Source organism: Apium graveolens, chromosome 11 (genome assembly GCF_009905375.1).
Source record: "Apium graveolens cultivar Ventura chromosome 11, ASM990537v1, whole genome shotgun sequence".
NCBI classification, from domain to species: domain Eukaryota; kingdom Viridiplantae; phylum Streptophyta; class Magnoliopsida; order Apiales; family Apiaceae; genus Apium; species Apium graveolens.
The window spans coordinates 33,602,112-33,674,200 of NC_133657.1; the positions used below are offsets into that span (position 1 = coordinate 33,602,112).

Sequence of the window (72,089 nt, forward strand, 5' to 3'; positions counted from 1 at the left end):
TAACCCGTATGAATGTTTTCAATTAAAATTTGGGGGTTTTTGATCCAGGGGTTATTAGCTGTTGATTTATAGTGGGTTGTGTTCTGTATGAAATTTGCAATCGATTGATATATATATCGTTAACAGAGGATGCTTGAATCGTAGGGAGTTGTCTTTTTAAGTTTTCGTCGTTTCGCCGGAATCCGGCAATGTTCTTGGCCATTTTCCGGCCAGGACAGGGGTTATTGTTGTATTTTGATTGCAGATATAGATTCCTGTTGAGGTATAGTGTTGATCTGGAGGTGTTGGTGGGGTGAGGACGCCGGGATCGTCTTCTCCGGCCATCCACGACTTTTTCCGGCGACTGGACTGCAAAATTGCAGTTTGGTCCCTGTAGTTTTGTAGATGATGAAGTTTTGTCCCCGTGGTTGTAAAGTTTTCAAAAATAGGATTCCTGTTTACAAAATGTTTAAAAATCATATTTCCTATTTATTTTTATTATAAAAATTCATTTTTAATTTCTGAAAATTCTAAAAATTAGTATTTTAATTCCGAAAATTATTTTTAATTCAAAAATAAATCTGAATTAATTAGTTAATTAATTTCAGTTGATTTTTAATTGATTAATTGGTCAATTAATTCAAAAATTAATTGATTAATTGATTTAATTAATTATTAATTGATTTTAATTAATTATTTAATTAGATTTAATTATTTAAAAATGATTTAAAAATTCCGAAAAATAGTTTCGAGCTTTAAAATATTATTCTAAATTATTTCCAAGGCTCAATAATTATTACAAAATTGTTTCGGAGCCAGAATTGGCCAACCGAACCCTGTTTATTAACCCGAAATTGATCCAACGACCCGTATTAATTCTGAAAAATACTTTAAAAATCATTTTAAATACCCGAAAGCATATTTATGACCCGAGACTTCTTTATAAATGATATGTCATTGATTACGTGATGTATTATGTGTTATACGTGACTTGTTGATTGACTATCGGTCTATATATTCGGTATTTACTTGGTCATTGCATAACTTTCAATCCGTTAATCGGATTTGGGTGAAACGAATGGTAGATAGAAGTATGTGTTAAATAGAATCCTGTGAGTTGATGATTGATAGATGCTTATCATATGTGAGCAGAAGAGGCAAGACGTAGGAAAGGAAAATAGGTAGTTGAGAAGTAAGACGATTGTGATTGGAAGCGAGTGCAGGATAGTAAGCTAATACCAGGCAAGTGTTCTGAACTTTCTCGAGATATTGTAGTACTTGATAGACTTGTTGACATTGCAAGTGCTTTGAAGCACAGAAACCTAAACCCTGATTTCAGTTGTTGTTCTTGAGCCATGAACCATATTCTTTCTAAGCCATTGATTATTGTATACCCAAACACGAACCACAAATCTACGATACTACCCCATAAATACATACAAACTAAATACCAGACACTGAGCTGAATTATTATATACTCAACCCATGGTATCTTATGCTTTGAAAGACCAAATTCTTGAAACCCTGAAACATTGATTCCTTTGTTATCCAATTCTTTCATTACCCAACATCCAAGCCTTGAAAGTACCTTGTTGATCCACACAAGGGTTGAAACCCTTTCATTGTTAAACACTCACTGTTGTTAATGATTCTGATTATTGTTTATTATTGTTTAATTTTTTTATTATGTTAGAATTGGATTGTTTTTATAAAATTGTGGACCAGATTCGTGGTCAGACCATATAATGGTCAAGTTAGGCCAATGTGTGCCTTAGATCCAGTAGTTAGAGCAATGATGTGTGCTTTGCTTGGGGTTAGTGCGTGACTGATCAGCAGCCTAACCTTGGTTTTAAAATAAAAATATAGTATCCAATTCTAAATCATAATCCATTCTTCACTTGATATCATAACCATATTCACTTGATGATCATCATTCTCAGTTTTGTCATTGTGACTTACTGAGCTAGTTAGCTCATTTGTACGATGTTGTTTATACTCTTTCCAGTTAAGAAGGAACCAGTTGGTAGCAAGGATCCCCACTCCTTCCTAACCTAATCTGATCATTCTGAACATATTCCGTATTTTAACCTTTTCAATCCGGATTACCGTTTGAACTGTACGCGTCCCGGCGTACAATTTTCGATACGATAATCGTTTTGATAAATCAACAAAACCCGTATTCTCGAAAGACGGGATAATATTACATTATTTTCGTATAAAGTGTTTTATATGAAGCCCGATTTGGATAATTATCCACTACGGGTATCAAAATTAATCGTTTTTGCAGTTACTTAGCGGCTAAGTAACTAATTTATCGATCCAACACGATCCAATATTTTATAAATATAAATAGCCCTTTTCTTATTTCATTTTATTCATATAATCATAATCAGAAAGTAAAATCCAGTGAAATACAGAGAAAACCCTAATTATTAGTTATGTTCTTGAAAATCAAACGCACAAACGAAGGCGTTATCGAACTCCGATTCGGGCATGCCATATATCAAATCGAAGCTCTCGAAAAGACCTTTCTGAATCAATCAACACTTTTAGTGCAGAAATCAAGGTATTTTTCTTAATTATTTTATTTCAAATTATTGAAAGATAAAATTATGAAATTTTGTTCTTGATGTTGTTGATATGATTTGATGCTTAATCCTATAGATAATTTAATCCTGGTCATTTTTGTATATTATATGACTGATTTGGAGTTCAATAACATGTTGAAATTGATGTTTGATTCTCGAAATTAAAAATTATGATTTATGTGTTTGAATGTTCTTAATTGAAAATTAGGCGTTTATTTGTTAGGGGTTATTAGATGAAATTTATTGCATGGTTGTGTAGATCGTGGAAAAACAAATCGATTGGTATATTTGAAACTATCAAACGATTCCTGAATAACTCCAATCAACCTTCGCCGGAAAACGAGCCCAGGCGGCGGCGATATTTTTAATCGATTGTTCTAGCCAATTTATTGAATTATTGATGATTCTGATTATGCTATTGTGTTTCTGGAAAACAAAAGATGAATACCCATGAGTTTCGTGCAATTCTTGGTCGATTCATGGTTGTCGGAAAATCTCCAGTCGCTGTAATGGCGACTAGCCGGCGGGGATGAACGGGGATGATGGCCGAATTGCAATTCGTCCCCCCTAGTTTGGAAAAACTTGCAAATTTTGTCCTGTTGTTTTAAAACTCTACGAAACTCAGATTTCTGTTTTAGTTGTTTTCAAAAATTATATTTCCATTTATTTTTAAATTCAGAAAATATTTATTTAATTATTTTAAAATTAGAAAAATTGTTTTTAATTATTTATTTACTTAAAAATAAATCTGATTTATTTTATTAATTAATTTTTATTAGTTTTTAATTATGTTAATTAATCGATTAATTTAATATTAATGGATTAATTAATTTAATTAATTATTAATTGATTTTAATTGATTTAATAATTAGATTTAATTATTATTTGGATTTAAAAATCCCCAAAAATAGTTTCGAGCTTTTAAATATTATTTAAAATTATTTTCAAAACTCGATAAATATTATTTAATCATTTTAAAGTCATATCGGATGTTCGAATCCTGATATTTAATTATAAAATGATTCGGAGACCCGTTTTAATTCCGAAAAATGATCAAAAATTCGTATTAAATACTTGGAAGATCATTTTAACCCCGAATCTTCTTTGAAAAATCATTTTGATCGAATATCTTGCGTGCTATGTGCTACGTGCTATCTGACCGATGTGTTATATGCCTATGTGGTTATGGTTTGATGGTGTTTGCTGTAACTTTCAATCCGTAAATCGGATTAGGGTAAAACGAAGGGTAGATAAAAGCTTATGAGGTCTATGTGACGATTTGAATAGTGTGAGATTGAATATTGATAGATACTTGTGATGCCTAGCAGAGTAAACAAGGATAGAAAAAGAAAGCCAGTGATCAGTAAATAGAACTGAAGCGTAGAAAAAGAAAGAAAGTGATCGGTGGATAGAAGCAAGGTACAGAAAAAGAAGGAAAGTGATTGATGAGTAGAACTGTTAGAGGAGTACAAGTAAAGTTGGAAATCATATGTGATAAGGTAAGTAGTTCTGAACCTTCTTCAAGATATATTGCAAATCTTTTCGAACTTTCTCATAACATGTTGCTAGTATTCAAAATAAGTTTTGTTTTTATATTGCAAGCGCTTTAAACTATTCAACCTTGAACCCTGATCATATCATTGAACTTGTGCTGTAAGCTTTATTTCTTGTAAACCACCAACGGTTGATTTTCCAGATACTAAACCATACAAATACAATACTACTCTACAAATACATACACACCATAAACCAAGTATTGCAACAGAATTTCTTGAGCATACAGACATTTATATACCCTGGAATACCCTATTACATCAAAAATGTATACCCTGTATTATCATTGAACCATTTTTAATCTGATACTTGATTCTTCATCAGACTTGCAGCCATTCTTTATATTTACACCTTGATAGGTCACACACACTGTAGAAGCGGGTTGAATATAGTGTTTATCACAATCAAATCGAATTAAAGAACTCAAGTAACAGAAAACAGACTTTATTCAATATAATAAACTCTATTACAATATGGAACTGTCCTCTCTCAGTGATGAACATGTTAGTGTAGGTGCCCTAGAGGCAATACATTATTCTTTTATCTTTATGTCAGTTGATCATTCAATAAATGTATTTATTATGACCTTAATTACTGCGATATTTTGTTAGCATAATAAATGTCCTTAGAATCATGATACAAATTGTATAGTTTAAGTACATGACTTGAACTTGAGATTATATAATATATCATATTCTTAAAGGTCCCTAGTCGAGTATTATTATATAGGACAATAATAATACATAGATAGACTAGTATGTTGTTTGACAAGATAACCACATCTCATTGGTTATAAGTATGGGGATACTGAAGTCAATACATAGGTACATGTGAGAGTACATGGTACTGGATAGACCCACAGTGAGATTCTTCATGTTTAATAAAGTCATAAGAAAGACTCACAGTGATAATGGTGTAACGATCCTTTGACTTGAAATCATTATATTTCTATACGAGGATTAATATACTTTGACTACATTAAAAGTTACTTTTGATTGGGTGATGATAAAAGTGGACATCGGGTATATCATGAGTCGTATGAGAAATATGAATGATAGATAAAGGATTTAACCCTCCTATAATTAGGAGAGATATTATTGGCCTCTTGATTGAGTGAGATTATAAAAGCATGGCCATGCTCAAATAATGATTTGTTTCAATAATCTACTCATGCATCAAGTAAACCCAGATTAAATGTTGAAGAGGATGACTAAATACATGCCTCGAGTTTAATCTATAATATGTATGGTTAAAGGGATTATATTACACGAAAAAACATTAATCACGAAAGGTTTTATCTAATCACGATTTAATTATTGTTTAATTGGGTAACAATGATGTATTACTAGATACCGCTCATTGTTTATAATTTTATTAGAGAATAAAATTATTGCCAATTAAATAATAGCCTATAGGGTCGCACAAATAGAGCACTTAATGGAATAGTTAATTTAAATTAAGGATTTAAATTAATTGATGATTATTTGAATTTTATTATAATTAAGTAAGACTTAATTGAGATAATATAAATTCGAATTAAAAGGAATGTTTTTGCCCATAATAATTAAGTATGACTTAGTTATTAATTAAATAATAGAAATTCGTTTTTATTATTTAATCCAATACCTACTAGGGTTGGGCTTTGCTATTATGGGCCTTTTTAATCAGTCATTATAAATAGATAATGAGAGGTTAAAGAGGCTTGAACGTTTTTTAAGAAAACCCTAGCAGCAAAGAGAGGCAGAGGCAATTCAGATCGTCAAGAAGGAGGCTAGTACATCCATTCCGTAGTCAAGTTCGTGAGACGTTCTTGAAGGTGCTCGTGTGGATACCATAGAGGTGTTTCTCCGAGAGGTAGACACAAAGCGTGATAGCTAGGATCTCCGTTGAGTTCGTAAAAGTTAATCTCTTGAAAGATATGATTCGTTATCTCCATAATCTGCCCATAATTATACATGGATCCTGTTTTTGGGTTTCGAATTTTTGTTTTATTTACGTTTATCCGCTGCGTTTTATGCCTTCGGAACCCAACAATGGCATCAGAGCTACGTGTATAAGGGGCTGATTTGGTTACGTGTTTACTGTATTTTTACAAGTATGCATGTGTGATGAGTCTGCCATGATAACAGTTATGTTATATGAGTCTGCCATGATAACAGTTATGTTATATGAATGATATGATGAATCTGTTAATGATCTATATGATGATACTAGTATGTTTAAGATCTGCCATAACTCATATGTATGCGATCTCTTAAAATATGTATACTGATACACGTTTTTGGTAACTGGGATATGGATCGTGTGTATACTGATACATGCTTCTGGAATAGTATTCTGATACATGTTTTTCTAGTATTCTGATACTTGATTTTGCAAAAATTTCCGCCATCGGGGGGCTCGCTGCCCCCCCGAACCCCCCCCAGCGACCTCACCGCGGAGGTCGAACCGCGTGGTTAGGGTTTCGTTTTTAATTTGTGCTTATGACATATGCTTTACTTATTTATTATTCTTGATTGGATCATGATAAGTGATAAATAGTATGTCATCTTTATATGATCTATCATGTTCTTTAATGGTTACTGAGCATGGTGCATAGTTATGGCCTTAAGACCTTAGTTGTAATGGTTTATTCTTTTGGTTTGTAATAAATACGACTTGCATGTCGTTTTCTATTTGTAGTTGTTTTATCTCGAATGTAACTCGAGTTCTTTTGTAAGTTCATTAGTATAATTCTTAATGTAACATCCTAGAAGGACAAGGGAAAGAGGAGGCATCCTATGGAGGCCAAGGAGACAATGGAAGCAATAGAGAAGACATATGTAATAGTTATTTTTACACCATAGATTGACCTTGATCTTTTCATTAGCCTGAAAAGATCACATAGGATTGGGCCATAACTATTGCACGTTTACTTTACGTACTTTTCATATGATGTATAAATAGTATGTGTAGAGTAGAAAAATGCATGTTTTAATTAGATTAATGATGTATGTATGTATTAGATACATCACCCATGCCATGCCTTTAAACAAGATAAAATCTGTAACGACTCAAGATTTAAAATTAACAAACGATCATGAGATTCTCGTGTTTATGAAACACGGAATAAAATACGAATTTTCTTTATTTCTGACATGGGGCGATTTTGTCAACAACGGGTTCATAGAACTTGTAAGGCTGTGGGTTTTAAGCGAGACCGATGTGACTCCTCCACTACCTGGAAATCAAACCATTGACGAGTATTGATTTGAAGTATTTTATTCAAGGAAAAATTGGGAATCTCTTTATGATGGGATCATGATCGTTCTAAATTAAAATCCCTAAGAAAAAATATTAAGTTTTAATCAGATGCTTTCCAATGAATGAACACTCATTAAATCCTAGATCGATAAGGGGAAGGGCTGTCAGTGGCAGGGGACTCCTATCTATCATGGTGAAATGCGACGAATATAAACGGTTATATTCGGACGTTGTATCATTGGGTCTAACTTAACTGAGTCATCATAATAAGGTGAATATAAACGGTTATATTCAACTATTATGAACTTAGAAGCATAGAGTTTGGTTAAAAATCTATTAGATAGATAAGATCAATTGTTGTTCACCAAATTATCCAAGAATTATATATGATATAATTGACAACTGTTGTCTACCTAAATAATCATGTTTTAAGGATACCAGTGGTTGACTTAGAACATGACGAAATATGGATCTTGGCTCACTAGAAAGATTTATGGGATATACTTTCCGAATTAATAGTTAGGGCTATTAATTTGATAAAAAAAATAGTGGGAGATATATTACGAATATATCATAATCATATGAACATAAAATTTTAACTCAGACAATCTAATGTTTATTTTGCGCTTTTATTATTGTAGATACTGAGTAATGGCAAACAACACAAACACACTATCCGTACGTTCAGTCCTTGAGAAGGACAAGCTGACAGGAGGAAACAACTTCCTAGACTGGCAGAGGAATTTGAGGATTGTCCTCAGGCAGGAGCGCAAGCTTCATGTCATTGATATTCCTCCTCCAGGCCCCCTTCCTGAGGGTGCTACTGCTGATGAACGAGCAGCACGCACAAAGGATGAGAATGATGCAAATGATGTTGCATGTCTTATGTTGGCAACTATGAGTGCTGAGCTTCAAAGACAACATGTGCATATGGATGCATATACTATCAATGAGCACTTGCAAAGCATGTTTGCAAGCCAAACTCGTCAAGAAAGGTTCAACACGAGTAAGTCACTTTTTAATTGCAAACAAGGGGCGAGTGAACCAGTTGGCCCACATGTTCTGAAGATGATTGGTTACATTGAGTACCTTGAAACTTTGGGTTTCCCGATTGGTCCGGAAACTGGTATTGACCTAATCATGAATTCTTTGAACAACAAATTCACTCAGTTTGTTGTGAACTACAATATGAATGAATTTGACAAAACACCTACTGAATTGTTGCATATGTTGAGAACATATGAGACCAACATGAAGACAGCTGAACCTGCTCCCATACTGATGGTGGGAAATAAAGGTAAGGCCAAAGGGAAGGGAAAATGGAAGGGTAAGAAGAAGATTGGATCTGATTCTACAACCAAGCCAAAGTCAGGTCCCAAACAGGCTTTAAAGCCTAAAGGTGGTGTGGCCAAGGGTGAATGTCACTACTGTAAGAAAGATGGTCACTGGAAGAGAAACTGTCCAATTTACTTGGAGGATCTGAAGAAAAAGAAAGCAGTTCAGATTTCTGGATCAGGTATTTATGTTATAGAAGTCAATTTGTCTATTTCTACATCCTGGGTATTTGATACTGGATGTGCTTCTCACATTTGTATAAATGTGCAGGGCCTGCAGAGAAGTAGAACTCTGGCTAAGGGAGAAGTGGACCTAAGAGTAGGCAATGGAGCAAAAGTTGCTGCTTTAGCTGTAGGGACTTATTATTTATCTATGCCCTCTGGGCTTGTTTTAGAACTAGAAGACTGTTTTTACGTGCCTGCGATTCGCAGAAACATTATTTCTGTTTCTTGTTTGGACAAGAAAGGTTTTTCGTTTACAATAAAGAACAACATTTGCTCTTTTGCTTTGAATGATTTAACCTATGGTGTTGCGCGTTTATTTAATGGTTTATATGTTCTTGATTTAGATAACCCTGTCTGTAATATAGAAAACAAACGACTTAAAATAAATGACTCAAATCAAACATACCTCTGGCATTGTCGTCTAGGCCACATAAATGAGAAACGCATATCCAAATTACATAAGGATGGATACTTGGATAAGTTTGATTTTGAATCATACCAAGAATGCGAATCTTGTTTGCTTGGTAAGATGACTAAAGCCCCTTTCACTGGTAAGGGTCAAAGGGCCACTAAACGTCTGGAGCTAATACATAGTGATGTATGTGGCCCAATGCGTGTAATGGCTAGAGGAGGCTACTACTACTTCATAACATTTACTGATGATTTCAGTAGATATGGATATGTATATCTTATGAAGAACAAATCCGATTCTTTTGAAAAATTTAAAGAATACAAGGTTGAAGTAGAGAAGCAAATTGGCGGAGATGCAAGTATTAAGATCTTACGATCCGATCGTGGGGGTGAATACTTAAGCACCGAATTTAGAGAGTATTTGAAAGAGTGTGGTATTGTATCGCAACTCACTCCGCCAGGAACACCTCAATGGAATGGAGTTTCAGAGAGGAGAAATCGCACCTTGTTGGACATGGTGCGATCGATGATGAGTCATGCAGATCTTCCAATTAGTTTCTGGGGTTACGCTCTAGAAACAGCGGCTTTCACACTTAACCGTGTTCCTACTAAGAAGGTTCAAAAGACTCCATATGAGATATGGAAAGAGAAACGGTCAGGCATGAACTTTATGAAAGTTTGGGGATGTAAGGCATTTGTGAAACGTCAAGAATCTGACAAGCTTGGACCTAAATCCGAAGAGTGCATTTTTGTAGGATACCCTAATGAAACAAAGGCGTATTATTTTTATAGTCCTTCTGAGCAGAAAGTGTTTATTGCTCGAGATGCTGTCTTCATGGAAAGAGATTTTGTTTCCAAAAGAAACAGTGGGAGAACTATAGATCTCGATGAAGATCGAGAACCGCAAAATAGCATTGAACCTGAAGTGGAACAAGAGCAGAATAATGATAATGCTCAACAAACACAGGTTGTTCGTAGATCTGGTAGATTTTGCCATGAGCCAGAGAGATATGGATTTCTCATGACTCAGTGTGGTGATTTGATGCTCATAGATGAAGATGAGCCTCTCACATACCAAGATGCTATGAACAGTCCAGACTCTAAGAGATGGCTTGAAGCCATGAAATCCGAGATAGATTCCATGTACGAAAACCAAGTATGGACTTTGGTTGATCCACCTGAAGGGGTAAAACCCATAGGGTGCAAATGGGTTTTTAAGAAGAAAAAGGGCATGGATGGAAATGTTCAGACCTATAAAGCTAGGCTGGTTGCAAAAGGTTTTAAACAAATTCATGGTATTGACTATGATGAAACTTTCTCACCAGTGGCTATGGTCAAGTCTATAAGGATTTTACTTGCCATTGCAGCATTCCATGATTATGAAATCTGGCAAATGGATGTCAAAACAGCCTTCCTTAATGGAAGCCTTGAAGAGGATGTGTACATGACACAACCTGAGGGTTTTGTCGATCCAAGGAATGCTGGCAAGGTATGTAAATTGCGTCGATCCATTTATGGATTGAAGCAATCCTCTAGGAGATGGAATATCCGTTTTGATGAAATAGTCATAGAGTATGGCTTTGTTCAAAACGAAGATGAACCGTGTGTTTACAAGAAGGTTAATGGGAGCTATGTGGCATTCATAGTACTATATGTTGATGATATACTACTAATGGGGAATGACATACCTTCTCTAAAGGCTGTTAAGACGTGGTTAGGGAGCAATTTCTCCATTAAAGACTTAGGAGAGGCATCCTACATTCTAGGAATGAGGATCTATAGAGAAAGATCTAGAAGGATGATCGGTCTAAGTCAGAGCACATACATTGATAAGGTTTTGCATCGTTTTGGAATGCAAAATGCAAAAAGGGGATATGTCCCTGTGTCTCAAGGGATAACGATCTCTAAGGACCAATGTCCGAAATCATTGGATGAGAAGGACCACATGAATAAAGTTCCATATGCTTCAGCAATTGGATCTATCATGTATGCAATGGTATGTACTCGCCCAGATGTCTCGTATGCTTTGAGCATGACGAGCAGATACCAGTCTAATCCGGGTGAAGGTCACTGGACGGCAGTTAAGAATATTCTTAAGTACCTGAAAAGAACTAAAGATTCATTCTTGGTGTATGGAGGAGAAGAGAAACTCGTTGTAAAAGGTTACACCGATGCAAGTTTCCAAACAGACAGAGATGATACTGTATCACAGTCTGGTTTTGTGTTTTGTCTAAACGGAGGTGCTGTAAGCTGGAAGAGTTCAAAGCAAGAAACAGTAGCTGATTCTACAATGGAGGCTGAGTACATTGCAGCTTGTGAAGCAGCTAAGGAGGCCGTTTGGATTCGAAAGTTCATTTCTGTTTTGGGAGTGGTTCCATCGATCGCAGATCCCATTGATCTATACTGCGATAATAATGGAGCCATTGCACAGGCTAAAGAACCTAGATCACACTCCCGGGCTAAACATATACTCAGGAGATTTCACCTTATTCGAGAGATTAATGAAAGGGGTGATATACACATATGTAAAGTGCACACAAATGATAACATTGCAGACCCACTGACCAAAGGCTTGTCGCAGCAGAAGCACGATGGTCACACTAGTTCCATGGGTATTAGATATATGGGTGATTGGCTCTAGTGCAAGTGGGAGATTGTTAGTGTAGGTGCCCTAGAGGCAATACATTATTCTTTTATCTTTATGTCAGTTGATCATTCAATAAATGTATTTATTATGACCTTAATTACTGCGATATTTTGTTAGCATAATAAATGTCCTTAGAATCATGATACAAATTGTATAGTTTAAGTACATGACTTGAACTTGAGATTATATAATATATCATATTCTTAAAGGTCCCTAGTCGAGTATTATTATATAGGACAATAATAATACATAGATAGACTAGTATGTTGTTTGACAAGATAACCACATCTCATTGGTTATAAGTATGGGGATACTGAAGTCAATACATAGGTACATGTGAGAGTACATGGTACTGGACAGACCCACAGTGAGATTCTTCATGTTTAATAAAGTCATAAGAAAGACTCACAGTGATAATGGTGTAACGATCCTTTGACTTGAAATCATTATATTTCTATACGAGGATTAATATACTTTGACTACATTAAAAGTTACTTTTGATTGGGTGATGATAAAAGTGGACATCGGGTATATCATGAGTCGTATGAGAAATATGAATGATAGATAAAGGATTTAACCCTCCTATAATTAGGAGAGATATTATTGGCCTCTTGATTGAGTGAGATTATAAAAGCATGGCCATGCTCAAATAATGATTTGTTTCAATAATCTACTCATGCATCAAGTAAACCCAGATTAAATGTTGAAGAGGATGACTAAATACATGCCTCGAGTTTAATCTATAATATGTATGGTTAAAGGGATTATATTACACGAAAAAACATTAATCACGAAAGGTTTTATCTAATCACGATTTAATTATTGTTTAATTGGGTAACAATGATGTATTACTAGATACCGCTCATTGTTTATAATTTTATTAGAGAATAAAATTATTGCCAATTAAATAATAGCCTATAGGGTCGCACAAATAGAGCACTTAATGGAATAGTTAATTTAAATTAAGGATTTAAATTAATTGATGATTATTTGAATTTTATTATAATTAAGTAAGACTTAATTGAGATAATATAAATTCGAATTAAAAGGAATGTTTTTGCCCATAATAATTAAGTATGACTTAGTTATTAATTAAATAATAGAAATTCGTTTTTATTATTTAATCCAATACCTACTAGGGTTGGGCTTTGCTATTATGGGCCTTTTTAATCAGTCATTATAAATAGATAATGAGAGGTTAAAGAGGCTTGAACGTTTTTTTAAGAAAACCCTAGCAGCAAAGAGAGGCAGAGGCAATTCAGATCGTCAAGAAGGAGGCTAGTACATCCATTCCGTAGTCAAGTTCGTGAGACGTTCTTGAAGGTGCTCGTGTGGATACCATAGAGGTGTTTCTCCGAGAGGTAGACACAAAGCGTGATAGCTAGGATCTCCGTTGAGTTCGTAAAAGTTAATCTCTTGAAAGGTATGATTCGTTATCTCCATAATCTGCCCATAATTATACATGGATCCTGTTTTTGGGTTTCGAATTTTTGTTTTATTTACGTTTATCCGCTGCGTTTTATGCCTTCGGAACCCAACAGAACAAATATCACGAGAGCTGCTAGGGATACAATGAATATTATTCTCGATAATGATAACACTTATAGTGTAAACCCTATGTCTGTGTTTATATACTACACAGTTACAAGATAATCGCTAATTGATATGGAATATAATTCTACTTCCTAAAATATATCAATCAGATATCTTTTCTTCCAAGTATTCTATTCTTCATATAATTCCTTCTTCATGCATATCTCTTCTTGCGTTTGTCTTCATCTTCTTTCCTTTCAATCAGTCGCCTTCCTTATCTGAAAGTCTCCTTTAAGTCCTGATATTATCTCCTGATAAATATCTCCTGATAACTTAAGTTCTAACCACTTAAGTTCTGACTTCAGTATAAGTTCTGATTTCCAGTTAAGTACTGATTTGTCCTGTTTAAGTAAGATCTGAAAACTAAACACAAATCATATTAGACATGACATTATCAAATATATCTAACAATCTCCCCCAACTTGTAAATTAGCATAATATACAAGTTTAATAGATATTTGATGATGTCAAAAACATTAAGTACAAATGCATGAGAATTTGACTAGATAACTACAACTTACAGTCCTTAAAGCTTTACCAACTTTAACTTGTAATAATAGCTTCAGTCTGTATACACATCAGAATTTGAGCAGTTGTAGATCTTGACTTGGCTTCAATTACTGATCTCTTTAATATCAAGAGTTATTCTGAGATAGTTCTTTAACAAACATCTCTCAGCATATTTAAGTTCATCAATCATCCTCCTTTTAGCATTCTTCAATTCAACTGTATCTTCACCAATTTGAAAGATAGCAGCCCTGAGATCATTTATTTTAGCTTTCCTTATGTCCTGATCCAGTCTAATCAAATATGCCTTGTCAAACTCAAGATTGAATTCTACAGCCTTATAACCCCGAAAGGTAGTTATAATCTTAGCAGAGTTAGGCTTCATCTCAACAATATCACCCTTGTGATCTTTGTACTTGGGAAAGTATGTGTTGTCAGACTTCACAGAATAAAGCTTCTTCTGTCTCTAAATTTGAGTCTTCAAATAATTTGCAGCACTTTCTGTTATTCTGTTCTTCACTTGAAGTAGGAATAGAACATGTTCCAGTTCCTCAAAATACTTCAGTGGTATAGCATTTTCTCTTATGTGGTAAACCCTTCCAGCTGTCATGAAATATAACAAGATATGTTCTTTCAAGAAGGTATGATAAACCATCTGTACAGATTCAAGCTGATTCAATCTTTCAGGAGTTGCTCCAACACCTGGTTCACTTAAGGAAGTTGGATCATTGGTTGTGTTCTGCACCCTTCTTTCATCAGCACTACCCAATCCAGATTTATCTCTTGCTTCCTTTCCTGTAACCACTCTTGCTTCAAAACCACTTGTTGCAGTCTTCAAAGGTTGAGTCTGTTTAGCTTTAGTGAATCCTGGTAGGAGTTTCACTCCAAGGTACTGGTGCTTCCCCTGTAACAAACTTTTTGACTATCTCAGCTTTATGAATAGTTTGTTGAGGTGCATGTCCTGATGGACCAGCTGCATCAACATCTACATTTGTAGCAGCAGCTTCACCAGTAACTTCATCATTAGCAACATCAGAACTTATAGAATCGGCATCAGCAGTTTCTTCTGATAAAAGAATAGTATGAGAGGCTATTGAGGCTTCAACATCATCCTCTAAGGGCTGATCTCCAACTAAGTTCTGATCAACAGCCATATTCTGATGCTCACCTAAAATCTGATCTTCAGTATCTAGATGCAGAGAAGGTGTTGTAGGCAATCCTGGATTAAAATCAGCATCAAGAAGTGGTGTTGTAGGTAAAGTGATTGGAGCTAGTGGAGCTTCTAGATGCAAAACCTGAGGCACTTCTAAGTTATGGATGTCAATTTCATTACTTGGCCCCTGGTTATCAGCATGTACTGGAGATTGATGAGTTGCATGAAGGTCTAGATCAGCACTAGGAGAATTGTGAGCTTCAACAGGGTCTGATGAGATCAGAGATTCTTGACCCCCTTCCTTAGCTGCTGCTTCCATTTCTTTACCAGAATTTTCAGGCCTTTTTGCCAATGATTTGAATCTTTTAGCTTTTGAGGAGTCTTTAGGAGCTATATCATCATAATTACGTTTTCTAAGCCTTTTTAGAGGCCTGGAACTCCCAATATCAACATCCTTCTGAGAAGAGACCTTCTCAGCTTCTATAATAATAGGTTTTGAGACTGGAACCTGTTCCTCAGCATCTGATTCATCTCGCAGAATGAATCTCCTTCTTTTCTGTTGTGTCCGAGGTACTTTCTTAGTCCTCTTAGGTTTGGAAGATGAAGGGTGCACTGTATGATCTGAAGGTTGAGGTTGAGAAGTTTGAGGTGGATGAGTAGAGGTGGTAGGTGCTGATGGATGAGGTTCGGATGGTTGAACATCAGGATATAGTTCAGTGTATTTAACTGGATCGTAGTTTATTAAGGCTTGTTTGACATATAAAGGAATTAGGAGGGGTCTTAACATAGCCTTCTTATTATCAGTAGATAATAAGTCATTAAAAGCTCTTTTAGCTAGTCTGAATGATGAAATTAATTCACTAGCAGATTGGGGCTTATTATCACAACAGAAACTATAGATAAGCTGACATAATCTAGAAAAATAAACAGTAGTTCTATCTTCTGTCATTCTATCCCCAATAAAACCTAAGACAGCACTTGCATAGTCAAAATCACTTTAATTTATGAGAGCATACCCGATTATTGGCTGAATATGGGAATTGCATCGAAATTGGAACATTTGTTTGCAAAAGCCTTGGTTATGCAGTCAAAGAAGAAACTCCATTCCCTCCTTATGAAATATCTCTTCAACTGGCCCAGCTTTCCCAATATCTTCTCATATCCCAGACTGGCCATCATGTTTTGAAGAACTGGCTCTTCAACAGTAGAATAAACACAGTTCTCAGGTAGCTGCAGTGCTTGTCGAACTGTAGACAATGTCACAACATACTCATCCTCCCCTGATGAAAAAATAATACTTGGGGACCCTTGAGCACCACCATCATCATATACACCGCTTCTCCAGAACTCCAGTACTTGAGTACCAGAAACTGCTTCAGGTTCGGTCAGAGCATACCCAATATCAGAACTAGCAAGAAAGTCCTGAATGAAGTGAAGTTCAGATGGGGCTTCTGACTTGCTAAGAATAGCGGAGAAGTTATTAAGAACAAACGTAGCTCCATCGAAAATAATGTCCTTGGGTTCCATGAGAAATACGTGAGAGAAAAAATTGCTTGTAAGGTGTTTGCTAAAATGTCTGTATGAAAAATCGTCAGTAGATGTGAGAGAGAATAAAAGTAAAAAGAGAGAGATAAAATATGAAGGTGAATAAAAGATTTTACAATCTTTTCTCTCTTTTACTTATACAAAAAAAAATAACCGTTGAGACACCTGTCAGACATGCAGTAGTAAAAGATAATTAATGGGCACGGGTATTCAGTAATCATTACTTATCACATGCAGTTTTTCAAGGAGAAAAACCGTTCCTCTTACCAAGTAATCCCATTAATCAAGGACGTTTAGTTTTATTTTAAATTTTAAAACTGTTCCCACTAAATAAATTATTATTACTGCTTTACCAATATTCTGTAAAAATATGACCAATGAGAGAATGACCATAAATAAACCAAGTAAATAAATACTGCCACGTCAAAATCAGAACTTGATTTGTATTAGAGCTAAAAAGGTCATCAGTATATGGTTAGTATCAGGATTTAAAATGTCATCAGAATATGAAACGACAAAAAGACAAAATCTTGCAAAAAGATAAAATTTCATTAATATATCAAGTGAATATATTTCATGAAACTTAAATTACATGCATAAAATTACAAGATTGTCATATTCTAAAATGTCTAACATCAACAGCTTTAGTCCTAAGCTAAGAAGCCTAACGACTAACTCCTTCTGCTATTGACGAAGAGCACTGCGAGACGGATAATCCGTTCTTACTGACGGAGAGCTTCTCTCCTTTCTGCTTCCAATCTATCAAGATGGAGATGATACTCCATTGATAAAAACAAGAGTTCGGTGTGAACCTCTTGTGGAACCGAATCCCAGAGTTCATCAGGAATGGCAGTGACATGCCACTCCTGCTGCTAGTAAGCACAACTCAACTCAATAGTGAAAGTTTCATAGTTCAAGAATATGTTGAAATGAACTATTGTTGGTGATATGAATAAAAAGAGAGTGAGTTTGTGAGAAAGTGAAGAATGTTTTAGCTGAAATGAAGTGTTGGTTTAAATAGCCAATGGAATACCAAGGGACGGGAGGATTGGGAACAATTCCAAGTAAAAATGATGACCCCTCGACTCCCTAGATTGATGAGTAATAAGGACAACCATTGGAAGCTTAAAATAGGAGTTAATGAGAACACAAAACAAGTAAAAATTACTATGCATATACGAGTACCACTAACCCAAATTATGTTGTCTGTTTATATCTCACCCAAACTGAACATATTCTGATTTTAAATATGACTGTTTCAGATTTTAACCACAAATAAGGCAAGTAAAGAATCAGGATTTAATATCAGAATTTAGACTTATATTAGAACTTAACAGTCATCAGAACATGATTCCTTAACTCGAAAGGTGAATGCCTATTTCTGTAATTCTTCACACAAATTCTGATTTCGTTTCTTCAGAATTTAATCATCAGAATTTCCATCATAACTTGTCCTCAGAATTTAAACAAGTGACACTTAACCTGTTCATCTAAAACCATATTTATCACCACAGTAATTTTCATCATTCATATGGAGTGTATGTGTGTGCAGTAAGCTAAATATCAGATAAAGATTAAAGTCTGATTCACTTCAGTACATCTTAGAAATAAGGCATAACTAAGAACTTTGCTCAAAATCTGTTAGTATTCTGAGGTCTACTTTAGAATGAGTTCATGCATGAGTCCACCTCAACTATTTTGTGCTCATTTTATGCATCTTTTAAAATTCCATTTTACAGTGGCTTCTCAGTGTAAGTGAGTTACGACTGCTTATCAAAATTTATGCTATTATCAGTGTATTTCTCCAGTCATCATAGAGTGTGAAAAGTCACTAAGAAAAATATTTATTTTGCTTTTCTGATGCATATTACTTAATACCAGCAATGCACTTGGGACTTCCCTTCCACATTTTTACTCTAGATCTCAAAGGAGTACCTGATTTTTATTCCCTTTTTTTTTCCTTTTTCTTTTGATAAGTGAGTTCTATCAGCACTTAGTACATCCATCAGATTTACTAACATCAGAACTTAACAGATAAGAAGCACTATTCTAGTTTTTGACTTAGTAATAAGATACACAAATTAAACTTAACTAAGCTCAATATCAGGATTTGCTTGTGTTAAAAGATTTCCACATAAACGATTACTTCAAATATGGGACTTTAGTATGTTGTAGACTACTAGGTTGGCATCTAGCACAATTATCCTCATTGGCTTGAATAGTCACATAAAAATTCATATCACTATTAGAGTTTAGAATTTCACATCAGACAACAATCAACACTTAAACAATTTCCAATTTAAGCACAGAATACACAAAGATAGTAATATCTGTAAATACTGATCATAAAATTTGATGTATCAGAACATAAACTAAGCAGATTTAGAGAAAGAACCTGAAATCATTCCAAGTTCATTTACCAATCTTGTAAAAGTAGCTTCACACAGTGGTTTTGTGAAGATATCTGCTAGTTGTTGATCTGTTGGAACAAAGTGCAATTCCACTATACCTTCATCCACATGTTCCCTTATGAAGTGGTACCTAATGCTGATGTGCTTTGTCATTGAGTGTTGAACTGGATTACCTGTCATAGCAATAGCACTTTGATTATCATAGTAAATAGGGATTTTAAAGTATGTTAACCCATAATCCAGTAACTGATTCTTCATCCAAAGAATCTGTGCACAACAGCTTCCTGCAGCAATGTACTCTGCTTCTGCAGTTGATGTGGAAATTGACTTTTGTTTCTTGCTAAACCAAGAAACTAATCTGCCTCCAAGAAATTGGCAGCTTCCACTTGTGCTTTTCCTGTCAATTTTGCATCCTGCAAAATCTGCATCTGAGTAACCTATTAGCTTAAAGTCTGATTCTCTGGGATACCACAATCCTAGATCAGTTGTACCCTTAAGGTACTTGAAAATTCTTTTCACAGCTGTTAAGTGAGGTTCTCTTGGATCTGCTTGAAATCTTGCACAAAGACAGGTAGCATACATAATATCAGGTCTACTAGCAGTTAGATAGAGTAGTGAGCCAATCATACCTCTCTAATCAATAATATCTACTGATGTACCAGTATCCTTATCCAATTTTATTGTAGTGGCCATGGGAGTGGATGCACTTGAACAATCTTGCATTCCAAATTTCTTCAGCAAATTTTTGGTGTACTTGGATTGACAAATAAAAGTGCCTTCTTCATTCTGCTTGACTTGAAGGCCCAGAAAATAGCTAAGTTCCCCCATCATACTCATTTGATATCTTGACTGCATCAGTTTGGCAAACTTCTTGCAAAGTCTGTCATTTGTAGAACCAAAAATGATATCAACATATATCTGCACCAAAAGTATGTCCTTTCCATGGTTGAGGTAGAACAGTGTTTTGTCAATAGTTCCTCTGTTAAATCCACTTTCCAGAAGAAACTGAGCTAAAGTCTCATACCATGCTCTTGTAGCTTGCTTAAGGCCATAAAGTGCTTTATCAAGCCTGTAGACATGATTTGGAAGTTTTGAATCTACAAAGCCTGGAGGTTGTTCAACATATACTTCCTCTTCCAATTCTCCATTTAGAAAAGCACTTTTCACATCCATTTGAAAGACAGTAAACTTTTTGTGAGCAGCATAAGCCAAAAATATCCTTTTGGCTTCCAATCTAGCAACTGGTGCAAATGTTTCATCATAATCAATTCCCTCCTTTTGAGAATATCCTTTTGCAACTAGCCTTGCTTTATTCCTTGTTATGATGCCATCACTATCAGTTTTGTTTCTGAACACCCACTTTGTACCAACAACTGATCTGTTCTTTGGTCTTGGCACTAGGGTCCAGACTTTGTTTCTTTCAAATTCATTTAACTCTTCCTGCATTGCTTGCACCCAATCAACATCTTGAAGAGCTTCTTCTACTTTCTTTGGTTCAGTCTGAGAATAAAACGAATTATAAAGACATTCATTTGATGTAACTGTTCTAGTTCTGACACCTGCATCAGGATTTCCAATAATTAAGTCAGGTGTATGTGATTTAGTCCACTTCCTTGCAGATGGAAGGTTTTCTCTAGAACTGGATTCTCCCCCATGATCCATACTGTCTTCATCAACATTTTCTGATGCTCCCCCTGAAATTATGCTCTCTGAGTTGGATCCTTCAGAATTTGAGTTTCCAGACTTATCAGAACTTAGCTCATCAGAACTTGATGAATCAGAACTTGAAGAGCCAGTTATAGGTTCTGATGTTTCTTGAGATGTAATTGTATCTTCAGTATGCTCCCCCTGCACAGGTGCATCTTCCTTTGGCGTAGTCACCACAATTTCAATAACATCAGAGTTTAATCCATCAGAGTTTGCAGTATCAGGATTTCGACTGGCAGGATTTACAGTATCAGAAATTAAATCTTCATTTTCAAATCTCAGCTGATCATGATCATTGAAATCTTCAAGTCCAGTAATCTTCTTATCATCAAAGGAGACATTGATAGATTCCATGACAACCCTTGTTCTTAAATTGTAGACTCTGAAGGCTTTTGTGGAAAGTGGATATCCAACAAAAATTCCTTCATCAGCTTTTAAATCAAATTTGGATAGCTGTTCAGGATGAGTCTTAAGAACAAAACACTTGCATCCAAATACATGAAAATACTTCATATTTGGCTCCTTTTTCTTCACCATCTCATATGGTGTCTTTCCATGCTTGTTAATGAGTGTTGCATTCTGAGTGAAATAAGCAGTCTACACAGCTTCAGCCCAAAAATAGGTTGGTAGCTTTGCTTCATCAAGCATAGTTCTCGCAGCTTCAATTAGAGTTCTATTCTTTCTATCAACAACTCCATTTTGTTGTGGAGTTCCAGGAGCAGAAAATTCCTGCTTGATTCCATGGTCTTTGTAGAACTCTTCCATGATCAAATTCTTGAACTCGGTTCCATTATCACTTCTTATAATCTTCACATAATCTTTGACTAATTTATCCAGTTGCTTGATAAGATCAATCAAAATAGATGCAGTTTCACTTTTTGTGTGCAAGAAATACACCCATGTGTATCTGGTGAACTCATCCACTATGACCATAGCATATTTCTTCTTTGCAATAGACATGACATTCACTGGACCAAATAGATCAACATGTAGTAGGTGATAAGGCTCAAGAATTGATGATTCAGTTTTGGTTTTGAATGAAGATTTTCTTTGTTTAGCCTTCTGACATGAATCACAAAGGCCATCAGGAGCAAATACTGATTTTGGCAGTCCTCTCACAAGATCTTTCCTGACTAGTTCATTTATATTGTTGAAATTTAAATGAGAGAGTTTCTTGTGCCAATTCCAGCTTTCTTCAATTGATGCTCTACTTAACAAACAGATTGCAGAACCATCAGTACTTGTTGAAAGCTTGGCTTCATAAATGTTACCATGCCTATATCCTTTCAGAACAACTTTGCCTGTAGATTTGCTTACAACTTCACAGTGTTCTTCAAAGAAATCCACATAATAACCTCTGTCACAGATTTGACTATAGCAGATTGTGTTTAAGTCATGAGACCAGAGCTACTTTTTCAATGATGACATTCCCCAGATTGATATTACCATATCCCAAGGTTTTTCCAATGTTGCCATCTCCATAAGAAACACTTGGGCCAACTTTCTCCACAAAGTCTGATAGCAGGGCATTATTTCCAGTCATATGTCCTGAACATCCACTGTCCAGAACTAGGATGTTTTTCCTGTTGCCTTGCAATCACAAAGACCATTAATGATTAGTTTTAAGGACCCATACTTGCTTGGATCCTTTGGCCTTATTAAGTTTGTTAACATTTACAGCGGATTTAGCATCAGAGTTTATGCTAACATTTTTCTTATCAACATTTACACTATCAAACTTTGTATCAGAACTTACACTAGAAGGAACAATGCTAACTTTCTTTAAAGAAGGTTTTATTTGATAATAATCATAGTACAAACTATGATATTCCTTACAAGTATAAATGGAATGCCATAAACTACCACAATGAAAACAAGGATTTTGTGGCTTATATCTAACAGACTAACTCTTAACTCCTGACTTTGAAGGTAAGGAGTTTATGTTCTTATTTTTCCTATAAAAAGAAGCCAGATGGTTAGAATTTCCACAGTTATAACTTGGTCTTCTAGGAGCATTAGGAACAGGCTTGTAATCATTACTTTTATTCACACCTTCCTTTCCATTCCTATTTTTCCTAGTTGACTTTACCTTGTTTGCATTCTTAACATCTTTCAGCTTATGCTTAAGCTGCTTCTTTGTCATTAAGCCTACGTTAACTTCAGTTGGATTTTCCTGTTTTAGTTTGCCAGAAGTTAATTCCTCTTTAACATCTGATTTATCAGTATCAGACTTTACAGCTACAAACTTAACAGGTTTCAACTTTGGCTTTTGTTTAACAACTATAGGCTCAATTTCTACAGTTCCTTTATCATTCTTATCATCTCCATAACCTAAGCCCTCTTTCCAGTTTCCACTACTTAACAAATTCTGAGTTGTTCTGCCAGAGTTAGTCCAAGTTCTGATAATCTCTCTTTCCTTTTCTAAATCAGTTTTTAGAGATTCATTCATTTTAAGTACTTCATCCCTAACATAAAAATCATCATCTCTATCTTTCTGAGTTTGATGGAACATGACTAACTCTTTTTCTAAATAATTATTCCTCTTTTTACAAGCAAGATTTTCAGAGGTTAATCTTTCACATGTTACAGTTTGATCTCTATAACTAATGAACATGGTTTTAAGATATCTTCTCAACTCATTAATATCATCAGTATGAAAGACATAAGTAGTTTGAGGTACCTTTAACTCAGCAGCATCAAAACTGCTATCAGCATTTGCCATTAAGGAATAGTTTTCCTCACTTTCAGAATCTGAAGTGTTTGTCCAGCTTTTCTTCTTTGTGACAAGAGCCTTGCCTTTCTCACTCTTCACTTTCTTGCAATCAGGAGATATGTGGCCTTTCTCACCACAGTTGTAGCATTTGACATTTGTGCAATCTCCTCTGTCAGACTTTTCTCCTTTGCCTTCAGATTTTCTGAAACTCTTCTTATCAGAACTTGCACCTTTCCTGGAAAATTTCTTTCCCCTCCTGAATTTTCTGTATGTAATCCTTGTGATTCCTTTCACCATAAGAGCACACAGATTCATCATCTCTTCATCAGCATCCATCTCAGGGAAGCTTTCAGTTTCTGAGTCATCATCACTATCAGAACTTGATGACTCAGTATCAGACTTTGTGATGAGAGCTTTTCCCTTGCCTTTCCTTGAGGTAGCTGCTTTGGGAGATTCCTCCTCAGCCTTAAGAGCAACTATCCTTGACTTTCCTCCTTTCCTCTTGTTTCTTTGTTCCATCTCAAGTTCATGAGTCTTGAGCATCCCATAAATTTCATCAAGAGTTATTTCTTCAAGATTGTAGTTGTCTCTTATAGTGGTGGCCTTCAAATCCCATCTTTCAGGAAGTGCTAACAGGAATTTAAGATTCGAATCCTCAAGATCATACTCCTTGTCAACTAGTGACAAATCATTCAAGAGTTTGACAAATCTATCATATAAACCAGTTAATGACTCATCAGGCTTTGAGTCAAAGTGTTCATACTCTTGAGTGAGTATTGTCTTCCTGTTCTTCTTAACTGATTCGGTTCCCTGGCATCTTGTCTCCAAAGCATCCCATATCTCCTTTACAGTCTTGCAATTGATTACCCTGTTTGACATTACATTATCAATAGCACTATGCAGCAAGTGTCGTACCTTAGCATCCTTAGCAATTGAAGAGATATCTTCAGCAGTGTAATCACTCTTCTCCTTTGGCACAGACTTTGCTGGTTAACCTGCAACTACAACAACGAGTTTGGTTGGCTTGTGTGGTCCTTCATTGATTCTGTCAAGATATTCTGGATCAGTAGCTTCCAGAAACATAGACATCCTCACCTTCCATATGGAATATTCAGATGGTTTCAGAATGGGAACTCTAATAGTCTCATATCGACTATGGATTTGAGTTTTTGGAGGTTCTTCAGTTTTGGTGGGCTTGGTTGGAGTTTCTTCTTCAGACATGATTGTTTTTGGATCTTAAAATGTTTGTGTGTTAACAGATCTACTCTGATACCACTTGTTAGGTCACACACACTTAGAAGGGGGTTGAATACAGTGTTTATCACCTAACAAGTCGAATTAAAGAACTCAAGTAACAGCAAACAAACTTTATTCAATATAATAAACTCTGTTACAATATGGAACTGTCCTCTCTCAGTGATGAACAAATATCACGAGAGCTTCTAGGGTTACAATGAATATTTTTCTCGATAATGATAACACTTATAGTATAAACCCTATGTCTGTGTTTATATACTACACAGTTACAAGATAATCGCTAATTGATATGGAATATAATTCTGCTTCCTAAAATATATCAATCAGATATCTTTTCTTCCAAGTATTCTATTCTTCATAGAATTCCTTCTTCATGCATATCTCTTCTTGTGTTTGTCTTGATCTTCTTTCCTTTCAATCAGTCGCCTTCCTTATCTGAAAGTCTCCTTTAAGTCCTGATATTATCTCCTGATAAATATCTTCTGATAACTTAAATTCTGACCACTTAAGTTCTGACTTCAGTATATATACTGATTTCCAGTTAAGTATTGATTTGTCCTGTTTAAGTAAGATCTGAAAACTATACACAAATCATATTAGACATGACATTATCAAATATATCTAACACACCTTGATATACCCTGGTGATACCTCTGAAATGTTTTATACTCTGAGATAAATGCTTTATCAATGTTAATTATGATTCTGTTTTTACCGAATTATAATGGTTATCATATTGAATCATTTTAGGATTGGATGGTTTTATAAATGTGGACCAGATTCATAGTCATATTAGGCCAATGCGTGCCTTGGATCCAATATAGAGAGTAGAGCTGTGTGCCTTGCTCGGGGTTAGTGCGTGACTGATCAACAGTCTAACCTTGGTTTTTAAAAATGAAAGTGAATGTCCAATTTTAATCATTGCTTATCAAGAAACTTAATTCCTATTAATCATTTCAACTGATAATGGTTTAACCTCAGTTTTGCTGTTATGACTTGCTGAGCTAGTTAGCTCATTCTTGCAAATCTGTTTATGTTATTCTACAGTTGAAAAGGAAATTGTTGGTAATGAGGATTCCCTGTCCAGCGTGCGAGCTAGGATTCCAGGTACCTGCTGATTCTCAATGATCAGAAGAAGCTCAGGATCTGACTGTGTTTTAGATGTTATCAGTATTTGATGTATCGTCAGGATTTGATACATCATCAGCATTTACCTGTCATCAGGATCTGGAGGTAGTCAGCTAAGAAGATTGGTTATGTTCCTTAGTTTGAGGAATAGATATCTCTTACATTCTGGGTCATAGGACTTTATCTATTCAGTTAAAGATATATATCATTTTCAGTTAGTATTTGATAATGCATATCTTAAATTGATTAGCAACAGCTGTGAATTTATATAAACACAGTTTAGGTCATCACATAGTGAATTAACTTGAGCATTGTATGACCTAGCAGCTCTCAAGAACATCAGTATTTCTTGTGAGAGTTTGTAATATTTTTTATCAGAAATATAAAGAACTTTTATATTTTAATACTTGTTCGCAACATTTGTACAATTGTATCCAACCCCCTTAAACAATTGTATTATTACTGGGCAACAATTGGTATCAGAGCGGACTGATAATTTACTATCAGAAATGATCTAAACATGTCTCTGAACAACTATGAAAGTATCAAAATCCTCATTCTAAAAAGGCTAAATATCCTACATGGAAGGTGAAGATGCAAATGCACTTGGAAGCTACAGATCCGGACTACCTCAACGTAATCAATGATGGACCTTACAAGCCAAAAAAATTGGTACATGCGACTCCTACTGTTGATGAACATCTTCAGCTGAAGGAGAAGAGTGAGTGGACACCAGAAGAGAAAGTCGATGTATTGAAGGATGCAAAGGTAAGAAACATTTTGCGTAACAGTCTTTGATTCAGTGATGTCAAACAGGGTTATAGCCTACAAGACTCCAAAGAGATCTGGGATGCTCTTGAGACTCAATGCCAAGAAACCACAACCATCAAGAAGAACAGAAGGGCTGTTTTAGTCCAAGAATATGAACACTTCGAGGCAAAGACTAATAAAAGTCTCACAGACATCTATGATAGGTTTCTCACTTTGCTCAACGATCTATCTTTGGTGGAAAAGGTATACGATCTTGAAGATTCAAACACCAAGTTTCTGAGAGCTTTGAATGAGGAATGGGAGACACATACCTCAATCATACGGCACCAGTATGATTTGGAGAAAGTCACTCTGGATGAAATCTGGCATGCTGAAGACTCATGACTTGGAAGTTCAGCAAAGGAAATAGAGTAAAAGCAACAAAGGGAAATCAGCTGCTTTAAAAGTGAATGCTAAAGCTTCAAAAGATAAGACAGTTGAAGCTACAAGAAAAAAGAACTATCTGCCAGAATCAGATACTGATGATTCATCATCAAATCCTGATGATGACACTGATTCTGAAACTGATGAGAGCATGACAGATTCTGATGTCATGTAGATGGCTGCTATGATGGTTAAGGGTTTCAAGAGGATGCAATTCAGGAAGTCTCAGAAGAATAGAAGCTTGAGGAAGAAGTTTACTGGAGGAGAAAGGAAGCCTTCTGGATGAAGAGAAGGAAATGATTTGAAAGCTGGAAAAGTTGACAGATCAAAGATCAAGTGCTACAACTGTGATGAACCTGGTCACTTTGCTACTGAATGCAGAAAGGCAAGAAATGACAAAGGGAAGAACAAAGCCTTGATCACATCAAGCAAGGATTGGATGGATTCTACTGATTCTGAACATGAAGGAACAAACTATGCACTGATGGCTAGTTTTGATAATCCTGTTCTTCCTGATTCCAAGGTATCAACATCCTTATTTTCTTTTGATACTGAGGATATTTCTGAATTGAAATCTATTCTTAAGTCTCTCCATAGAATTTTTAAGAATAAGACTCTAGAGAATAATAGACTGTTAACTGAAATTGAGATCTTAAAATCTAGGAATGATCAGTTAAAGTCTGACTTAATAAATCAGATTAAATTTCAAAAAGAATATGAGAAAACTAAACATACAGTAAGGATACTTGAGGCTAGATACAGTATATTGGAAAAGGATTTAGAAAATAAGAGAAAAACCCTTAAATCCTGGACTGATTCAGGCAAAAAGGTTCATGAGATGATCTCTAAGAAAAACTGGAAAAATGTCTTGGCTATAAAGATGGAATTAAAGATGTTGACACTGGAAATGAAATTACCCTTAAGACTCCTGCTAAGTTTATTTCTTCAGAAGCTAATGAATCTAAATCTAGTTTTGAGAAGGGTTAAACCTCTACATATCAGGAAAAGAAAGTAAATGATAAAACTCAAGGAGAGGAAAACAAGGAAATCATTAAGACTGTTAAGAAAGAAAAGAATATAGAACTTTTATCTAAAGGACAATTGAAAAAGAAATTATCTGAAGTTATTGATAAACCTCAGATAAAAAGTCCAAAAAGAAACATGAATGACAAGCAAGGTATTTCTAAAGATTCTAACTATAAGGATGTTCCCAATGCTCCTAGAAAAACGTGTTTCAACTGTGGTAATACTAATCATCTTGCTATTGATTGCAGGAGGAGTGAGAAAAAGAAAACTGTTATTCCTGAGTCTGATGTTAGGGGTAGATTAATATTTTTACAAACCATAAAATCCTTGTTTTCATTGTGGTAGTAGTTGGCATTCAATTTACACTTGTAGTTCTTATCATAAGCTGTATCAAAATTTCTATGAACCTTTGCCGAAATTCAATAAAACTGCTTATGTGGTTAATACTTCCAGTTCTACTAAATCTACTTCTGATAAGGCAAATTCTGTAAAAGGAAAACTGTCAGAAATGAATCTGAATCACAGAAACTTAAGTTGTACAAAATAAGGACCCAACAAGTGTGGGTCCTTAAAAGCCTTCTAATTAATCATCTTTCTGATTGCAGGGTAACAGGAAAAACATTCTTGTCTTGGATAGTGGATGTTCAGGTTATATGACTGGACACAAAACCCTACTGTCAAAATTTGAGAGGAAGGTTGGCCCAGATGTATCTTATGGGGATGGAAACATAGGAAACACTCTGGGATATGGAAACTTGATAATTAGAAAGGTGGTAATAGAGAATGTGGCTTTGGTGGAAGGACTGAAGCACAACCTACTGGGCATCAGTCAGATCACTGACAAAGGTTATCATGTGGTGTTCTATGACTCTCACTGTGAAGTTGTTCACATCAAGACAAAAAAAGTTGTCTTAAAAGGATACAAACATGGTAACATGTATAAAGCAAGGCTGCATGAAAGTCTTGAGAAGGAAGCTACTTGCTTTATCTCTAAGACATCAGTAGATGAAAGCTGGAATTGGCATAAGAAACTCTCATATATCAACTTTAATTCTATCAATAAACTTGCCAAGAAGGAGTTAGTAAGAGGATTACCAAATATGCTATACTCAGCTGATGGTATTTGTGATGCTTGCCAAAAGTCCAAACAAAGAAGAGTATCCTTCAAAAGTAAAACAGAATTCTCCATCACTGAACCATATCATATGCTATACTTGGATCTCTTTGTACCAGTGAACATAATATCTATCAACAAGAAAAGGTACATACTTGTAATTGTTGATGATTTCACTAGATATGCCTGGGTTTATTTTCTATACAGGAAGGATGAAACTCCAGAAATTCTTCTGGATCATGTAAAGCAAATTGAAAATGGAACAAATTTCAAAGTGAAAATACTGAGAAGTGATAATGGCACTAAGTTCAAGAACTCAAAAATGGAGGAAGTATGCAAGTACAAAGGTATAAAACAACAATTCTCAGCTCTTGGTACACCTCAACAAAATGGTGTTGTTGAGAGGAAGAACAGAACCTTGATTGACGCTGGTAGGACTCTGCTAGAAGAATCCATATTACCCACTTACTTCTTGGCTGAAACAGTAAACACGGCCCGTTACATTCAGAATATCACTCTGATAAATAGATATGGTGCATGTTACTCCTTATCATTTGCTGAAAGAAAAGAAGCCAAGTCTGAAATATCTCCATATATTTGGATGTAAGTGCTTTGTTCTGAGAACTCATACTAATTAGCTAGGAAAATTTGAATCAAAGCTGATGAAGGAATCTTTGTTGGTTATTCACCATCAAGAGCATACAAATTTTTCAATCTGAGAACAAATACTGTGGTTATTTCTATCAATGTGTCTTTTGATGATAAAAAGATTCCTAGTTTTGAAGAAGACTCTCATGAAAGTTTGATCTTTGCAAATGAAAATGCACTATTGGAATCTACATTAGACTCTAATAAATCATCAACTACTGATGATCTAAATCCTGATATTCCTTCAGATCCTGAAGATGATCAATATACTAATGAACTTGCACATGTTGAGGGGGAGCAACTGCAAGGTTCAACTGAAAGTACTAACACTGAAGAATCAACTCAAGGTTCTTCTCCATCTGGTCATTCAGAATCTAATGCTGATTCAATATCAGGTGAACATGAGTCAAGTCCTAATTCTTCATCAAGAGACAACAACACTGATTCAGGGGAGCCTCAAATGCATTTGATGAGGCACATAATTTTGTGGGAGCATCTAGCTCAAGAATGACATTTCCTCATGCATGAAAATGGACCAAAGATCATACTCATGATCTGATTATTGGAAATCCTGATGAAGGTGTAATGACAAGAAGTACAACTAAAAATAAATGTCTATATCACAATCTGCTTTCAAAAGAAGAGCTAAAGAAAGTAGAGGATGCACTTAAGGATGCAAATTGGGTAATAGCTATGCAAGAAGAGTTGAATGAGTTTGAAAGAAATGAAGTTTGGAAGTTGGTGCCTAGATCTAAAAACTGGTCAATTGTAGGCACAAAGTGGGTCTTTAGAAATAAAACTGACTCTGATGGAACCATTGTCAGAAATAAGGCGAGGTTAGTTGCTAAAGGATATTCCCATCAGGAAGGCATTGGCTATGATGAAACATTTACTCCTGTTGCTAGGCTGGAAGCAATCAGATTTTTTTTGGCATATGCTGCACACAAGAAATTCAAAGTCTTTCAGATGAATGTCAAGAGTGCATTTCTCATTGGAGAACTTGAAGAAGAAGTCTATGTTGAACAGCCATAAGGTTTTGTGGATTCTAAACATCCTGATTATGTTTATAGACTTGAAAAAACACTCTATGGACTAAAGTAAGCACCTAGAGCATGGTATGAGACTCTTGCTCAGTTTCTACTTGAAAGTGGATTCAAAAGAGGTACAATAGATAAAACTTTATTTTTATCTGAATAAAGGTAAAGATTTGCTTTTAGTTCAAATTTATGTGGATGATATCATTTTTGGATCAACTAATCAAAAACTGTGTGATAATTTTTCAAAGTTAATGCAATCAAGATATCAAATGAGTATGATGGGAGAGATGAGTTATTTCTTAGGGTTGCAAATTAAATAGACTAATAATGGAATCTACATTAATCAGTCTAAGTACATAAAGAATATGTTGAAAAGGTTTAATATGCAAGAAAGTGCAACTGCAACTACTCTTATGGCAACTGCTATAAAGCTTGATCCTCATGAAGGTACATCAGTTGATGTCACAAACTACAGAGGTATGATTTGTTCTCTTTTGTACCTAACGGCTAGTAGGCCAGACATTATGTTTTCCACCTTTTGTGTGCAAAATTTCAGGCAAATCCTAGGGAGCCACATCTTATTACAGTTAAGAGAATCTTTCGGTATCTCAATGGTACTACATCACTTGGTCTATGGTATGCAAGGGAAGCTGATTTTGAATTATGTGGATATTCAGATGCTGACTTTGCTGGATGTAAAATAGACAGGAAGAGTACCTCTGGAAGTTGTCAGTTTTAGGGAGGAAGATTAGTCTCATGGTTCAGTAAGAAGCAGAAATCCATTTCTACTTCAACTGCTGAAGCTGAATATATTGCAGCTGTAAGCTGTTGTGCTCAACTACTATGGATGAGGAACCAGCTCATGGACTATGGATTATCATTTTCTAAAATTCCTATTTATTGTGATAATAAAAGTGCTATTGTTATGACAGGAAACTCAGTGCAACACTCTCTTACTAAACATATCAGTATCAGATATCACTTTATAAGAGAGCATGTCATGGAAGGAACAATTGAGCTCCATTTTGTTCCCACTGATCAGCAGCTGGCTGATATCTTCACAAAGCCATTATCTGAAGCAACATTTACAAAGCTTGTCAATGAACATGGTATGGTTAGTTGGGACAGATAATTTCCTTTTATTTTATATTTGATCAAATCCTGACATCTATTGATCAAATCCTGAAATGTCCTAAATACTGTTGAAGATTTTATGTTGGGAATTTTTGATGTATTTTATTATATGCATGTTAAATTAAGTGAATTTATTTGCTAAATGTGCATTTATAAATATATATCATTGTCATCGTTACAAAATAGTCTAGGAAGACGCACATCAATGAGATATTTTTTGGTTAAATCATTAAGATAACTCTGCAGTTAATAATTAATCAAACCCCTAGTTTTTTGATATTCCCTCTCTCTCTTGGTTATTTAACCATCATTCATCATCCAGTCCAATCATATTCCCAAACACAAAACGCTCTCTTCACTTTCATTTCTCACATCTCTTTCTTCTCTCAAACAATGGCGCATTTCAGCTGGTTCTACAACTATGGCACTAATATTGTGATAATTTTTTATGATGGAATGGAAACTCCATATCACATCAATGCCATTCCAAATGACATCTGGATTCAACTTCCAGAAGTCATAAAAAATTACCTTATGGTATTCCAAATAGACCTCCGCCTCTACACTCTTCGAGAGCAAGAGAGGATCATTCATCTTGATATCCTCTCTGTTGAATGCAGGAAGAAGCCCTGATCATCCACAGCCTTAGTCTTCCCGGCAAACATCCTCTGGCTGTTTCTCTTCACCATCAGCTTTGTCGGGCTTCTTAGACTAAGGCTGTTGACGTTCTTCTCTAACAGACTAGGATTCTCTTATAATCTCTTTTGCATGTAATCAAAAATTCATGAAATGTACTCTTTTGTCTACTAATGAAATTTCTTTAGTTTACAAGATTTAATTTATGTTCTTTAACTGTGTATGCATGTGATTGTTCCTTATCGTAGCCTGTTAATCTCTAAATCATACACTTAACATGTATCTTTTGATGATTCTTGAGATTAAAATTATGGTTTTCTAATAAATTGTCATTATTTTAACAAATACTGATGAATTTGAATCGACAAATCCTGACACTGTCAAATCCTGACAGAAAAGAGGTCTCAAATACTGACGACAAGTCAGCATGTTCTAATTTAGAATATTAGTGTAAAATAATTTCTGAGTTTTTTAGTGCTGCAATTAAGTATCTTACTTAATTATTGATTAATAGTGGATTATCTATTGAACAAATTCACACAGTAATTTCTTGACAAAGTTGTGCGTATTTTGTTGCTACTTTCGCACTTTACTCCACTTTTAAATCCTATTACTCAGTAATTATTACCTGTAGAAGTCTAATTCACTAAGCTTACTTCTTCGTGTGTGTTATATACAATCCAGAGTTGCAAACTTATATACCCACAAGAACTTCAGTGACCCAAATCATCATACACATAGCTTCACTATTCACATCTCACTCATATTCTTCCTCAACACCTACATACATCATGTCATCATCTGAAGTTTCACCATTCTTCAGCCAAACTACAATCATTCATAGAAACACATTTGGTACCAATAATTATTTGGCTCTGCTTACACATCAGCAGTTTCCACAATCTTTTCATGATATTCAGGATTTCTTACTCCAATGTGCAATCGGGTATTCTCTTAAAAATCCTACCAAGGTGTCATACAGGGCTGTAATGCAGGTATTGAATACAACTTTGGTTAATGAGACAAACACTGCCTTTTCTTTTGAAAATTAGGGACGCAAGTATGAGGTTGATGCTGATGTCTTGATTCAAGCCTTGAGATTGCCTACTTGTGATGGTGCTCCTGATAACTATGCAACTGAGCAGCTGTTTGATATGCCAAGGACCCTAAGCTATAAAGGTGAAATCACAACTATTGGCAAACTGACAAGGAAAAAACTGAAGAGAGAATGGAATATCTTCTTTGACTACATCAGAAGGTGTTTCTTGAATAAAACAATACATTTTGATGCTCTTCCATCTACTTCTCTGAAAATTGGGTACTCTCTCCTTTACTCTAGTAATTTTGACTATGGTAATATTATACTTCAATTCATAATTGCTAGGAGAGCAGATACATCAGGAGTTATAGGGTATACTAGATTTTTTCAATTGATTTTCAATTTTCTATGCCCTAATGCTACTTTTGATAATGATGAATTACTCCCTGTGTTTCAAATCTCTGAAAAAGCTATCACTGATCACATTAAAAAGGATGAAAAGAATGAATTTTCAGGACCTCCTTTCCTGTCTAGGGAGGTCAGGCAATTTCTGTTACAAAATAGACCTACTCCTACACAAGTGCTTGCAAATCCTGATGCTGGCACCTGTATAACAGTTCCTGATGCTGTGTGACAAGACTATACCCATCTTGTTTCTAACCCCAAGCATTTTTTCTCCTAAAAATCACTCTTATCCAGCTTCTAAATTAGCCTCCTCTGTTGTCTCCCAAAAGACATCAGTTGTAACAAAGAAAAGGCTAGTTAAGAAATATGTTAAATCTGAACAGAGAGCTCTACAGGCCTTACTGAGTGAGAGTGAGAAGAAAAAAGAATGTCTTCCATTTAGGAAAAGAAGACTGATCATGCATGATAATTCTAACTCTGATGATCAGATGCCCATTGGGTCTATGTTGAAGATCAAGAAATCAATTATTGAAAATCCCGATGACTCTGTTGACACTACTGGAACCATGGAGCCAACTATTGATGCTAGTGCTCTGCTCAAAAAGCTTCCAGTGATCAAAGCAACTGTTGTGCCCAACACATATGATAAGAGCAGGTTGAAAAGAAAAAGTGGAGAAGTGGTTGGGTACATCAGAAAGAAGAAAAAGGCTCATTTTTTTGCTATAGATGTCAGTCCACAAGAACCTAAGTCTCAAAGAGATTTAGCAACTGCAACACATCCAGTCACACAAGAACCATCTTCTCAAAGGGAAGATGCAGACAAAGAGGCTGCACAAATCATTGTTGATTTTGCTCCAAGTGATCTTCTTGTTGACTATGAGGAACTACTGAAGGAAAAGAAGGCTCATCAGGACGTATTGTCAAAGGTGGATGCAGTTATCAATGATCCTATTTTTGAGAAGAGCGTACAAGAACCTTCCACTACGCCATAAGTGGGCTATTGTAATGCCTAAATGGTTTTACAATAGGCCCCAAAAGCGTTACAATAGGTCTATTTTAACACCAGGGGGCGTTACGTATACGAGCATTACAATAGACACCCTAATATAACACTTCACTGATCTATTGTAACAGAGAGGAAAACGTTACAATAGGCACCTAAGGTAACACTAAAAGGCCCAAATGTAACACAAAATGAGTGATACAATAGCTTGATCGATTGCATAAGTGGGACTCAGAAGGTGGGACCCACACGGTCCCCACCTATGGGGACCACGTGGACCCCACCTTGAGGGTCCCACATAACCTATTGTAACAATAGATTTTATCTATTGTAAAACCAATATTTTTAGTTAGGCAACACTGGAATATGTGTACTGTAACAGTCTTTTTATCTATTGTAACACTAGTAACATATATAATGTAACATTATATGTAAACAAATGTTACACTAGAACAAGCAAATGTAACAGTTATTCTAAACATTTTTGAAATATAAGGTTTGTTTTTAGAACAATCCATAATCAACAAAAACATCAAATCTGCGTACATAAGAGTCTCAGCTCTGCAAACCAAACAACTACGTAATAGCTCTGCAAACCAAAGTACTACAAATAGTCTCATCCCAACGCCAACAATGACGAAAAACTAATTTAACTTTGTCTGTGGTTTACGTTGAGAAGTCCAGAAAGCAGTTTGGAAATTGTCCTGGAACTTTTTCCTCCTCAATTGGTTCGGTCTCAGACTGCAATTTCTTCTGTGTAGCAATCTAGCGGCTGAAAGTTGTGGAAGTGCAAAGTTTGCATTAACATTTAGCAATTATGAAATCAGATATAAATAGCAAAATAACAACTGCCTTAAAAGGACAGTTTCTAGTGAACAGTCACATAAGTTGTATACAAGGGAACACTAGCATAAAATTTTACATTTTTCTTTGTGATTAGAAACTTAATCAAGTATGAGCTATTCACACTATTGTTAATTACTGCATAGAAATCAGCACATCTCAACTTATCTGCTGGAAACTTGTTGCTTAACCTGGAAATAATATATCCATTGTGTTGCTGCAAATTATATAGGATATTCAACTATACACACATATATTACTACTTACATATACAACATATAACAGATTTAAAATCTATCTACTAATATCTATAGCCTTTATCTTCACGTAATTTTTTGGCAGAAACTAGCGAGATTAAGAATTAAGATGGAGACAAATCAACAATATTTTCTATTGCATTTGGAACCCCTTCATCCTAATTGGTTTATTGATTTCAAAAATACACTTTCACCTTATGAATCAGTATCTAAACTAACCTTGCTCCAACAGCCAGCACCGTTGTCCTTCTCATTCTCTTCCCATTTCTTAAGTTCCTTCAAAAAAGGACTGTATCCGCCTTTGTCTTTATCTAGATCCCTCACCGTCTTTAACTAAAAGAACAGATTCAGGTAATGCAATTTAGTAAAGTTAATCTAACTGAAATACAATCCGTGTACGTGTACAAGACATCATGTAATAAAGAATCATACAGTGCTGCATAGTGCATATATTTGCCCAGCCTTGAGCAACAATCCAGAATGTAACATTTTTATCATCAAGAAAAATGGTGCCAAACTCCAATCCTCTGCGAGATAGAGTATAATCTACCTGGAATCCAACTTCCTGTATAGAAATATTCGAGATAGATTTAATACATGAAGCTCGATCATAACAGAGACATATATAGTAATTATTTCGCAAAAAGAAAATAATTAATTTTAACTTTCCAATGCAAAGCTTTCTTACGAACTCTTTGCTTTGCCACGCAAAAGGCTCATCAGTAGATTGATCATCACCTCTGCGAGCCTACATATACAACAAAAAAAGTTGGACAAGATCCAAACAAATTCTTTCTAACGTAACTGAAGGATCCTTCAGAATATCCTAAATTCCTACTTAATCAAACTAAACTAACCCGAAGAACTAACAATAAAACAAATAATTAAGGCCTAATGTGTAACTAGTATTTACCAATTTCGGAGCCATAAGAGATGACAAAATTATGGTCCTCTCCGTAGGGATCTCAGGAGATGCTGTGTTCCCAATCTCCATGATCACCAAAGTGTCACCATACGGAACAGCTTTCACTATTCCCCTGGAAATAGCTTTAGCCTTAATAACTCTTGAAGCCATCTCAACAGCTAATTAAGCTCTGCAACATACACAAATACATTATATTCATTAATATTATCACCCTACAAATAAACACAATTGCACAATCTAGGAACCACCACTTTTTCAACAAACACAAAAATCACCAACACTTACTGAAGCAGCTCATACTTCTCAGACCCCACAAGAACCATCAGTTCAAAGTACTGATGCTAGTCTATCTCATCCTCTTGACAAGTCAAATCCTGATGGTATATCAGATCATAATACGATTCATCCTTCAACTGCAACAGCTACTATTGATGACCCCCTACTGATTGCTAGTTTGTAAAAGCATCCTGATGTGCTTTTTATTCCTCCACTATCATCACTTCCACTTGAGGACTCACCTTCAGGTATTACTTATTTTCTTACATTGTCCTCATGTTTGTATGATTATAAATACTCTCTTATTTGAGGTAACCTCTATTTATATGACTAGCATACTACTCTTCTCATCCATCTCTTATTTCTTTGACAAATTTATGACTATGCTTTTCTGTGAGACTGTGTGGAAATACTATGAGAGAAAATTAAACTTTTGAGTGGCAGTCGCTTGTACTGGCAAAAGGAGAAGTAGCTTTGAGAAAAGAATTGTATAAGTGTTTTTCTCTTACTTATAAAGTTTCTTCTGTGAGAACCATATTACTCTCAAAAGTAATATATTGTGTGAGAAGTGATGAGATCACTTGAAAAGAAAAAAAGAGATTTAGGTGTTACCTTGTTTATGTTTCAGGATCTCATCAGAAATAGGCATATATTGCTAAGGATTCTTCTAAAGGCAAAGCAATTCTGCCTAGTTCTGCAAATTTTTCCGAGGGTCTGTCTGGTTCTGACTCTGATGATGACAATGATAATGATGATTATGACACAACGTAGTTTAAGACTGCTATTGATGCATCTAAGTAGTCAAATGTTGGTTCTTCTTCACATTTCAATGAACATCCTTCTTATTACAATGCCGATGCTGAGCACTTTTGACAGACTGAATGGAATTTTAGATGGAGACATGCAAATACTTTTATCTCATCAGATGTTGGTATGCAACATGTTCATAGGGCCTATGATGAAATTCAAAATCCTGATCTGAAATTGCTTCTTAAGGACTCTACTATTTCTGTCAAAGGGATTCATTTTGAACTTGCTGATATGAAGAAATCTCATGCTACTGTCAAGGAAAAAATTGATGCATTCATGATTAACACATCTACTTCAGCTGAACTCACAAGTGTGAAAACTATCATTAAAGGTGTCGTTCAATCTCAACAAAGCATGGATTCTAGACTTTCTTCTTTGGAAGATAAGGTATCTTCTATGACTGACAAACTTGATGCTCTGTTTTCTCTTCTTACAAATACTGATGCCAAAAAGGGGAGAAGATAGCTGCTACAAAATATACACCAGATTCTATTCAAATAAAGGATAAAGATACTGATGGTGATGGTGATAAAAATCCAGTTACAAATGTTCCAATTGCTTTTACTTCTCAACAACATCAACATTCTAAAAAGTCTAGTTCTTCAGGACAAGAAAGTCTACTGGTGCTCATAAAGCTAAGCACAAGACTACTGATGATGCTTCTAAGACTGGTGATGTTACAATCTCTAACTTAGCAGATGCTAAAGGGTTATTCTTTCCTTACAAACACAACGAAACAGGTGAAAAGATTATTTTGTATTACAAAGATAAAAGGTTTGAGAAAAAGAATGCCAGGAGTGCTCTTGGATTGATAACTGAAGAATTTCCTGATCTAACAACTGAAGAAGCAATTATGCAGCATAAGGAGTTAATGGCTCAAATTGAAGCTGAAGCCAACACCTCTAAAGGAAGAGGAAAAAGAGGTGGAAGATCTACAAGAGCTAGAGGAAGAGGAAGGACCTCTAAACCAAGTCAAGTGGTTGTATTTGATTCTGCATTTCTGAATGTCCTATCCAGAGAAGGTTATGTTCCTGTACAAGGACATGAACTAGCAGAAGAAGTTCAGAAGCTTGAAGAGTTGATTGTTCAAAGGAAGAAAAGATCAGCCACTGAAATTGATCAAGTTGATATAACAAATCAGAATGTAACTCTTGAAGTAGACACAAATCCTGAGGAAAAAGCAGATCATGATGCTATGAACCTGATAGCTGATTTTGACACTAATGAAAAACTGATCAAAGCATTGAATGAGTCAACTCTTACTACATTAGTTACTTCTGATAATTCAGAGGTTGATGAACAAGAAAGAGTTGACAGAAGGAAAGTTGGTCAAGCATGTAATGACTATGTGCAGAGAATTTTAAATTCAAAGAGAGAACAATGGCATAAAACAAAAGAAAATATTTATGATTTATCTACAAGTTATGCTCCTCTCAGCAAGAAGAATAAAAGATGGAAAAATGTTTATTCATTCAATTATCCTAAAGGGTTCAAGCATATTGAATATATATCAGCAGGACTAAGGGATCCTATTTTAGAACAGGAAGATGTTGACAAGTCCATCAAGAAATCTTCTTGGTGGATGTAACACCCCAGTCCCATATCGAGGAGATTTGGGACCTCTGTTCAGTTTATAAGGCAAAGTACTATTACTGTGTGCACCAACAAATCATGATCTTTTGGGGGCCTGTGGTGGGCTTGTCGTAACCCAAGTTGGCTGCACTCGAGACAGTATGCTTCGACTTATTTCAGACTCGTAATGGGGACTTGACCCGGTTTTCGAAAAAGACTCGGGATTTGAGTCGGGTTGTCACATATGGTATCATAGCCGACTCTCAAAAGCTTGTTTCGTCAAGTTGCCAGAGGTGGGGACACGAAGGATGGTGGTATTATCCCATAATGACAAGAGGTCCGGAGGTGGGGACACGAAACCATCCGGTATTATCCCACAATGGCTAGAGAGGTAAGATCTTGGACCTATAGGTTGTCTGTTCTGGCCTGACAAGGAAGTCATGAGTTCAAGTGGGAGAGTTTATAACACCCCAGTCCCACATCGAGGAGATTTAGGACCTCTGTTCAGTTTATAAAGCAAAGTACTATTACTGTGTGCACCAACAAATCATGATCTTTTGGGGGCCAGTGGTGGGCTTGTCGTAACCCAAGTTGGCTGCACTCGGGACAATATGTTTCAGCTTATTTCGGACTCGTAATCGGGACTTGACCCGGTTTTTGAAAAAGACTCAGGATTTGACCCAAGTTGTCACAGTGGAACATAATGAAAAACTGAAACTTATCAAAACTCGAACCAGGGGAGATTTTGGTCATTCCGGAATGGAGATTCTAAGGTCTGATTTGCTGGATACAAATACTCTGACTCAAAATCTTGGTGAAAGAGTTACTCCTTCACATCTTGAGAAAGTTGAAGCTGTGAAGATTGTATATAGAAAGATAAATGATAATGATGTCAGATAGGAGATTCTGTACTTTTTGAGAGATGGTAAAGTAAAGAGTTTTACTTTACAACAACTCTTGATGAAGCCTGTGACAGAATTGAAATACATTCACTATCTTCTTAGAGTTGAGGACAGTATCACCAGAAATTGGTCTTCTATGATACTTGAAGTTATCAAAAGAAGAGTCATGACCAAGGATGATAAATAAAATGGTTGTTATGTCCCTATGTACAAAACTTATACTGGTCAAGAAATGAAGATGCAAAAGGGAGCTGTAGCTCTAAAAGTTTTTCTCAACAATCCTCAGTTATCCTTCCGTCCTGATCATGAAAATGTTACTTTAAGCTTTATGCTGATTGGTGATCTTGAAATAAAAAAAAGCTCAATTTCTAAACTAAGATCAGCCATCTATCAGCTTGGAGAAGATACTGAAGAGAACAGATAGTTGAAGAAAAAGCTTGTTAAAGTCCATCAAGACAAAGAGGAAGAAAGGTTGAACAACTTTCTGGAAACAACTGTCAGTTATCTTAGGATACTGAAGTAAGCTTTACTCTTTGTACATTTTATAATTGGTTTTTGCATCATTGAGAATGGAATTTGTGCTTCATTACATTAAGCATAAATTGGGGGAGATTGTTACGTGCTGATTCTCAATGATCAGAAAAAGCTCAGGATCTCACTGTGTTTTAGATGTCATCAGTGTTTGATGTATCATCAGGATTTGATACATCATCAACATTTGCATGTCATCAGCATCTGGAGGCAGTCAGCTAAGAAGATTGGTTATGTTCCTTAGTTTAAAGAACATATATCTCTTACGTTCTGGGTCATAGGACTTTATCTATTCAGTTAAAGATAAGTATCAGTTTCAGTTAGTATTTGATAAAGCATATCTTAGATTGATTAGCAGTAGCTATGTATTATATAAACACAGTTTAGGTCATCACGTAGTGAATTAACTTGAGCATTGTACGACCTAGAATCTCTCAAGAACATCAGTATTTCTTGAGAGAGTTTGTAATAGTTTTTATCAGAAATATAAGAGTTGTTATATTTTAATACTTGTTCGAAACATTTGTACAATTGTATCCCCCCTTAAACAATTATATTATTACTGGGCAACAATTCCAGGTTAAGTTGGATCGAGCTAGCAGAAACTTACTATTGTAGATGAGTTATGCAAGATTGTAAGAATGACATCACTATCAGTTGTAAGTTGACCTAGTTGGGATTTGGTACGATGTAATAAAAGTTAAGGTTGTGGCTTGTTTTTATACTTTAATCTGTTGCGATCCTTGGTTGTGTAAAGAAGGGTCAATGCATATAATATTTTATATTCAGGTTTATATATTGTGTGTGTGTTGTGAACCCCAAACTTCAGACCCGGGTTTGGAGGACATCACAGGTTCAGTATCAGAGCTACAGGTTATAAGTCATTGAAAAAAGCCTAGATTGTCGAGAATGGATAGAAGGTTAGGATAAGGATTAATAAAAGAAAGATAGGACATCGAGAGGTTGAGTGCGACTATATAATAGGGTTTGGTATGATTCGTGATGAGATTCGAGATTCTTATCTAGCGACGGATTTTCAGATAGCGATGATGGCAGATTCTTTTATCCCGGGATCGTTTGATCATTCAGAGCCTTCAATCGGAGGACCATCATTTGATTCACGCCCTGCTCTTCTACCGGTGTTAGCCATATTACCTCATGTTGTGACAGTTGCACCTTTTCAAGCTATTATTATATCCCCTGATGTGGGACCATCTATTCGAGGATCCCCACCTACTGATTCTGGTTCTACCGGACATTTAGCCGTAAGTGCATCTTTTCAATTTATCCCACACCTTATCCCCTACTATCCGTTTAAAGCCTGTTCAATGGAGTAACAGCACCTATGAGGATGGATTTGAGAGCTGCAACATATAGTGAGTACATGAGATATTAAGAAAGGTGGGAAGAAACCTAGAGAGAGGATTCGTGTGTTCCAGAAAATAGCTGCTATCAGATATATAGAGTCATTAGTAAGTATGCCACCCATGATTATCTTGTGGAGTGAACTAGATGGGTTTTAAAGGAGTTTGAGAAGATGGGAGATTCATAGTTTTCTTGGAATTAGATGATGGTGTTATGACAAGCGTAATATGTACAGTAGTGATGCAATATGATATCAGCATACTTTGTTTTATAGAATAGATTTGTTGATTATTTGATAGACCTGATACAGTTAGCAATAACAAAAGTGATGATGAGAGTATTACCAGGATAGAAGCCTTACGGCTTGCTCCCGAGTTTTTTAATGTAAAGGAAGTAAGTGATTAGGAGGTAAAGTACTTTCATCCCACTTTTGGAGTGAAAGTTTTGGAGTGAAAGATTGTTAAATTTGCATTCAATAACACCTGCTTTCGCTCTTTTTAAAAACCCGGGAGCACGATTACGGAGGGAAGTGAAACAACTTTACTTATCTTCCACTTGTTTTCCTTCCTTTTTAAAACTCGGGAGCAAGGCTTTAAAGTGAAATTACGAATGCGATAGTATGCAACGGTAACTGAAGTTTTCATCGACTAATGAAGGCAAAATGGACCCAATAAGGGGTAGAGGATATATGGAAAGGAATGAGCTCTTATCTGATTATTTCCCTAAATTGATACTTTGTAGTGGTTGAGAAGGACGACAACCAACTCATATAGTAATGATGACCAGTTGTATGATTTTCAAATTTTAAACCAGTTTTCAAAAGAGATTTTTTAACAATTTTTTTTCTAAAAGTCCTTTAAACTAAATAAGTTTTAAAACTTTGTTGTCAAACTACTACTTGAGTTTCTTGTTTGTTATAAGATTCAGATTATCTAGAAGAATACTTGTTCTAGAATTAGTATTGTTAATTCAGAGGGTCAAGTAGACCCGCTATTACGAAGAAGTTTCGATTGTTCTCAATAGAGGAATGCAAATTTTGTTGATAATGTTAATAACAGACTCAGCGTGCGGAGACACTATTTAATTATTGAGACGATTATAGTTTAAAGAGTTCGTTGATTGAGAAGAAGCCTGAGCATGATAGAAGGGGGTTGAGCAAATTTCCAGACTTTTCTAAAGAAAGAATATTATTAGAAAAAGAGTCGATATGTTGGATGATTAGTAGCGTAAGAGAAATTTGAAGTTATGATTGTAAATCTCGTAAGAGTGCAAACATGGTCGAATTATAAAAATATTGAACATGGAAGTGCGACGCTAAAGATACAAGACCTAATACATGGGAATTCATTCTAATGATGAATTTAAGAAGGCATTTCAGAGAACTTTCTAAAGTTAATATATGACTCAGAATGGGATATATTGATCGAACAAGTGTTGAAGATGTAAATAGATGAAATGTGGATGCTGACCAATGATATCATTCTTTTCTACAATACTATTTATTCTTATGAATATTAAATAAAGTATGAATTTCTTTCATGATCAACTCTATGAGGTGATAATAAAATTATTGTATTCCTTTCAAAATCATTTTCCCTCAAGTCTTTTTTTTTGATTGAGACAAACAGTTTTATGGTGTGACTCCTTGTTGGAATAATAAAGAGTCTGGTGGGAAGCCACCTAATCATGTGCTATATGCCATATAGTATGAAAGACTGACCATCTTGAGTACAAATATGGTTGTCTCATTCATATTTAAATCATCATTCATTCTTTCTTCTTCAATTATGATTTATCGATTTATGAATCCTTCCGATTGTTTCCTTGTACTGTTATTCTTTACAAAAGATTTCCAATTAGAATCATATACACAAATTCTCTTCTTGTGTAAGGTCTATTCTTTGAATGTTTTAAAAGGAAGTGAAATGATCCCGTGTAGCAGATGGAGTTGCATGTTGAGTATGGATAATGGAAAGCCAATAAATAGTGGACATATAAGTGCAAAGAAGAATCATTATGCCAATAATGTGGTTGTCATGATGACATCAAATCAGAAGCGGAAATCTGTATACATGATACGTTTCAAGTTTGAGATTTTGGCGTGAATTGAAGTAGTCAGCGAACCGTATGAGCTAAATTAACTAGAGAAATCAGGGAGTAAAGCTGTATAAACCAGATAAGGAAAATGATCGATTGGACAGCAGAAACGATTGAAGAAATTTTTAATAGACAATTGATTAAAACAATGTGAAGGTGAAACATACCTCAATAATATAGGAGAGATTTTTATGAAGGTTCACGATTGAAGAAATTCTAGTTACGAATAAACTTCAAGGGTGTTCTTCAAGGAATGGTTGGGTTTTCCCACTTAAGTAAATGAGTTATGGTAAATTTGATGCTCATAACTGAGCCAGTGAAGGAAGTTTAGTATGAAAAGGCATAAGTGGAGATGAAGGTATGGTGATTCAACTGCAAAGATTTTTAAGAAGGGATGCTTTAAAACCAATTGCATTCTTTCACAAGATTATGATAGTATTGGATGAGACCATGTGTTGGTTATCAGAAGCTGAACATGCTAACTAATATGAACAAGTGTATATTGTCAAGGATAGATAAATTGTTAATTAGAGAGATTGAATTGAAACACGAACTACAAGAGGTCTAGAATAATTTGTAATTGTACTCATTAGTGATATTCTGTTATAATCAGAAGAAATAGGAAAAGATATGGTATAATAAGGATTGTTCGCTATAATCTTAAATTGAACTAAAAATATGGGTTATACTTGCTAGTATTATATGTGGTGGTGAAATCGTGAGTTTAGAAGGTGGCAGCTGATTGGCATACTTGTGGATTGATTATTGGTTGTTTGATTGATTATCGGTGTCGGCTTGAGTTCGTCTGGTATTTAATAATATAAAGGAGATGCTGCCCAAATTTTCGGAAAATATCTTACTTTTAAAGATAGAAGGTATACTTCTGTGTGTTATTGATATTCCTATTGATACCCCAAATAAGTGTGATCTCGGTTCTTGAAAGAGGTTGTTACAACCAATCCGACTATATATAATTGGTTTTTCATTTCATTTACCTAGTCATCACTTAGTGCAATTGATCAATTAAGTGAGTTAATTGGTTAATTTACCAATTAATGGTCAGTTAGATGGAAATTGATGTAATATCCGGGAAAGTTATATGAATATTATATGTTAAATAAATAAATATTATGTGTTTTATAAGTTTAAACTGATTGTTGTCATGATACTATGTGTTGTAACTGTTATTTGTGTTCCCGTGCGGACCAGAAAATTTTTCGAGTAATTAATATATGTTTAAACTGCAATTATATGAATCGATCTGTAATCGGGACGCGTGTTTATTAGCGTCTTTATCGAGGTAATCGTTTTACCTCGTTATGTGCATTTCAATGTATTTTATGCGTGTTCGGGGTTTTCTGTTAATTTAAGTATCGTTTTTGTTTTTCGAAAACAAACGGACCGGGACCCCATCGGGACGTCAGAGCCCACAAAATTCGTGTTTTTATTTTTATAGAAATATCTGTATTTCGAATACCCTTAAGTTTTGTATTTTTGCATTATTCACAATTTTCGGGAAATTTTGATACAAATTTATATTTTATCGCTTTCAAAATTATTCCCCGTAAATATTATTTTGGGGCTTAATTAATTTAATTATGGGAATAAAAACACCCTAAAATGATTTTGGGTATTTATTTTCCAGAAAATATAAATAGCCTAAGTTATTTATTTTATTTCATTTTTATTCATTAAAAACAAATTGAAGAACACAAGTTTGGGGGTGAAATTCTTGAGCAAATCTTTGATTTATGATTTTGATTGATTCGGGAACCAAATCAAACGTTCTACCTATCAAATCAATCCTCATTTCAAGCTCTACAAATTGATGTTATAGATAGCTTTAAAACGATCAGGAGAGTCGATTTATATGTTTAAATCAGTTGTTTAAGTCCCGATATATATCGACGAGTTCTTGGTTTTTGACGTTTTTCTTTTTGATTTCTTGATTCATACAGATTGTTGTTGTTAGGGTTGGTGATGAAAATGGATTATATACACTCTGAGCTTCGTTTTCGTGTATGGATTGTTGGATTTGGTTGACATTCGCGTGAATTGCAATTTTCCGATCATAGTCACTGGTTTTGGTGTTAAATTCGTCGGAATCGATAAATCATTTGTCGTTTGGTGTTGTTATTGTTTGATTCGTAATTAAAACTCGATTTAGGATATGTTGCACTGAAAAACTGAATGAAACGGAGAGGATTTGATGCTGTTTGGGCTTGCCGAAATTTCCATCGTGGTTCGCCAGGAACGACGAAGCTCGCCGGATTCTGCGTTTGGTCCGGCGAGTTCTTCTTGCTCTTGGCAACCCGGAAACCCACTCCGTTGACCCGTTTCTTTTCAATTCTGACCCGACTTTGATCCCCCGAAACCCGAACCCCCAATTTCCATTGTGTTTCCAAATTTTTAATTTAAAAAAATTCAAAATTCTTTTTGCTATTTTCTAAAAATCATTTAGTTTAATTTCAAAAATCATTTACTTATTATTTATAATTCTAAAAATTATTTCCTTAATTGTTTTAAATTCCAAAAATTAAGTTTATTATTATTTTCAAAAATTCATATTTTTTTTAATTATTTATAATTTGTATTAATTAATAATTTATAGATTTAATTAATTGGTTAATCTATTTAATCAATTAATTTTATTTATTAATAGTTAAATAAAATACAATTATTTATAATTAATTCAAATAAATCCTAGAAATTGTTTATAAACTTTTAAAAATTATATTTTGGTATTTATAAATCAGTTAATATTATTATTAATTGATTTATTCTCATTTAAATCTTATTTTATTCATAATAAATGAACCGTTTGTCCGTTTAATACGAAACGAACCCGTACAGACTCAGAAAAACATTACGCTTCCAATAAAAATACTTTCGAGTCCTAATTTCTTTTGTAATGCAATATCATTTGAATTGAGTATCATTCTGAGTCGATATGTAATCGATAAACACTGTTATTGACCTGATTTTGTTCTCAACTTTTTGAAACGTATCTTTTAACGATCTGACTTATGTGATACATGAAATAAGTGATTATGTGATATATGAATAACATGATTACATGTTACGTGATATGCATGCTATTTGTTTACAGTTTTAAAATGCCATGATTAGTTATAAACGATCGGGTAAACGTTAAGATGTATAGTTACGTCAATTGAGTTTGATTCTATCAATTAAGATAGTCCTTTTGTTTATAGAATCGAGTAACAAGGAGTGCAGTTCAGTATTAGATGGAGTCAGTAGCCAGCAGCTATAAGCCAGGGTTTTAGTGAGGAGATATTGAGCATACCAGGCAAGTATCCATACCTTCACATATTGTTAATTGATGTTTATTATGAATTCTGTTATGCAAATATCTATATATTCACTTATCATTCAAGTGATGTTGACTCTGAATTCTATTATATCAGTTTCTATACTATTCTAAGTTCAGAATAGTTAAACATTTTACATTTCACTACAAATTTACTCTATACAGTGAAACTTTGAGTTGAGATTAGCGAATAACTAATTGTTCTAGTTATTTCGCCATTGATTGTTGAGATAACTCTGGACCATGAGAAATGGAGAGTTATGTTGTTAAGGATGTCGTTTGATTTGACTGCTTTGATTATAAATTGTGTTTATGGATTGGATGGTTGCATAAGAGGCCGTGGCGGCGGTCCAGTGTGAGCTATGTATTATACAAGATATAATACCTTGCTTGGCCGATATGTGCCTTGGGTACCCCTTTGTTTAGTTGGATATGCTTCGGCATACCGGTGTTGCTTCTCTGCTGATCACCGGCGGCAACACACCGTTGTTCGAGGATTCTAATCCAAAATAAAAGGATATATAAAAATGTTGTTTATTATCAAAACTTATATCAGTTTTTGATACTGTTCAGGTATTGTTGTTTGGTTTTGTTCATCAGATATATTGTTATTATTATTTTAAATCATAAGCTATATACTGCTTGATGAGCATTTATTTCGCTCATACTTGTTTATTATTCTGATTCTTTCATCTAGGCCAGAGCAAGTCTGAGTTCCAGGTTTGATCAGAAGTCAAGTGCTTATGAATAGTGTGGTGTTTTCCAGGTAGACTGTTTGGGACACTTGAATAGTCTAGAGGTTTGTAATAAAATTTGAATAGTTTGTAAAACTAATTAGAGTTATGGTTTGTAATAACACTTGGTTTGTATTAGTGCCTCTTCCATACTATAACCTGTGATTGATCCAGTTGCATGCAAGGGGTCATATTTATTATATTATTTTGGTGTGCCTATTTTAGTTTCATTTTTCGGTTAGTGACCCCAAAATCTAGACCCCGGGTTTGGAGGGCGTCACAGGTTGGTACCAGAGCCACAGGTTATGGTCACTGAAACAGGCTTAAGATTGTCATAAGTGAGTCATAGGAAGATCACAAATGATAAGTGCGTGTAGTTTAGCTCTTATAGGGTTGAATTCAGGTTATTGGGCTGGTTTATAGTTAAGTTGTTCAGATTCCCTGTTTTGTGTTTAGCTCTAGGCCTTGGTGCCATTGCTTTGTTATTTTGTTGGTTTCTGAGAATAGTAAGAAATGATGAAAGAGGTTGGAAGGTTGTGTTGCAACCCTATCCACCATTTGTTGGTTTATTTGAGATTTTGAGCAAGAGTTTAAGAGGTTTGGATAATTCTTCGTTAATTTTCTTTGTGTTATTATTCTCGGGATAATAAGAAGGATTATGTGATAATCATGTCGCATGTGTTAATATGGTAGCAAATTTATGATATTTTGAAAAGAGATACTGCTTGAAAATTTTGATATGCTAAAAGATTGCTACATATTTGACACCATGCTTGACGGATTATTATATATGTTGCTTGTTTCTTACCAGAATAATGGCACCAAAGAGGAGGAGTAATTCAGGAGAAGATCGTACCGAGAGCCGTACAGATCCAGCGATTGTACAGATGTTGGGACTGATGCAACAACAGATGTTGTATCTTACGCAGCAGCAACAACAGCAGCAACAACAGCAAGCAGCAGCTCGACCTGCGGTAACTTTTAAGCAATTTCAAGTTGTGAAACCTCCTGAGTTCAAGGGAAGTGCTGACCCCGTGGAAGCCAATGCATGGCTTAAAGAGATTGAGAAAACTTTTGACTTAGTCGGAGCAGGAACTGAACAGAAGACCAAGTTTGCAAGCTACTTTCTGAAGGGCGAGGCAAACTATTGGTGGAAATCCACGCGAGCGTTGGAAGGAGGTGAGTTTGTAACTTTGGAGAGGTTTACAGAGCTTTTCCTGGAGAAGTATTTACCGAGGTATATGAAGAAACAAATGGAGATCAAGTTCTTGAACCTAACACAAGGTGATCTTACTGTTGCTGAGTATGAAGCTAAGTTTACTGAATTAGCAAGGTTTGTGCCAGACCCGGTTGATACAGATAAAAAGAAAGAAAGAAGGTTTGAACAGGGATTGAAATTTTGGATTCAGAACAGAGTGGCCATGTTTGAGTTGACTTCATATGTGGCAGTGGTTTAGAAAGCGATGGTGATTGAAAGCAGAAGCGACACGTCTCAAAGAGAAAAGGATGGAAAGAAAAGGAAAGTAGAAACCTCAAGAGGAGGCCAACAACAAGGAAATTTCGAAGGCCGTTTCAATAAAAGGCCAGAGTTTCAAGATAATAGGAATGTGGGATTCAGAAAACCACAATCAGGAAATGGAGGACAGGACAGCCGTTTTTAGAATTTAGATCAACAAAGGTCCAATCGTCCACCAGTGGCAGAATGTAAGTTTTATGGTAGAAGGCACTTTGGGATTTGTAAGGATAATGTGTTGTGCTATAAGTGTAATCAGAAGGGGCACTATGCTAATGAGTTTTGAAGTCAGACTTCAGCCCATAAATCAGGGACAGTGTGTTTCAAATGTGGAAAGATGGGACATATTGCCAAGGACTGCCAGATAACTGATCCAGCAGCTAATGTTGCAAGGATTGAAGGACCACCAGCAAAGAACCAGCAAAAGGCCAGTACATTCAACATGACTATGACGGATGCTGTTCAGAGTTTAGACGTGGTTGCAGGTACGCTTCCAGTCAACTGCGTAGATGCTAAAGTTAATTGATTCTGGAGCTACAAGGTCATTTATTTCTCAAAGTTTTGTCGATAAACTATATTGTGAAGTTGAATTGTTAGAACAAGCGTTAATGATAGACTTAGCTAATAAGAATCAAGTTCTCGTTGACCGAGTGTGTCCGGGGTGTGATATTGAGATAGCGGGACATCATTTTCATGCCAACTTAATACCTTTTAAGTTGGCAGAATTTGATATTATCTTAGAAATGGATTGGTTGTCAGAGAATAACGCTCAGATTGATTGTAAGAATAGGAAAGTGAGACTTCAGACCTTGGATAGTAAGAAGAAGGTGATATTTTGAGGAAGTAAGCAAGAAAAGAAGTTCTTAACAATAGCTCAAGCAAAGAAGTTACCGTGTCGGAATTGTGAGGCGTATTTGGCCCATGTGGTAGACACCATCAAAGAAGTTCCAACACCAGAAGCAATTCCAGTTGTCAATGAGTTTCCAAATGTCTTCCCAGATGATCTTCCAAGATTACCTCCAGATAGAGAGATTGAGTTTGCAATAAATTTAGCACCCGGAACGGAACCGGTATCTAAAGCTCCATATCGAATGGCACCAGTGGAGATGAAGGAATTGGCAATTCAGCTACAAGATCTTTTGGAGAAAGGAGTTATACGACCCAGTGTATCCCCGTGGGGAGCACCAGTTTTGTTCGTCAATAAAAAAGATGGGAGTATGCAGCTATGTATTGATTATCGAGAATTGAATAAGCTGACCATTAAGAACAAGTATCGGTTGCTGAGGATTGATGATTTGTTTGATCAACTGAAAGGCGTTGTATTGTTTTCCAAGATTTATTTAAGATATGGATATCATCAACTAAAGATCAAGATAGAAGACATTCCGAAGACTGCATTCAGAACCAGATATGGGTATTATGAGTTTTTGATAATGGCATTTGGATTAACCAACGCACTAGCAACTTTCATGGATCTAATGAATCGAGTATTCAAGAAGTATTTGGATAAATTTGTGATTGGGTTCATATACGACATTTTGATCTATTCCAAAATGGAAGAAGAGCATGCAGAGCATTTGAGGATAGTTTTGGAGACACTGCGACATGAGAAATTGTACGCGAAGTTTTCCAAGTGTGAATTTTGGTTAAAAGAAGTACGATTTCTTGGATACGTGATTAGCAATAAAGGACTGGAAGTAGATCCGTCAAAGATTGAAGCCATAATCAACTGGGAGAGACCAAAAATACCAACAGAAGTAAGAAGTTTCATGGGATTGGAAAGTTACTACAAAAGATTCGTGCAAGATTTTGTGAAGATAGCTACGCCATTGACGAAGCTCATCAGAAAGAACCAGAAATTTGAATGGAACGAAAAGTGTGAGGAGAGTTTCCAGGAATTAAAGAACAGATTAGTATCTTCTCCAGTGCTAGTCTTACCGGATGATCAAGGAAATTTTGTGATCTACAGTGACGCGTCATACAAAGGATTGGGATGTGTTTTGATGCAGCATGAAAAAGTGATAGCCTACGCTTTAAGACAACTAAAACCATATGAAGAGAAGTATCCAACTCATGATCTTGAATTGGCAGCTATAGTATTTGCATTGAAGATATGGATGTATTATCTTTATGGAGAGAAGTGTGAGATCTACACATACCACAAGAGTTTGAAGTATATCTTTACCCAGAAGGAATTGAACATGAGGCAGAGAAGATGGCTAGAACTGATCAAGGACTATGACTATACCATCAACTATCATCCAGGAAAAGCAAATGTGGTGGCAGACGCTCTGAGCAGAAAAGAAAGGTTAAATATGATCATTTCATCCGAAGAATGGATCAAGGAATTTGAGAAGCTTGAAATAGAGGTCAGTATTTTAAGCATGTCTACATATATGTTGTATGCTATATCTTTTCAACCAGAATTATTAGAGAAGATAAGCAGATGTCAGGAAGAAGTAATGAGCCATGAACAAGAAGAGTTGACAGGAGAAGAGAAAGGGAGTCAAAAGGATGATAATGGAATCTTAATATTTTCTTCTAGAATATGGATACCTAACGTGGCCGAGCTGAAAGATGAAATTCTTCGAGACACTCACAACTCCAAATATTCAATTCATCCCAGAAGTACGAAGATGTACCGAGACTTAAGAGAAAACTTTTGGTGGCCAAGTATGAAGAAAGAAATTGCTGAGTGGGTAATAAGTGTTACACTTGCCAGCGAGTCAAATCGGAACATCAAAGACCCAGTGGACTGCTACAGCCATTGGACATTCCAGAATGGAAGTGGTAACATATTGTGATGGATTTCGTAGTTGGATTACCGAGGACCAAGACAAATCAAGACGCTATTTGGGTTATTATTGACAGATTGACGAAGTCAGCACATTTTCTTCCTATCAACGAGAGATTCTCATTAATTGGTGCAGCTATACCTGAAGGAAATTGTAGTTCGACATGGAGTTCCAGTATCTATAGTATCAGATAGAGATCCTCGATTTAATTCAAGATTTTGGAGAAGTTTTCAAGATTGTCTCAGAATGAAGCTGAATATGAGTACCGCATACCATCCGTAGACAGACGGTCAAAGTGAAAGGACAATTCAGACTATTGAAGATATGCTAAGGGTATATGCCCTAGATTTTGAAGGAAGTTGGGATGAACACTTACCATTGGTTGAATTCTCCTACAACAACAGTTATCATGCCAGTATTTGTAATACCCGGGATATATCGTGTAATTATTTTGCTATTATATAATTATTATGTGTGTTCAGTATCTATTCAGTGAGCTAATTGTTAAGTATTATCCGTACTTGAATATTCAAAAATAATATTAATGGAGTATTTTAATTTTTATATGTCCAAAATAAAATATAGATAATTGTCATATCTTCCTAATTATTTTTATGTTGGTTTATGAATTTATAAGAATCATATGAAATTTCTAAAATCTTTTTCCGGGTAATTAAAATCTATTTTATAAAAACGGGAACCAACCGACGTCAACCGTTGTTACGTTTTTGGAACCCGAAACTCTTTCGAGAACTCCTTCCTAACCGAATTGTAATATTCCGAGCATATTCCATGTTTCAACTTTTTCGATCCGGCGTACGGTTTGTCCTGCGCGGGTCCCGGCGCAACATTTTCGATACAATATTCGTTTCGGTAAATCAATAAAACCCGTATTTTCGATAAACGGGAGCTTTTTATTAAACTATCACAATTATCACTTCGTAATACGTGTAACCAGGCGCTGACACCAAGACCGCAGTACAAATTGTACTGATTTGGATAATTATCCCGAAAACCGATACCGTTTGGATCAGTTTTTATAAAATAAACGTACCATTTTATATCCGGAATGATCCAACGGGATACTAATTTTCCGTAATTATAAATAGCCTTTTACCGTATTTTATTTCATATCAAAATCATTTGCAGACAGATAATTATATAATTTTCAGAGAAAAACCCTAATTTCCTAAAACTGTTCTAAGAATCAAACAAGCATTTGGAGGTGTTATTGAATTCGGTTTGGAAAGCTCGAGTAACCAATCTGAAGGTCTTGAAGAGCTCTACCAGATTCTGTAATCCATACACCTGCAGAAATCAAGGTTATTTTTCTAAAAATTTATTTATTTTTGAATTTATTTTATTAAAAATATGAATTTTTGTTCGGATGATTGTTTGTACGATTTGATGATTGCATGTTGTAGAGCTTGTTTTCCTGATGATTTTCATATGTCATACGTCTAATTTGGAGTTCAATAACATGTTCAAATTTGAGTTTGATTTTCGAATTTTAAAATTAGGGTTTATAACCCGTATGAATGTTCTTAATTGAAATTTGGGGGTTTCTTATTCTGTGATAGATTGATGTTGTGTTATAGTGGGTTGTATTCTCTGTAAAATTTACAATCTAGTCGTATAAGTTTCATGAACCAACGAGGTCTGTAGAGAAGGGAGTTGTGTTTTGAAGTTTTCCGATGTTCGCCGGAAACTGGAAAATTTCACGGCCAAATTCCGGCCAACTCATGGATTGTTAGGATGAATTGATTGCATGGTTGTGTTCCTGGTGTTGTGTAGATGTGATCTGGAGGTGATGGTGGCCTGAGCATCCCTGAAACGTGTTCTCCGGCCATCCCCGACTATTTTCCGGCGACCCCCCGGAAAATTACAGTTTAGTAACTATAGTTTTGAAAACGATGCAGTTTGGTCCCTGTAGTTTCCAGACTTTGCAAAAATTGGATTTCTGTTTTAAAAATGTTTAAAAATCATATTTCCTATTTATTTTTATTATAAAAATTCGTTTTTAATTTCTGAAAATTCTAAAAATTATTATTTTAATTCTGAAAATTATTTTTAATTTACAAATAAATCTAAATTAATTAGTTAATTAATTTCAGTTAATTTCTAATTGATTAATTGGTCAATTAATTCGAAAATTAATTGATTAATTAATTTAATTGATTATTAATTGATTTTAATTAATTATTTAATTAGATTTAATTATTTAAAAATGATTTAAAAATTCTGAAAAATAGTTTCGAGCTTTAAAATATTATTCTAAATTATTTCCAAGGCTCGATAATTATTCTAAAATTATTTCGGAGCCAGAATTGGCCAACCGAACCCTGTTTATTAACCCGAAATTGATCCAACGACCCGTTTTAATTCCGAAAAATGTTTTAAAAATTATTTTAAATACCAGAAAGCCTATTTATGACCCGAGACTTCTTTATAAATAATATATCATTGATTACGTGATGTATTATGTGCTATATGTGACTTGTTAATTGACTATCGGTCTATATATTCGGTGTTTACTTGATTATTGCATAACTTTCAATCCGTTAATCGGATTTGGGTAAAACGAAGGGTAGATAGAAGTATGTGTTGAATAGAATTCCATGAGTAAATTATTGATAGATGCTTATGATATGTGAGCAGAAGAGGCAAGACGTAGGAAAGGAAAACAGATAGTTGAGGAGTAAGACGCTTATGATTGGAAATGAGTGCAGTGTAGTAAGCTAATATCAAGCAAGTGTTCTGAACTTTCTCGAGATATTATAGTATTTGATAGTCAGATTGATATTGCAAGTGCTTTGAAGCACTGAAACCTAAACTCTGATTCCAGTTATTGTTCTTGAGCCATAAACCTTATTCTTTCTAGACCATTGATTGTTGTATACCTAAACACAAATCTCAAGTATACGATATTACTCCACAAATACATGTAAACAAAATCCCAAACACTGAACTGAATTACTTGTACATTCAATCATTGTATCCTATGCTTTAAAAGCCCAAATCTTTGAAACCATGAAATGTTGATTCCTTTGTTATCCAATTCTTTCATTACCCAGCATCCAAGCTTTTAAATTGCCTTATTGATACTTACAAGGATTGAAACCCTTTCATTGTTAAACATTTATTGTTGTTAATAATTTCGGTTATTGTTTATTATTGCATATTATGTTATTATGTTAGAATTGGATTGTTTTTATAAAATTGTGGACCAGATTCATGGTCAGACCATATAATGGTCAAGTTAGGCCAATGTGTACCTTGGATCCAGTAGTTAGAGCAATGCTGTGTGCCTTGCTCGGGGTTAGTGCGTGACTGATCAGCAGCCTAACCTTGGTTTTTAAATTAAAAGTATAATATCCAATTCTAAATCATAATCCATTGTTCACTTGATATCATAATCATATTCACCTGATGATCATTATTCTCAGTTTTGTCATTGTGACTTGCTGAGCTAGTTAGCTCATTTGTGCGATGTTGTTTATATTCTTTCCAGTTAAAAAGGAACCAGTTGGTAGCAAGGATCCCCAGTCCAGCGTGAGAGCTAGGGGTTCAGGTTGAAAAAGCTGAGCTAGTAGGCTTCTTTTGGGATAATTTAAGTTTGTAAAAGTTTGTAATAATGTTTAATACTTAGTTTGAGTTTGAAATAGTTGGGATTTGAACGGTTTGTAATATATTAGTGTGTTTGGCTTGTGTGCATACTTTAACCTGTTGCGGTCCGTGGTGGTTGGTAAGTAGGGTCACTGCATATATTATTATTATCTTTATTATTGTTATAAGCATGTTATAATTAAGGTGTGTGTGTGGACCCCAAACTTCTGACCCGGGTTTGGAGGGTGCCACAGTATTAGAATGCCGCCTTACGAAGCTTTGTACGGGAGAAGATGCAGATCTCTAATCTGTTGGAAAGAAGTTGGTGAGAGAAAGATTTTGGGTCCAGAATTGATCCAGTAAACAAAAGAGAAGGTAGAACTTATTCGAAAATGATTAGTGGCAGCTCAAGATCGTCAATAAAAATATTTTGATCCTGCTAAGAAAGATATGGAATTTGAAGATGGTGAAGCAGTGCTCTTGAAGATTTCACCTTGGAAAGGTTTATCAAGATTTGGAAAGAAAGGAAAGCTGAGTCCGCGTTATGTTGGCCCTTTTGAGATTTTGAGGCGAGTGGGAAGGTTTCTTACGAGTTAGCATTACCACCTCACATGCAACATATACACAACGTGTTCCATGTGTCAATGTTGAAGCGTTATTTTCCTGATTCGAATCATGTGATAGAATATGAGCTAATCGAGATTCAGCTAGATTTGTCTTTTGTAGAGCGACTAGTGCAGATTTTAGATAAGAAAGAAAGAATGCTTAGGACTAAGTCTATGTCTTTAGTGCGAGTCTTGTGGAGGAATCCCAAGGTTGAAGAGTCGACCTGAAAATTGGAAAGCGAAATGCGAACCAAATATCCTCACTTGTTTTCCTAGGCTGATTCTGAGGACGAAATCCTGTTAAGGGGGGAGGATGTAATATCCGGGAAAATTATATGAATATTATATGTTAAATGAATAAATATTATGTGTTTTATAAGTTTAAACTAATTTTTGTCATGATATTTATGTGTTGTAACTGTTATTTATGTTCCCGTACGGACCAGAAAATTTTTCGAGTCATTAATATATGTTTAAACTACACTTATATGAATCGATCTGTAATCAAGACACGTGTTTATTAGCGTTTTTATCTAGGTATTCGTTTTACCTCGTTATGTGCATTTGAATGTATTTTATGCGTGTTCGGGTTTTTCTGTTAGTTTAAGTATCGTTTTTATTTTTCAAAAACAAACGGACTGGGACCCCACCGGGACGTCAAAGCCCACAAAATTCGTGTTTTTATTTTTATAGAATTATCTGTATTTCAAATACCCTTAGTTTTATATTTTTGCATTATTCGCAATTTTTGGGAAATTTTGATACAAATTTTATATTTTATCGCTTTTAAAATTATTTCCCGTAATTATTATTTTGGGGCTTAATTAATTTAATTATGGGAATAAAAATACCTTAAATTGATTTTGGGTATTTATTTTCCAGAAAATATAAATTGCCTAAGTTATTTATTTTATTTCATTTTAATTCATTAAAAACAAATTGAAGAACACAAGTTTGGGGGTGAAATTCTTGAGCAAACCTTTGATTCTTGATTTTGATTGATTCCGGGAACCAAATCAAACGTTCTACCTATCAAATCAATCCTCGTTTCAAGCTCTACAAATTGATAACAGTTTCAACATCTGAGATTGAGTATTGGTAAAAATCAAATTTTAGTTCATGTTCTTGAATTTCAATTTTGAGATATGATGGTTGTTGATTGATTTTGATGTGATATATAGCTTTAAAACGATCAGGAGGGTCGATTTATGTGTTTAAATCAGTTTCACAAGTCCTGGATATATATCGAAGGGTTTTTTACCTTTTTCTTTTCGATTTCTTGATTCATACAGATTGTTGTTGTTAGAGTTGGTGATAGAAATGTATTATATACACTATGAGCTTCGTTTTCGTGTATAGATTGTTGGATTTGGTTGAAAGTCGCGTGAATTGCAATTTTCCGATCATTATCGCCGGTTTTGGTGTAAATTCGTCGAGATTGATAAATCATTTGTCGTTTGGTGTTGTTATTGTTTAATTAGTAGTTAAAACTTGATTTTGGATATGTTGCACTGAAAAATCAAATAAAATGGAGAGGATTTGATGCTGTTTGGGCTTGCCGGAATTTCCGTCGTGGTTTGTCGGAAATGACGAAGCTCGCCGGATTCTGCGTTTGATCCGGCTAGTTCTTCGTGTTCTTGGCAACCCGGAAACCCACCCCGCTGACGCGTTTCTTTTCAATTCTGATCCTATTTTGATCCCCTGAAACCCCAACCCCAATTTCCATTGTGTTTTCAGATTTTTAATTTAAAAACATTTTAAAATTCTTTTTGCTATTGTTTAAAAATCATTTAGTTAAATTTCAAAAATCATGTACTTATAATTCATAATTCTAAAAATTATTTTCTTAATTGTTTTAAATTTCAAAAATTAATTCTGTTATTAATTTCAAAAATCCATATTTGTTTTAATTATTTATAACTTGTTTTAATTAATTATTTATAGATTTAATTAATTGGTTAATCTATTTAATCAATTAATTTTATTTATAAATAGTTAAATAAAATACAATTATTTATAATTAATTCAAATTAAATCCTAGAAATTGTTTTTAAACTTTTAAAAATTATATTTTGATATTTATAAATCAGTCAATATTATTATTAATTGATTTATTCTCATTTAAATCTTATTTTATTCATAATAAATGAACTGTTCGTCCGTTTAATACGAAACGAACGCGTACAGACTCAGAAAAACATTACACTTCCAATAAAAATACTCTCGAGTCCTAATTTCTTTTATTATGCAATGTCATTTGAATTAAGTATCATTCTGAGTCGATATCTAATCGATTAAACACTATTATTGACCTGATTTCTGTTCTGAACGTTCTGAAACCTATCTTTTGATGATCTGACTTATGTGATACATGAAATAGGTGATTACGTGATATATGAATAATATGATTACATTTTACGTGATATGCGTGCTATCTGTTTACAGTTTTAAAATGCCATGATTAGTTATAAACGATCGGATAGACGTCAAGACATATAGTTACGCCAATTGAGTTTGATTCTATCAATTAAGATAGTCCTTTTGTTTATAGAATCGAGTAACAAGGAGTGTAGTTCAGTATTAGATGGAGTAAGTAGCCAACAGCTATAAGCCAGGGTTTTAGTGAGGAGTTATTGAGCATACCAGGCAAGTATCCCTACCTTCACTTATTGTTCAAGTGATGTTTATTATGAATCCTGTTATGCAAATATCTATATCTTCACTTATCATTCAAGTGATGTTGACTCTGAATTCTATTATATCAGTTTCTATACTATTCTAAGTTCAGAATAGTTAAATGTTTTATATTTCGCTACATATTTACTCTATACAGTGAAACTTTGAGTTGAGATTAGCGAATAAGTAATAGTTATTTCGCCATCGGTTGTTGAGATAACTCTGGACCATGAGAAATGGAGAGTTATATTGTTAAGGATGTCGTTTGATTTGACTCCTTTGATTAAAAATTAATTTTATGGATTGGATGGTTGTGTAAGAGGCCGTGGAGGCGGTCCAGTATGAGCTATGTATTATACAAGATTTAATACCTTGCTAGGCCGATATGTGCCTTGGGTTCCCCTTTGTTTAGTTGGATATGCTTCGGCATACCGGTGTTGCTCCGCGGCTGATCACCGGTAGAAACACACCGTCGTTCGAGGATTCTAATCCAAAATAAAAAGATATATAAAAATGTTGTTTATTATCAAAACTTATATCAGTTTTTGATACTGTTCAGGTATTGTTGTTTGGTTTTGTTCATCAGATATATTGTTGTTATTCTTTTAAATCATAAGCTATATACTGCTTGCTGAGCATTTCTTTCGCTCATACTTGTTTATTATTCTGATTCTTTCAGCTAGGCCAGAGCAGGTCTGAGTTCCAGGTTTGATCAAAAGTCAAGTGCTTATAAATAGTGTGGTGTGTTTTCTAGGTAGACTATTTGGGACGCTTGAATAGTCTAGAGGTTTGTAATAAAATATGAATAGTTTGTAAAACAAATTAGACTTATGGTTTGTAATAACACTTGGTTTGTATTAGTGCCTGTTCCATACTATAACATGTGATCGATCCAGTTGCATGTAAGGGGTCATATTTATTATATTATTCCGCTTGCCTATTTTAGTTTTGTTTATCGGTTAATGACCCCCAAATCTAGACCCCGGGTTTGGAGGGCGTCACAATTGATTTCAATTAGATTAAGTCAATTTGGATGTGATTTTCAAATCTGAAATCAAAGCAATGAGGAATTTGGAGAAAGTAAGGACACCAGTAGAATTCAGAAATTGGTGCAAGTGTGTGAGGCTTTACTTGGATGAATATACCTTACTAATGGACAAGAGAAATAGAAAGTTATTTGTATGGACAAGTAAGAAGTATGTTTTCAAGAACTAAAGACTTGAGATAGAGCAAAGAGAAGGAAGGAAGGAAAGGAAGAAGGAAGGTGGAATCAAGAAGAGATTAAAAATTACACCAATATGAATTTTATTAGACAAGCAAAGAGATTTTATCATCTGCAATAAGGTTTTATTAAAGGATTGGAAGGTATACCAATATAGAACGATGATGTAATGAGAATTACTCCAAAATACCGAAAAACTCGTGAATACAAGTATCTGACGTATGGTAGAAATTAATAACGTATATGAATTAAAAGATTTTGTTCCAGAGTTAGTTATAAGAATGGTTAATTTGATGAAGAACCAAACAGTGCTATTGGAAGACTCACTTATGTTAAGGAGAAATAATGAGCTATGAGAATGAAGAACTTAGATAGGAAAGACAGTGGAATCAAAAGGATGATAAAGAAACCTTACAAAATGCCATGATATAGGTAAGATATGGGTACTATATGGGACAGAAGTAAAGTAAAGAATTGATGAAACATTTGTAAACTGAGATAGGGAATGCATCTCAAGAGTACGATTAAGTACTGAGGGCTAAAAGAAAATATCTAGTGACCAGACATGAAGAGAAAATGGGGGAAAGCGTTAATTGAATCATTACTGATAGGTTATCCCAAACCTAGTCATTTTCTTTTACTGACAAATAGTTTATCCGATAAATGGATTAGTTGCTGCTTGAAAAAAAATGGTAGTACGTCATCAGATCCAGGAATTGATTGTAAATGATTAAAATTATTTGACCTGAGATTTGACAAGAAGTTTTTAGAATATGATGAATTATGTCGAACCAGAATAGTATATACCACTCCTAGATGAACGGGCATTAAGTAAGGCGGAACTAAAAGATAGGAATCTGGTTATACATCGATAACTCAAGGGATTCAAGTTACTCCGAGAATATGATATAAGACATAGATGTCAAAGAAAGCTTTCTGATAATATGGCATAAAGAAATAATAAACGTTAGATGTTACTAGACGTCAAGAAAGAGCATTACAGTTAGTTTCGTATGAGAACTCCCTAGAACCAAAATAAGTGATAATATGGGTTAGAAGATGCGGGTGATACCTTCAGGTTAGTATATTTTCTTCTAAATAGTAAGAAATTTTCGCTCGGTAAATATACTCGATTGTGATTCAAGGAAAATAACATATAGTGATAAGTTTGTGCGTCAATCATATCCAGTCGAGATTTTCTCGTTGATTCTTAATTCTAAAGTAATTTCGAAAGTGATAGAAACCGAATACGCCATGGTTTCAGTATATCATTTGCAGATGGACCAGAAGATTAAGGGAATGATTAAAGAGCCTCAAATACGATTGGATGATTTAGATTGTACTCATTCCCATTACCAGACTCAAAGAGCCCGAATAAAGAAACAAGTGGCAATGAGATTCAACAACCAGTAACTATTGGAACGTTCATGAGCATGAATTACTAGAATTAGAAAGAAAAGAAATTAATATGCATTATGTTGGTCCCTTTGAGACTATAAAATAGGCATGATAAGTGGAAATGAGTTAGCTTCACCGCTATACGTATAGCAGGTTCATAGGGTGTTAATAAGGGTATACTCAGGAAGAGTAACTTAGCGGCTAAGTAACTAATTTATCGATCCAAGACGATCCAATATTTTATAAATATAAATAGCCCTTTTCCTGTTTCATTTTATTCGTATAATCATAATCAGAAAGTAAAATCCAGTGAAATACAGAGAAAACCCTAATTATTCGTTACGTTCTTGAAAATCAGACTCACAAGCGACGACATTATCGAACTCCGATTCCGGCATGCCATATATCAAATCGAAACTCTCGAAAAGACCTTTCTGAATCGATCAACAGTTTTAGTGCAGAAATCAAGGTATTTTTATTATTTAATTATTTTATTTTGAATTATTTAAAGATTAAATTATGAAATTTTGTTCTTGATGTTGTTGATATGATTTGATGGCTTAATCTTGTAGATAATTTTATCCTATTCATTTTTGTATATTATATGACTGATTTGGAGTTCAATAACATGTTGAAATTGATGTTTGATTCTCAAAATTAAAAATTAGAATTTATGTGTTTGAATGTTCTTAATTGAAAATTAGGTGTTTCTTTGTTAAGGGTTATTAGATGAAATTTATTACATGGTTGTATAGATCGTGGAACAACAAATCTATTGGTATATTTGAAACTATCAAACGATTCCTGGATAGCTCCAATCGAGCTTCGCCGGAAAACGAGCCCAGGCGGCGGCGATATTTTCAAACGATTGTTTCGGCCGATTTATTGAATTATTGATGATTCTGATTATACGATTGTGTTTCTGGAAAAGAAAAGATGAATCCTCGTGAGTTTCGTGTAATTCTGGGTCGATTCATGGTTGCCGGAAAAGCTCTATTCGCCGTTAATGGTGACTGGCCGGCGGGGATGAACGGGGATGATGGTCGAATTGCAATTCGACCCCTTAGTTTGGAAAAAAACGTGCCATTTTAGTCCTGTTGTTTTAAAACTCTACAAAACTTAGATTTCTGTTTTAATTGTTTTCAAAAATTATATTTCCATTTATTTTTAAATTCAAAATTTTTTTATTTAATTATTTTAAAATCAGAAAAATTGTTTTTAATTATTTTTTTACTTAAAAAAAATCTAATTTATTTTATTAATTAATTTTAATTAGTTTTTAATTATTTTAATTATTCAATTAATTTAATATTAATTGATTAATTAATTTAATTAATTATTAATTGAATTTAATTGATTTAATTATTATTTAGATTTAAAAATTCCTAAAAATAGTTTCGAGCTTTCAAATATTATTTAAAATTATTTTCAAAGCTCGATAATTATTATTTAATCATTTTAAAGTCGAATTCGGATGTTCGAACCCTGATATTTAATTATAAAATGATTCGGAGACCCGTTTTAATTCCGAAAAATGTTCAAAAATTCGTATTAAATACCCAGAAGATCATTTTAACCCCGAATCTTCTTTGAAAAATCATTTTGATCGAATATCTTGCGTGTTATGTGCTACATGCTATCTGACCGATGTGTTATATGCCTATATAGTTATAGTTTGATGGTTTTTTGCTGTAACTTTCAATCTGTAAATCGGATTTGGGTAAAACGAAGGATAGATAAAAGCTTATGACGTCTATATGACGATTTGAATAATATGAGATTAAATATTGATAGATACTTGTGATGCCTAGCAGAGTAAACGAGGCTTAGAAAAAGAAAGCCAGTGATCAGATAATAGAACTGAAGCGTAGAAAAAGAAAGAAAGTGATCGGTGGATAGAAGTAAGGTATAGAAAAAGAAGGAAAGTGATTAATGAGTAGAACTGTTAGAGGAGTACAAGTACTTCTGAACCTTCTTAAAGATATATTGCAAATATTTTTGAACTTTCTCATAACATGTTGCTAGTATTCAAAATAAGTCATGTTTTATATTGCAAGCGCTTTAAGCTATTCAACCTTGAACACTGATCATATCATTGATCTTGTGCTGTAAGCTTTTTTTCTTGTAAAGCACCAACTATTAATTTTCCAGATACAAAACCATACAAATATAATACTATTCTACAAATATATACATACCATAAACCAAGTATTGTAACAGAATTTCTTACGCATACAGAAACTTATATACCCTGGAATACCCTATTACATCAAAGATGTATACCCTGTATTATCATTGAACCATTGTTCATCAGATACTTGATTCATCATCAGGCTTACAACCATTCTTCATATTTACACCTTGATATACCCTGGTGATACCTCTGAAATGTTTTATGCTCCGAGATAATGCTTTATCAATGTTAATAATGATTCTGTTTTTACTGAATTATAATGGTTATCATATTGAATCATTTTAGAATTGGATGGTTTTATAAATGTGGACCATATTTGTGGTCAGACTAGATTCATGGTCATATTAGGTAAATGCGTGCCTTGGATCCAGTATAGAGAGCAGAGCTGTGTGCCTTGCTCGGGTTTAATGTGTGACTAATCAGCAGCCTAACCTTGGTTTTTACAAATGAAAGTGAATTTCCAATTCTAATCATTGCTTATCAAGAAACTTAATTCCTATTAATCATTTCAACCGATAATTGTTTAACCTCAGTTATTGCTGTTATGACTTGTTGAGCTAGTTAGCTCACTCTTGCAAATATGTTTATGTTATTCTACAGTTAAAAAGGAAATTGTTGATAATGAGGATTCCCTGTCCAGCGTGCGAGCTAGGATTCCAGGTTAAGTTGGATCGAGCTAGCAGGAGCTTACTATTGTAGATGAGTTATGCAAGATTGTAAGAATGACATCACTATGAGTTTTAAGTTAAACTAATTGGGATTTGGTATGATGTAATAAAAGTTAAGGTTGTGGCTTGTCTTCATACTTTAACCTGTTACGATCCGTGGTTGTGTAAAGAAGGGTCAATGCATATAATATTTTATAAACATGTTTATATATTGTGTGTGTTTTGTGAACCCCAAACTTCTGACCCGGGTTTGGAGGACGTCACAAGTGGGCTCTTTAATACTCGAGTTATTAAGTTTTTAGGGGACTTTGTGCCTAGTGACCTAAGGCTTTTATAGTCTGGGATCCACTAACCTAATGCTCTTGTGGACCTCACTCATTACACAATCAAATAAGAATATTTATGTTGTTATGTGTTAGCAAAAAAAGCATGAATCAATGTATAACTCTGATAAATAAAATTGAAGTGTTATATGTCATTTTGAGTTTAGCGTTTATTCTATTTATAACCTTGTGATAAATAAAATTGAAGTGTTATATGTCATTTTGAGTTTAGCATTTATTCTATTTATAACCTTGTGATTACCTTGATGAGTAGTGAGTCATGATTATTGATCTAGTTGCGATAGTATATCTTTTAAGCAATTGTACACACACACACGTTTCTAGCCTGTGAGTTGATTTGTGGGATTTGATTGAACTTGTGCGAATAATTTCATTTGTTGAGATGTTACTTGTTGATTGGTTAAGGTATTCTATTGGAATCATTGCATTCATATAGGTTGCATTTATGTATTTTTATTTCTTGTTTTTTGAGTCTGTTTATGCTTGACGACAAGCATCGATTCAAGTTTGGGGTATGTTAAGTGGCATTCATATCCACTTATAGCGCTTCGTAAAGCTTCGAATTGGTGTTTTGTACTCAAGTTATTTGTGTTTTTGATGTGTTTTTGTAGTATTTTATATTTCAGGCATATATAAGGGATCGAGGTGATTTAGCATTATTTTGATACTAAAATGGTGTTAGGAAGGTGTTGTGAATAAATGCTCGTTGAAAGCCATCTAGAACCAGCAAACAAAATAAGGAAAATCACTTTTTCTAAAAGGTTAGCGCCCCAAACTGTGATTGCGCGTGGCCGCACAAGTATAGTAGAAGGACAGCGCGCCCGCGCTGATGAAGCGCGCGGTCGCGCCGTGTCAGGATAATAAAATCCTGTTGCAATTAGAATAATATTTTTCTAGGCTTCTAGAGTAATTGGGATGCTATTTAAAGAAAACTTGAAAACGTTTTTCTAAACGTAACTGAAGGAGAAGACGACGAGAAGACCTATAGCACAATTCAACGAAGGTGAAAAAAATCTTGTTTATTCTTGCGATTCTTTGTTCTAAGTTGTAATCTTGGATGCTCGTTTCTTATTTGTTGAATCTATACTAAGGATTACGTACTTTGTTTATTATTCATTTTATAAAGACCTAGTTTATTATACCATGCTTTCATCGGAACCCACAGTAATGAGGAGTTCGGTTATGAACTAATCGTTATCGTGGAGTTCTAACGGATTTATTTATGGATTTTAATAGTTAATCTTGTTTCAATATCTTAGTGTGTGGTGATTGTATGATATCCTAGTATTGGTTGTGCTTATTCGTCTTATGTGCGTCACGAACATATAAGATATCGTGTTAATCTCTAATGAAGCGACAGTGAATTTAGAGGTTTAGAACTTGCCATGCTAGCATAGGTTCATGTATTTGTTATGCATGATTAGTAGGTAATTTTAACCATCTTACTTGCCTTATATAATCATAATAGATAACTTGCGCAATAAACCTTTGTGTTGTCAAATTCTATAGACATATAGGGTCTCAACATACATGGTGTCTATTCAGCTTCTATCTCTTTTGTGGATGTCTGGTAGTATGGTATTCATGCACCGAAAGTTGGCGTTTATCAGTTTCATGTTATTTGATTAGTTGTCATCACCATTGCATGCTAAGGTTGAGAACACGGATTTTGAATGAAGTATTTAATGAAGTTAGAATCCCATGTTTGACTCATATAGTAAATCAACCTTTATTCTTGTAGTTAATTGCATGTTAGTTAATATCTTAATTATAAACAAAACCAAATTATTATTCGTCTTAGCATTGAATAATAACCATATCATTGTTGCATAAGTGTATAAAACTTATGTTAACCAAAAGAGTCTATGTGGGAACGAACTAGAAAGAATTCTATATTACTTGCGAATGCGTATACTTGCATGTATTATTAGCGCGTATTTTCGTCCAAATATACCTGCAAGAAAATCACCTTAGCCATACTTAAGGAGGTCATAGGTGGTGCAATAGGAGTTCGCAAATCCCCATCCTTGTTAGACCCGTCAGATGAGTCATAATATACAAGTTGCTAGTTTCCCGTTGAGGGTTCCAGATTTGAACTCTGGGAAGGTAAACAATGATCCAAAGAATTTAGCATAAAGATCAAAGTTTCCTTCTAATGTCTGTGAAGACATTTCTTTGTGACTCATCAGGTAAATCTGAATCATTGTCAAAAAGTTATCGATCTGTGCCTACGTCCCCACTATCCGCAGATGCATCCATTAAATTTAAACCTGGGGATGTAGACACTGACCACTGACATATGGCTATTGGATCAGTATCCTCTCATAACACCTATAAAGGCAATTGGTCCATTAAAGAACCTTGAACAATCAAATCTGACCTTAAAATGGTCAAAATTCTTATTTCTGTCAACTCTTCCTTTGTGTGTGTAACCTCTTCTTGTGCATCAAGAATTGTTTATGTCTGAGGTGGTGACACTACATCGGATACCCTGACCGATAGGCGAATTTCAATAGACGCACCATGTTGAGAGGATGAATCTAGTAACTGTTTTTGTGCATTTTCATCCATGACATCTTTTTGAGAAGATGGATGGGAGCTAGCACTTGTCTCAGTTTCAAAAATACTACTCAACTTTGTAGGAGACAGATCTGCTGACTTTAGAACTTTCTTATGTGGTGCACTAAGGCACTTTCTCCCTCATGCTCATTCATACTTCATTTTAGTAGTAAGAGAATGTTGGTTGGTTCTATCTTTGTGTTTGTATTTACAGTCTGGGATAGAAGTTGTGGGTTTTCAACCGCATGAATATCAATAAAAGAAGGCCATTTGGAGGCTGAACCTGCATCACATAACTTATGGCAATGTAGAGATAAAATGCACTTAAAATCTATATTGAATGAAAATTATGCATATAATTTTTTGAGAGAAATGATGTACAATAGTGATTTCACAAAGATTTTCATGAAATAAGTAATCACCAGTGTAGAAAGAAGTTTGATTTTTCTCTTAAAGCTGCTCGAGTGCACAAGTCTGCATTTATGCATAAAAAGATAAATAATCATGTCTTTGATATGAAAAGACACAGACTTCTGACCTAGTAGTATTAAGAAGAGAATTTTTTTTCTTTTAATATGATTGAGTTTTTATAAAAACATTGATCACTTAGGGTAAAGTCTAAACAATTCCCATTCATGTCAAAAACTCAATAATCTATCTTTATAAAATAATTATCAAAAATATTTTTTACTAATAAACAATCTTAGTAAGAATGATTATGCTACTGATTCCAAATTGTAGTGAATCTGTCAGATATAGTAACACATGTAAATTCACTATAACTTAAAATTTCACAACTATCTGCAACAAAATTATAATATATCATTGACTGATACTTGTCAAGTACTTTAGATACCAATAATTATGCCGCACCCTATTTTAATATTATTTTAATTATGAAATTGATTTAACATGAAATTGTCTAACATCATAATTCAAATATATTAAAACAAGATATCAAATAATCAAATACCAACTATCTTCAGATAAACATTAGCATTAAATTTCATATATTATATAATTGTTAACTCCTAACAACTGTAATATCTCAAACAATATTGGTTTGATAAATATTACCTTATTAACCAACATTGTCTTGTTTGCAATCTTAGAAAAATATTCTAAGTTCCATATACTTTGAATCATTGAGTATTGCATCTATATCAAATCATTCACGAATTTGCAATAAAAATTATTCTAATTGGACAACATATGGTTATTTTTAATAAAGTATTATCCATATTGATCATAATTGTACTTAATAAAGATTTTCACACCATTTATATTAGTATAAGTGACTGAGGATAAGCATTGATTAGTTAGAGGAGTTCTAAGTAATGCCACAAATACTAATACTTCACAATTAGTTCATAGTTAAACTCTTAACTAAATATCATTAGCTAATATAAGTCAAAAATTAATACATAACTAATCATGCTACAATCATGATTTTGATTTCAGTGAATTCTTGAGATGTAAACTTTACAAAATTCACTAAAACCAAAATCTCATAATTAACCTATAACAATTTAGTTATAATCAATATTACTAGATATCAGTTATTCACGGATTTAGTTATGATCAATCATGCTGCTTATTTATTTTAAGTTAGTTTGAATTATGGACCAAATGAAATCATTGAATTGCTTCAATTTCCATAATCTAAACTACCTAAAATAAATAATAAATATATAAACACTAAATATCTATGAGTTATATACTAGCACTTAAATATTTATAATTATTCTTGAATAATTACCAATGGAATATATGAATTATACACATGGTAATTATTTTCTAGATAATTAGTAATTTTAGGAATACTTTTTAATCATATAAAATATAAAGAGTTTTATACACATAATCTAGAAAATACTTCGACTTCTAATATTAGTGATTTAGAATTGATCATTGATTACTTAGAACAAGAATTCTAAATAATATCACCAATACTAAAAGTATCACAATTATTCGTACAAGATACAAATAACTATGCCACATATTATTTTAATATACTTTAAATTATAAGACTGTTATGACATGGAATTGTCTACAATCTTAATTTAAATAAATTAAAATAATTTTCAAATTTAATGCTATAATACTTCATTACCACAAATGTATATGACATTGTTATCATGATAGTCAAGATAGTAGCACTAAGTAAGAGGTACTGGATCAATGATAAATTCATAATTCCTTTAAATATTGAAGATTTAATACATGTGAACTTATATTAAGAATTCCTAACAGATATAATTTCCAACTTATATGTAATGAATGGTATCTGTGGCGCCCTCCAAACCCGGGTCAGAAGTTTGGGGGTCCACACACACACACGGCTTATTTATAACCTGCTTATAGCAATAATAAAGATAACAATAATATGCAATGACCCTATTTACCAACTACCACGGATCGCAACAGGTTAAAGTATGTACACAAGCCACACATCTACTTATATTACATACTGTTCAAATCCCAACTATTCCAAACTCAAAACTGAGTATTAAACATTATTACAAACTTTTACAGACTTAAATTATCCCAAAAGAAACCTACTAGCTTAGCTCGATCAACCTGAACCCCTAGCTCTCGCGCTGGACTGGGGATCCGCGGTACCAACTGGTTCCTTCTTAACTTGAAAAGAACAGAAACAATATCGCACAAATGAGCTAACTAGCTCAGCAAGTCACAATGACAAAACTGAGAATAATGATCATCAAGTGAACATATTTATGATATCAAGTGAACAATGGATTATGATTTAGAATTTGATATTATATTTTCAGTTAAAAACCAAGGTTAGGCTGCTGATCAGTCACACACTAACCCCGAGCAAAGTACACAACACTGCTCTAACTACTGGATCCAAGGCACACATTGGCCTAACTTGACCATTATATGGTCTGACCACGAATCTGGTCCACAATTTTATAAAAACAATCCAATTCTAACATAATAACAGAATAAGCAATAATAATTAATAACCAGAGTCATTAACAACAATGAGTGTTTAACAATGAAAGGGTTTCAGTCCTTGTAAGGATCAATAAGGTAATTTCAAAGCTTGGATGCTGAGTAATGAAAGAATTGGATAACAAAGGAATCAATGTTTCAGGGTTTCAAGGATTTGGTCTTTCAAAGCATAAAATACAAAGATTTGATTGTGTAAGCAATCTGGTTCAGTGTTTAATATTTAGTTTGTATGTATTTGTGGAGTAGGTTCGTATACTTGAGGTTCGTGTTTGGGTATACAACAATCAATGGTCTAGAAAAGAATCAGGTTACGGCTCAAGATCAATAACTGGAATCAAGGTTTAGGGTACAGTGCTTCAAAGCACTTGCAATATCAACAAGTCTATCAAGTACTATAATATCTCGAGAAAGTTCAGAACACTTGCCTGGTATTAGCTTATTACACTACACTCGCTTCCAATCACAATCGTCTTACTTCTCAACTACCTGTTTCCCTTTCCTACACCTTACCTCTTCTGTTCACATATCATAAACATCTATCAATAATCGACTCATAGAGTTCTATTCAATACATACTTCTATCTACCCTTCGTTTTACCCAAATCCGATTAACGGATTGAAAGTTATGCAATAATCAAGTAAACACCGAATATATA

At 34.5% G+C, this 72,089-nt stretch overlaps 1 protein-coding gene across 1 annotated transcript; it reads right to left on the bottom strand.

Moving 5' to 3' along the window:
* Positions 1-35,462: 35,462 nt before the first annotated feature.
* On the bottom strand, positions 35,463-37,406 carry LOC141695442 (ribonuclease TUDOR 1-like). Its single transcript, XM_074499687.1, has 6 exons — positions 37,245-37,406; positions 37,020-37,079; positions 36,789-36,896; positions 36,551-36,664; positions 36,214-36,291; positions 35,463-35,534 (listed from the first exon to the last, which is right to left on the bottom strand). The coding sequence occupies exons 1-6, from the start codon at positions 37,404-37,406 to the stop codon at positions 35,463-35,465; spliced, it is 594 nt and encodes a 197-aa protein (XP_074355788.1).
* Positions 37,407-72,089: the final 34,683 nt, after the last annotated feature.

What these genes read in the sequence shown, in the direction of transcription:
- LOC141695442 (XM_074499687.1), bottom strand. Translation starts at nt 37,406, where the DNA reads ATGGCTTCAAGAGTTATTAAGGCTAAAGCTATTTCCAGGGGAATAGTG. An exon ending in CGTGGCAAAGCAAAGAGTTC is followed by an intron (nt 36,897 to 37,019) that starts GTAAGAAAGCTT and finishes ATTTCTATACAG; the next exon opens with GAAGTTGGATTCCAGGTAGA. An exon ending in GTGCTGGCTGTTGGAGCAAG is followed by an intron (nt 36,292 to 36,550) that starts GTTAGTTTAGAT and finishes TATAATTTGCAG; the next exon opens with CAACACAATGGATATATTAT.